We start from the raw sequence: 72,089 nt of genomic DNA, 5'->3' as shown, positions 1-72,089 counted from the left end.
ATAGTTTCTGGCATAATACTAATTAACAAATTAAATGACTGACTCTCTGCATCACATTAGGAGTTAAAACCACTTTGTAAGTTTGTCTTGGGTAGTTATTTACTTTGACAACAGCATGCAGTGAGGAACCGCTGAATGTTTCCAGCAACATTATGCATGGAGTAGTTTTCTTTTTAAAACTCCATATTTTATTATAATTCATTTGACTTTCATTACAGTCACTCATTACAAAATGTATGTGCATTTACTCCATCTCCGAGGGCTGCATATTTCCACATCCCGTTCCTGTCGTTGTGGTTATGGCTGTGGTGCGCGCGAGTCTGCAGGAACCAGGCATCGCCTCTCCCCGTGGCTCATATTTCAGACAGGCGGTTCTGGAGAGAAGACTCCGAATGTACTATCTGTCACGGCAGCGATGCTGCTGGGTACGGTTTCTGTGCAACTCGCTTAAAGGAACATAACTTCCTGCTGTTCGGACGCTCATGATACCGCGACCTCGGTCCGAACAGATGAGGGAGGCTGCAGCACGGGGGTCGGTGAGGTTCAGCTAGTCTGCCCTGCGCGCTGGGCCCCCGGGAGCTCATCCATCACATGGGAGCAAAAAGACCCCGTCCTCCTGGCAGGGGGTGGGGGACCGTCAACCGCGTAGCCACAGAGACACGTGAGCCAGTACCTCGAGGGCACAGTATCACCTGGAGCTGTTCGCGCAGAAGGAAGTGGGAGCGTTTTGTCTGGTGAAGAAATGGGTAAATTTTCTAGGATGATCTGTTTGCCTCAGAGCCCGTATATTCTGTGGGACATTAATTTTTACCCTGAATTACTCAGGCATCCAAACTCTTTACATCCGTTTATATGCTGAGACATAAAGATTATTTATTTTCTTCTCCTTCTTCTCTTCTTTTCTCCTCCCTCCTCCTCTCCTCCTCCTCCTTTTTCTTCTTTGTACATTTTTAAAATCCAAAAAGAAAGCTTTCCATTACAAATCATAATTTGGAAAGGCCACATCCTGAGACCCCTGCCGACCAGGGGCAAACAAAGAACAGTGACATTTACACAAGACATACCTATGCGAAGCGGCCACACCAAAATTTACCCAAATCTTATTCTGTCCCCTGGATTTAACAAAGACTGGCGAACCAGTTACATCTAACAATGGTCTAGTGTAATTAATCAGTAGTAGACTACTCAAGAAATGAACTGGATACATCACTTGGCAGACACAGTTTGCTATGTGATGGGTGAAGTGTGGCTACGGAACGTGTTCGGAGGGGCTGGCGTTACACGCACAGCGTTCCAGAGGAGAGTAGATGGGTCTCTGTCTGGAGGTCAGTCGTGTCATTCGCGGTAACCGCCGGCCATCTGTAAACACGTGGGGATCTCTCACGAACAGTTCCGCGGCTCAAATAGAAAAGCAAACTCCAATTACCTCACTCTCCTAACTTGCTCCAATTTCCTAAATCAAGTAAAAAGATCCCACCTTCAGGAAAATTCAGTGAATGCCACCATCACGTATGCCTGCAGCTCAAATGTGTGCATGTTTTTATTTTGTTCTAAGTCAGTGGGTCATTTCAGGCCTGGGCTTGTTCTCAATCAAGGGTTATTCTCCCCGCTCTGCATGTCCCTAATTTGTGATGTGACAGAGCTTGCTGAGGGAGGGCTTCCTCGAACGTCCTCGGGTGACCGGCCCAAGTGCGTCCCCTGGGCTTCAGGACCTTGTCCTTTCAGGAGAAATGATCAGTGAGCTCTTCACATGCTACCACTTGCCCTCTTTCAATGACAAACATTGTTAGGAAACTTTCTATGTATGTGACAATGAGATGAAAACTATAATCTTTGCACAGGTTGAAATGGAGAGAACCTCTCCTGGTTTCAGGAAAACCTTTAGAAAGTAGGACACAGTGCATGGGTTAGACCATGGAGGGGGAGAGGCAACCTTGTGCAGCAGGAGAGGGAACATGGGGAGTGCATCTGAGCCCACGTGGAGGAAACTGAAGCTCTGTAAACGGGACACGGAGCGCAAGCTGTCTGCTAATCCAGCTGTCCGTCCACGGCACGGCAGGGTCCGCGGAGCACCTCACGGTGGGAAGACAGAGAGGCTCCAGTCTGACACGTGGATTCGATTCTCAGCCACGCCGGGTGAGCTTCAGTAATTCCCTAAATAAACCTGACCCCGAAATTCATAGACAAGAAGGAGGAGATAATTCATAGTCTGCGTGTGACAGTCTTGAAGGGGATGAATACCATGTTGGAAAGCTCTGTTTCTCCAGGTCTGTCAATTAAAAGGGATTTTCTAATTAAATATAGCTTGAGATTTGCTTTTTAGAGGATGCGTTTGGTAAAGGAAACACCTTTGTAAAAGTGTGCAAGCAAATAAAGCCGCGGGGGTTCCTCCTTTCCCAGCGATGATGTCCTGTTGAGACCCTCTCAGTGCTCGCCAGAGTAACGGGGCAGATCTCACATGGCGAGTCAGTGAGTACGCTCATTCTCTGAGTTAATTTGATGGGAGTGTTGGTTTTTCACAAGCCGTGACCAGGTAAGGTGATGCTTTGGGCTTTCCTCGGCGAGTCACCTAGAGTGGGCGCTGGGGGAGGTGAGCTCTGCCCGGGCGAGCCCTGTGGTGTCCAGCGAGGCCAGCCCCCCCCCCAGAAGGTCCCCCTGGCTTATGAAACCAGGGCCTGAGCCAGCTGGGACCTACGGTCCGTTCTGCACACATTCCTCTTTAAGAAATTGGAGAAGGGGGCGCCTGGCTGGCTCAGTCAGTACAGCATGAGACTCTCAAACTCAGGGTCATGAGTTCGAGCCCCACATCAAGGGGAGAGTCTACTTTTTTTTAAAAAAGAAGGAAATTGGAAAAGGCCTTTTTTCGCACGGATGGGAAGGATATTAAATGACAGGCCCAAGCATCTCTTTACTCCAGGGGCACATCTGATTTCTTCTCCTGAACATTAACAGGGCTGTGGGAAGAAGCACTTCATGTCCTAACAGGAAGGAGCACAGTTTTGTTGGACTGTGACGCCAGACAGACCACTGTCTGCGGTGACACAACTCTCCCACCCAGTCCATCCACTCTCGCCTGCCTCCTTCCCAATACAACCCACAGGGGAGACCTCAATCTCCACTCGATTCAATCCGAAAAAATGATAGGACGTGACATTCCCTACGTATGAAGCTAGAGTACCTAAAACAGAAACTGTGCTCACGGACGCAGATTGTTTTGGGGACTGAGTCGAGTATCTGGCAACTATTGATGCTGCGGCCAAACAGCGTATGCCTGAATTTACATCATTTCAAATAATTGCTGAAGTTTTTAAACACAGATGAAAGGTCTAATAACTTGGAAAATTTTAAAAACCCACAAAGTCAAGGAGAGTGGTTTTGAACCCACGAAATGTCTCTAAATGTGGATGATGGAGCCTCTGGTGCGCATTTGTTTAGGAAGAAGGCTCTGAAAGCAGCAAAGATCTTCAGTCTTAGGATTCCGGGACTAACAGTATTTTCAAGGGATCCTCTCGTGACTTTTAAAGAAAATGATAAAATTAAGATTCATTAATCCAGAAAGAATTTAGAATTGTCTTCAAATAATATTACTACTTGCAAGGTTTTCTTGTGGTTTTTTTAAATAAAACAATTCTTCAGGATATGGTGATGTGCTTATAAGCCTATTAAATTTTTAGAAATGATAAAGAGGCAGATCGCATATTACCTTAGGGAAATAATTGACAGCAAATCAAAACTTCAAGGGAAAAATCCAAGTAAAATATGTCTATCAACATAACCAGCTATCTGTCTATTCATAAGACACCATTTCCTGAGCGGAATCAGTATGAAACTATCAGATGTCAGGTTTGAGCGTCTTATTAAGGACGGCACTTAGGAATTCCACAGCTGCAAAAATGACAGGTGATGTCTTCAGATTTAAGATTTCTTTCCAAGCAATCAGGGAAGATCTCAAATCTAAGTGAAATAAGAATGTGATGAACAATTCCAATTACTCGTTATTTGTAGAGAAGAAGGGGAAGATACAGAATAATCTACAATATTCGCCATTTTAACGACAGAATGAGTAATTCTAGACAGGGAGAGGAACAATCAAACAAGTATGTTATTCATTTCATCATAAAACTTTAAATAAGTTAAACTGAAATAATAAATACAATGATAAAAATTAATTAAGTAAAATTGTAAATATAGACCTAAATAAAACCGAGTCCATTTGTTTCGGTTGGTTTGAGGATGTTTATTTGTTTGGGCCTGAAATAACTACTATTTTCCCAAATACATCAGCCCAGTAAACCGGACTGATTCTGCTTTACCCCAAGCAGACTTAGCCAAGACAGTCTCAACCTGTACCAAATATCCTTTTGCCCTTAATTATCTTCTGCAATTCACTGTAATTCCATAATCTTCACATTAATCTTAATCTAATTAATTAATACATAAATCTTAATAGAATGAGAAGAGCTAATTTCCTTTTTTCCAGAGAAAATCGGTTCAGTCGCTCAGAACGAGGTGGTTGCACCCCACAAGCTGACTGGGGACAGGATGCCAGGACTGTGTTGGCCAGGGCACCAGGGTTGCTCAGTGCACAGCCTGCACAGCCCGTCCCTATGGTCTGTTAAGGCTGATGCTATGGGAATCATGGAAAAGTAACGCCTTTTAAAATGCTCGTGGACGTAACAGCAAGCGGTGTACCTCCCAGCCGCCTCATCCAGGACGTGGGCCCACCTGCTGCCCTTCAGAGCCGGCTGCCTGCTTCAGATCACCTGTCCCCTCCTCTGCCCCCTCTCCGCCCATCCGCTCCCAGCCCAATAGTGACAGGCGGGAGGAGGGGCTGCTCCCAACTCAGAATCCGAGGCCCCAGGGGGAGCCCGGGGCTTTGCGCGTGGTACTCAGACCTCGCTGGGTTCCTGACACCTGCCCTAGCCCTTGGCTTCTTACCTGTGGGTCAGACGGGTCAGGATGGCGTCAAGGCTCCTCTCAGTGCAGATGAGCTCAAAGGCCGTTTGCTGCACAGCTCTCCACCTCCAAATCCAATGAGTGAATTACATCACAGCCCAGAGCAGCTGAGAGCTGACTGTGCGCCAGCCACGTTCATTGACCCGAGTTTGTCGCGCTGGATCCCCAAGAGTTTGGTGTCATCTCCGCAGTAGGCGGCGCCCGGGAGAGCCTGCCGGTCAGGGTTTTATCCAGCCCATTTGGGGCCAGGGTAGGTGCCCTTAGCTGTCCGCGGTCACCCTGGAGGGAGGAGTGGACAGTGATAAAAAAGGCTTCGCTTTCCTTTAGACTGCCACAGAAAACCATCAGGGTGGCCCTCCATGATGTCCTGGTGTCAATCAAAGGACAAGGACAGAAGGGGACGAAGTGAGGGGAGGCTCCTGGGGCCAGCAAGTGCCTGAACAGTCCCTGAGACCAAGAGGCTTAAGCGCCCTTCTCCAGCGCCTGGGCTGGCCTTTCCTTCAGGATCTGAGGGGCCGATGGCTGCTTTCCACTACCCTTACCCCCTGCCCCTCTCACTAGCCTCTCTTGTGGGGTCGTTTATACCAGGGAAGGAAGTGGCTCCTTGTCCATGGTCTTCATCTTCAAACTCCACTTTTGGTGAAAGGACAGCGCAATATCGCCTTTCCCCAGCAAAGGTGTCAAAGAAAAGAGAAATCAGGATTTGTTCCAAATCACAAAAACCGCATCATGACCATTCCTGGCAGATCAACGTTTTCAAAATTTCAGAGACAAACAAATGCTGGTGTGTTGTCTGCTCCCCACGGTAAAAATGATGGACCCAAGTTTCTTTTTGAATGCAGCTGGTGATGGGCAACATGGTTTTATTGACGCTCTGGCATTACCCCCCGGAAGGCCTGGATTTAACGTGATGGGGGCACCCCACGCAGCAGCACCAGCACCGCCCTGGGCACCCACCCGCCATCACCACAGTGTGTCAGGGAGCAAGCAGTGGCTGAAACTCCTTCCCGTAGGAGGCCACAGGCCCATGCAGTCCAAATGTCTGAACATACAGATCTCCCGAAATGTCTCCACCGTCTTGCAAAACAGCCATCAGCGTGCTCAGAAGATTGGTCCCAAAGACACGATTTTCCTCCACGGCTGCTCTGGGGACCTTTGTGTGTCGTTCTGCGAAGTGTATCTCCCACTTAGATCAGACGAGTTCTTCCGCACCCACACTGAGCGTGTCTCCTCCCAGCCGTTCTCGTGCAGACTGAAGGCAAAGCAAAAGTCGTTGGCTCCTGAGCAGAAGAGATTTGCAAAGCTAAAGGATGCCTGTTTCCCGCCACCGTCATTAGCAGGTTTAAACAGAGAAGTGGTTGTTTTCAGTAAGAGTCACATTTTTATCCACTTCTCAGAATCAAAACTTTAAGTTCATCCTATTGAACGTGAAATTTGTGAAGCTGTTGTGAATGCTATAAATATACATGTCAACATTTAATATAAAATTATTTGTTTTGTTGTGATAATAAAAATACGAATTTTGGTGGAAAACAGCATTATGATAAAAGTAATATTCTTACTAACTGTCAATAACGGGTTGTTGTGTGTCATTCACAGTCACGCCTGGGGGATGTGTGGCTTCCTAGCAGTGGAAACAGGGGCTGTGCTTGCAAGGATTTAATACGATTTCATATCACACAAAATAACTGAACTATGAAATGTTTGTGAAGAAGTTAATGCTGAATATAAAAGACACTTCAGCATACAGTAGGCCCTTTTGGTCTTCACTACCTGTCCGCAATCAGACATAATACTTGTTTGAGCATTGAAGTGCTCTTTTATCAGCCCAAGTGTCCTGCAATAAAATTGGGCAGTCTACAGTTTTATTATAAACATTAGTAACATTTATTTAGATACTGAATCAGACCCTTTCATAAAACCTTTTCCCCAAAAGCTATTGCTTTTGAAGCTTTCGGGAATTGTAGTATTAACCTATTTCTACCTCACCCCTTCCAAAAAAAAATATTTGCAAAGAGAAGACATAGAAAAATATCCCCATAAAGCAAGGCAGAAACCAAACAGATTAAATGCCAAGAACTCAAAGAATGTGCAAGATTTAATTCTGAAATTGAATAATTGTGTTTAGAATATCTTAATTTATAATAAATGTTTTCCAATAAACCTATTATTAATTAGATTCATTTATATTCTGAGTGCAGAAAGAATGAAATTGACCTATAATTTATATTATCTGAATTTGGAAAAATGTATAAAGGAATTATAAATATAGTACCTTGATTTCAGACCTTTTATTATATTTTGTTATATTTATTAGGGTTTTTCTTTTTTTTTTGCCCCTGAATAAATGGGAAAAGATAGTAATTGAGAAAATACAGAGGCTGAAACATGTACCTATCTCAATATAAAACAATAGAATTGAAAACATATTCTATTTAGCAGAGCCTACCAAGTATCCCAGTATTTATGAAGGAGATTCTTTTCTTCAAAAAGAAATTTTATATATATATATATATGGTTTGTGGAAGAGTCCACTGAAAATGTTAATTTTCAAACTTATTAATCACAAAATTCAACTTCTGACGAATAATTAAAATATTCTGAAGAATAATTAAAAGCAATTATAAGAAAAATTTGAAGCAGTGAGATCTTTTGAAATCTTTGGAATAATATGAAGACTTTGGTACAGAGACATGTATGCCTTGGAAATTGATTACGTCAGGGGCATGTACCAAGAATATGTATTTATACTGCTTCTATAATTACACTGCTTTTACTTAATGAGTAAATAACTAATATAAACAGAGATTTTAAACATTTTGCTTAGCTTATAGAGACATACACTATTTATGTTTCAGAAATAATTTTAGTTTTATAATGGTTTTGAATGAAGCTATTTTATAAATTTGTTAATAAAATTAAACCAAATTGTCAATCAATATGTAAACACTTTAGTTACATAAGTTTAGTTGTTTTTATCATTTCTAAACTCTGAAGATGTTCTTGTTTGGATGATAAATTTCATGGTCACGTACCTTCATACAAGACTGTGTTCTAACAACATGTTTAAAAGAAAGCACCTGGCCTTCTGTTTTCAGTTAGGATTTAGAGAGAAACAGGAGGCTGCTTCCACTCAAACCATGAGAATAATTTGGATAATCTACAAAACCAGAGTTTTCAACACCCATCAAAGAGCTAAAGATGCATAGGAAACCGCATAGGCTTTAACCTAGGAAGTAATTAGTCCTTTCTAAGCCAGAAAATAGCCACATCTTCTTTCAGTCCTGGGGGAGCAACAGGAAGAAAGCAAATCCACCATATTTAGGGAGTAAGGAGAAACTAGTGAAATTTCAAAGGACTTTTATTGGCCATGTGTAGGCTGGCAAGAAAGCTTAAAATCCCAGTACCCCCAAACTAACCGCTTTCCAAAACTAGGAGTGTGTTTCCGAAACACGGGAGAGATCACCAAGGGTGCAGAAAAACTTCTCGGCCACCCAAAAGTCTGCCATCTGACTAGTATAACAGACAACAGCTGCTGGGACTCACAAGGACAGCAATTGGACTGTCAAGATGGGAGGAGGTCTCAGAGCTTTGCAGCTTTTAGAGCTTAGGAGGGATACATTCTTCCCAATCCTTCCTTCGGAACTTCTGAAGGCGGTGTTGACCAAGACCTAACCAAAGTTACAACAATGACAATCACCGATTTCAACTGCATGTTTGGTGGACAAGGTACCCCATGGTACCAGCCTCACCGACAAAGGGCATGCCATCTGCTGGGTGAATATTACTTATTTTAACCTCTACTGTTATTTCATACTCAATGCCAGGCACAAACTAAAAACTTAAAAGACAAATGTAGGAGCAAGAAAATGTTACCCATGGTCAGTAAACAGTCAATAGGAGAAGACAGAGAAATCCCAATAGATACGAACTTAAACTATTACGATAGAGTGGGGGCAGTGAACAACATCTGTGAAAAGGTGAGGAAGTTCATCGGAGAGATTAAAACTATTTTTAAAAAATTAGTAAATTTAGAAGACAGAGCATTACAAATTATCCAGACCAAAACACAAAGAAGAAATGTCATCATCAAGGTCATGATGGGAAGCCCATGATAATAAGAGCAGGACCGAGAGCCCGAGCTTTGCAAGCCAATACCACTGAACATAGGTCTAATCACAGACAGAACGAGAAGCATGAACAGGACAGAAGAAATACCTAAAAAGAGAATGGTGATAATTTTTTCACATTGATGAAGGAAATCAGCCCACTGATCCAGAAAATCAATGAAATTCAATCAATACAAATGCAAAAACAAAAACAAAACCTCCATCTAGACACAAAATATTCAAAGTACTGAACAACAAAGAAAATATGCTGAAATGCCTAGTACGAGATGGTACAGAAGGAAACTGGTTTCCCATCAGGAAAAAAAAAAAAGAAGGAAACCAGAATTCTACATCCAGTGAAAATGATTTTTTTTTCAGGTAAAAGAAAATTAAAAGAGTTCATGGCCAGTACACCGGCCTTAGTAGGGATACTAATGTCAGCTCTTCAGGCCAAAGGAAAACCACAGCAGATCCACAGGAAGAGACAAGAGCATGAGAATGGCAAGTAGAAAAATACTTTTCTTTAAGTCTCTCAATTTTATAAGTCACATGACCCTAAAATGAAAGTGTACATTTTCCATCAAGTGGTACAATTATAAGTCTAGCTAGATAACGAGAAGTAAAAGACACATATTGTAATCTCTAGAGAAATAGATAGAAAAGGAACATAAAGACATAGAGTTAAAAGCCCAAAATAAGAATTAAAACAGACGACTAAAAAATATTAAATTATTCCAAGGAAGACAGGAAAAATGAAACAAAGAAACACAAAGACAGATGGTACTAATAGAAAAGCAAATATCATAATAAACCTAAATCAGACGGAACTACACTAAATGCATATGGAAGGCATAAAAAGCAGTAGGAGACAGTTTGGGTGAGATGTTATAAAATATTTATGTGAAGGTAGCTTTTTTTGCCCTTTTTACTTTAGTTTTTATGGATAGGTATGGCTTACCCCGTTACAATTTTGCTGACTTTCACATTTAGGTTTGTCCATCTCAAATTATTTTTTGTGCATGTGTCAGGAAGAGGTCGCAGTTCATTGTCCCCCTTGTGAATATCCAGCTCCTCGACCACCTGTTACTGACAGCGGTGTCCCCGCCGCTGACCCGCGCAGAGCCCCTGCTGTACAGAACAGCGCATGCGCGGGTCTGCGCACCCCCGATCCTAATTTCATTGGCCTATTGTTTCTTGAAGATCAATACCCTACTGCCTCAACTGCCATACATTTCATTAATTTATACTATCTGGTGGGTAACAGCTCATATTTTGGTTTTCTTTTTCGATTTTGAATTTTTTTTTCTATTTCAGTATTACTCCAAGAATTTAAAGTAAGTCTATGTTACCTCATTTGATCACACACTTACCATCAGTTTGTCAATTTTCACAAAATAAAGGAGAAGAAGAAGAAGAAGAAGAAGGAGGAGGAGGAGGAGGAGGAGGAGGAGGAGGAGGAGGAGGAGAAGAAGAAGGAAGGTCTTGGAATGTTGATTAGAATTGCATTGAATGTAGAGTTGAATTTGCAAAATACCAACATATTCAAAATATTGCATATTAAGAACCATGAACACGGAACGTCCTCTATGTACTTAGTCTTTCTTAATTTCTCTTAGAAATGTTTCAAATTTTTTAGTATACATGCTTTTTACAACTTTTGTTAGATTTATTCTGAGTATTTCATTTTTTTAAATTAACATTTTACGTAATATTGTTTTGAAATTTACTTTTCGGTTTGAATGTCAGTAGTGTATGAAAACAAAATTGAATTTTATATGTGCCTTTGTATTCAGAAAGCTTTTATTTTACTTGCCATTTCTACATGTATTTGCAGGTTTCTTTGTATTTTCTAAGTATACAATTATGATGCTTGAGGAAAGAGATGGGTTTTTTTTCTTCTTTTGCAACGTTAATATCTTTTGCTTTCTTCTCTTTCCTTGTTACACTTGCTAGGACATCGAAAGCAATGTTTGCACGTAAAAGGCTGTTGTACAGAGGTCTTTCTGGTCCCAGGATGGAAGCACTCAACACTTCACCACTATGATTGTAGCCAGAGGTTTTTTGTACATAACATTAATCAGTTTAGGGAAACATTTTTCTATTCCTGGTTTTTTTGAGAGTTTATCATGGACAGGTGCAGAATTTTATAAAACGTTTTTGGGCATCCAGTGAGACAACCATGTGCATTCTCTTCTTTATCATTTTAACGGAATGATTTACTTCATTTAAAAGTTATATAAACTTTGCCTTCTTGTATGTATCTTCTTTTGGTGGTGGCATATTATTTTTTTCATATATTTTGCATTGGATTTGCTAGTATTTTGTTCAAGATTTTGGCTTCTATGGTCATAGGAGATACTGGTCTATAATTTTTCTTCATTTAGTGTTTTTTTCAGGTTTCCCCCAATCGGTCAGGAAAGCAAGGACATCTGCTCTTACCACTTCAGTGTGACATTTTATGCAGAGAAATAAGCAAGAAAAGAAAAGACACATAAATTAGAAAGGAAAAAATGAAGTCTTGTTATTTGCAGATGATATGAAACCTCAAAAAAATTAAACCGAAATAAACTCTGTCTGAATTAATATGTGGATTTACATAGATCTCAGCTACAAGGTCAGTATATAATGTGATATTGCAATAATTTCTACACAGTACAATGAACAGAAGGAAATTTAATTTTTAAAACGATAGTTTACAATAGAATTATAAAAATCAAATACCTAGGAATCAATCCACACTGACAACTACGAAACTTTGCTGAAATAAGTTAGAGGTACACCATATTCATGGATTGGAAGACACAATATTATGAAGATGCTTATTCTCCCCACATCAATCCAATGATTTACTCAAGCCCATCAAAATCACAGCAGGCTTTCCAAGAAATTGATAAACTGATTCCAAAATCTGCATGGAAATACAAATGATGTAAAATAACCAAAATAAATGAAGGACTAGAAGACTCACTCTAGCTGATTTCAGGTGTAGGTAGAAAACCAGATTAATCAAGATAGTGTAATTTTTAGAGTTTTCTTAATATTGTTCATGTACTAAGTGCGACATTAAAATACTGTGTAGGTCTGCTACTCTTGAAAGCATAGTTTCAATTGAACTTTACTGAATACAATTGAATTTTACCGAATAAACACATACCATTCATTTTCCTAAAAAAACCGCAAAAGATAGCGTAATTATTTCTATAACCATAGATAACAGACCAACAGAACAGATAACCACGAACTGGAGACAACATATACAGTCAATTAATTTCAAGCAATGTGCCAAGATAATTCAAAGAAGAAAGGAAAATCTTGGGACAAGTAAACAGACACAAATAGAAAGTGAACTTAAACCATCACACCATTTCACACACAGAATCAATTTGTGATGGACCTAAACACAAAAAGTAGACCCATAAATCTTCACGAACTTGAGGAGGACAAATATTTCTTATATGGAAAAAACAAGCACTAATTATAAAACAAAAAAAGTTGATTTAATCAAAAGATGTTGTTAATAAAAATGAATAAACAAACCACATATTGGGAAAATATTTGCAAAACATATATTCTATTGCATATGCTTTTATTGAGAATATATAAAGTTATTCAATCCGAAATAGGAGAAAAACAACCCAATTTCTCAAAGTGGGCAATAAAAGTCGTATCAGAAAAGAGATACAAGAATGTCCAGTGAGCTTGTGGAATGTGCTCAGTATTATTAGTCGTCAGGAAAATGCAAATGAGATACCGTTTACCTCCTCTAGAATGGGGAAAATAAACTGATGCACAGATTTTGCTGTGGATGTGCGTTACAGGCTGAGCTGTGTTTCATAAGTTCCTGTGTTGAAGTCCTAACCCCGGGACTTGAAAATTTGACTGTATCTGGATGGAATGCCATTAAAGAGATGACTGAGTGAAAATGAGGTCATTGGGGTGGCCCTAACTCATGTGACTGGTGTCCCTATAAGAAGGGAATTTGCACACTTGGACACACCAGGGGTATTTACACACGGAGGACAACCCACGAGGACTCAGTAAGAAGACGGGCATCTGCAAGCTAAGGACAGAGCCCTCAGGTGTACAAACCTTGACATCCACCCTGTGACCAGCTCTCAGGGGTTGCACCTGCCCAAGGCAGGTGCACTTACACATGTCCACGGTGAGTCAACACGATGTTTGGTCCATGGAACGAGATGAGAAGGTGTGCTTTTAACAGGAGCGTAGGAGGCCGGACACCTGATCTTGGGGAGCATGCAAAGCAGAGAATTAAGCACTTGCGTATCAGGTGAAACTCACTTTGCACAAAGGGAACATATAGACATAAACCTACACAGAGACTGGTGTTTCCTGACGATTGCACGAAGTTTTGGAACCCTGCTGAATGCCCTCTGTAATCACACTCCTACTTGTCAGAAACACAGATGGCTAGAAGTGCTTGGGCTGGTGAACGTGTGATAAACCAGTTTGCTTTTCGAAGGACAGTGTTAGTAGCCACTTCGGTCGACATGTGGGAGTGAGCAGAATCCTGCTTGCTGCATTGTCGCATTCCAGTGCTTTGTGCATCACTGTGCTAGGTAAATGTTGATTAATTTATGCATGAGATTTCCTTGGAGCCTGGCACACTCTACTGTTTACAGATGAAAGAAAGCACAAAGGACAATTCCTGGAAATGGCACCAAACCAGGAAACTGGGCTTCCTAGCTTGGCGCTCTGCTCTGAGACCACAGGCCAAGCATTTCACCTCTCTGGAGCTCTGAGGTCTTCAAAACAGTGAGCTTACCTAGGGGCATTTCGTGGTTCCTTCCCGCCAGGCCTTGAGAGTCTCAGAGATGTCTGGTCCCTAGTCTGAAGGAAAAATGATCTCAAGCTAAAGGGAACAAGGGAGGCCATACCTTGGTAATAATCACTGCAGGGATTTGCGTTCAACTGTCTCCCCAGTATGCTGCCAGGAATCCCAAAGCATGGTAAATGATTGCACCTGACATCTTTCTACAGCACATCGCTGCTGCGGAGAAGAACCCAGGGACCCTGTACCCATTACTTGTGCTTGTAAATCTCAAATGTCTGATCTTTGCAGCAAAGTGCAGGGAGAGGTCTGGCCAGTGCTCCCTTCCCTCGCCTCAGCCTCCTCTTCCTTCCCACCCCAGAGGGGCGATGCTGCTTACAGACCCTCCTGTCTTGAGGACCCTAAAGGGAAATCCACATCTCCCCCCACACACAGAGCAGCTGCCTTGTCTTCGCCTTTATCGGGTCGTGCGATTTCAGACGAGCCCGTCCCCCGCTGCTCCTGCCGCCATATTGATCCCGGAGCCGGTTCCCTGGACACCAGGTGGCCCGTGAGCCGCCGGCGGCCCCAGGCTGTGCGGAGGCCAGAGCAGCGGGGGCCCGGGCCGCGCTAGTTAGAGCCCGTGCAGTCTGGGCAGCTCCGGCCCCAGACTGCGGGGGCGATCAATGCCGCAGCGGGAGCCTTCATTTCATCTGCGATGCTTTTGAACATTAGTAACAGTAAGGGCGGATTGAGGAGGAAAAACGAATTCTGGAGCTGCTCGAGAGGAGAGACTTCACTTCAGAAGCTAAGGGCTGAGCTGTCGCTCCTCGCCTCCGTCTGTGCTTCTGACCCCTGCCGGTCCCTGCGCTTGGCCCCCTGCACCTGCTGAGCCAGGGAGGGTTGCTGGGAGCCGCCCCATCATTGTTCACATCATACATGCAGCACGCCAAGAGATGTCCGTGGCTTTGCGGCATCCACAGGGAAGGAGAAGCGATTTCTCAGAACCTTCTCGGAGAAGCTGGGTTTGCTACACCCGCACAGTGTGCTCTGAAATCCAGAGGCATCGCCTCCGTGGCAAGAGAGCAGGCAGCAGCCTTGGGAGGGTGTGTCTGTGTGTGCTTAATCAGTTCCGCACATCTGTCTTGACACAGTTGGACTCCTTCACAAAAGTCACCCTAACTACCTTAACATATGTAGAACCAAATTAAAATGACTTTATCAATCTTGCATTTTCAGCTTTCCCATCTTTGGGGTTATTTTGCATCCATGTGTTTCATTATTTCAGTAGGCTCGTCTCATCTCCCTAGCTGAGAGAAAGAAGCCAGGAGAAGCCAAGTGAAATTGGGGCTGGGATGGGGGAGAGGAGAAAAGGGGAATTATAACTTGCACGTATCTCAGGCTTCTGTCCAGGCTCTAATCTGCAGTGTTTGTAGAGTCAACCACTGTTCTTTCTCTTTTATATTGAACAAGGTAGTTTTTTCTGAATTGTTTCCTCCCAATGAATTTCTTTGGGGGTTAAAGTGAGATTTGGGGAGATAGTGTAAAAAAGAACACCTTTTTTATATGTGACTATCGTTTCCAAGCGGTGACACTGTCCCCAGATGATTTTGGAAATGCTCTCTGTGCATATGCTTTTGCAGCAGCCCCTTTACACGGTCAAGGGCAGCCGCACGCCGTTCATCTGGAGGCAGGCAGTCACACCCGAGCAAACCAGGCAGGACGCCGCGGATGCCACTCTCGAAAAGACAAAATACAAGGAACACAGAAATTAAAATAAATGCCCAGCTCAATAAGGACACAAACTTGTCCTGCGAGTTTTTGTACGATTAATTTACTGTATCTGAAGCATCTCATCATTTGTGATACAGAAATTCACCATTATCTTCGCTTAAATTTTTCTTTCAAATTTCACATGCAAGGATAACATGCTTTATTCCTATCATCCCTTTCATGATATCAAAACACTGTGTGGGGCTCATGAAACATAAATAAAGCAGACACAAAGGTCCGTCACTACGTGACCGTGTGAGAGTCACGACCGGCCTCCTGCACACGCTGGTCTTCTCCGTTGGCGTTTTCTGGTCTTTCGGTGCGAATGTTAACACACTCAGAAAACATGGTGGCTAGTGCTCGTGATTAACCCCTTCCAGGGACTAAATAATACCTTTAAAAATATCAAATTCACAGAATCAACAGAAAGTAAAAAGTAAGAAGGAATACTATTTTCCTTTCGGAGACATTTATTTTATGTCTTCTTATGTCTAAATAGGTAAATATTTATCTATTTAACGTCGTTGGCAGCAAACGGCTTTCAAACTGTGTTCTGCGAAGACACCCCAACAGTGTCAGGGGAAAAGGGACTCGGCATCATGTTACTGTTGTTGCGAGACAATCACTCTCTCAGCTCTGCGACAGTAAACCACACCCCGGGCGCTGCGGGTACCCGCCGCCAAGGTCCGTCCCCACCGCCGTCGGGTGCTCCGTGCACAAATGCGCGGCTTCTTGTCTGTTCTACTGTGGGTCAGAATTTACGATTTCCCGGCTGTTCCTACCCGGCGATGCTCCCGGGCGTCCCGTGGACCCGGCACCGTGCAGGGGTGTATCCGGGGTAGCTGCAGGATCCCAGAATTGGCTACATAATATCCGAATTCTTCCCAAAGTGATGGTGCCAGTTGACATTCTCACCAGCAGAGCCAAAGGGCTTCCAAGGATCTATCCTCACCAACAAGTAGTATTGTCAGACTTCTTAACTTTTCCCAATCTGGTGGGTGCAAATGGTATCTCATTATTGTTTTAATTTGCATTTCTCAGATTACTAATGAGGTTAAGCATCTGTTCATGTGTTTATTTGCCATATTTTTTCCTCTGCTGTGAACCTATTAGGTTGTTTGCCTTTTTATTACTGATTTGGTGAAGTTTTTTTTTTTAAATATATTTCGATGATTAATCCTTTGTTAGTTAAATGTTTTGCCAATCTGTACTCCCAGTTTATGGCTTGTCTTTTCACTGTTTTCCTTGTATATTTTGAGTCATAGGAGTTCTTAATTTAATGTAGTTGACTTTCTTGTTTTGTTTTCTTTTTTTTCCCTTCCAGGTTTGTTTTCTGTGACTAATTTGATACCTTTCCCCCATCTCAGGGTTGTAAAATTATTATACTGATTTTTCTTTCTTTTTTTTTTTAAAGATTTTTTATTTATTTATTGACAGAGATAGAGACAGCCAGTGAGAGAGGGAACACAAGCAGGGGGAGTGGGAGAGGAAGAAGCAGGCTCATAGAGGAGGAGCCTGACGTGGGGCTCGAACCCGGAACGCCGGGATCACGCCCTGAGCCGAAGGCAGACGCTTTAACCGCTGTGCCACCCAGGCGCCCCTATACTGATTTTTCTTATGAGAGCTTTCAAGTTTTGTGATTCATACTGATGTTCTCAGTCCACGACTAGAATTGGCCCGAGTTTGCGATGGGGGATGGGGGATGGGGGTGGGGGGCTGGGAGACAATGTCATCCCCGCTATGGATAACCAATTTTCTAACACCAACAATTAAATAGTCCATTTCTATTCGCACCTTTGTCGTGCTGCTTTCTTCGGTGTCCGCGTGCACTTTCCGGAGTTAAAAGCCGTTGTTGTGCGTGCGTACGGTGAGCCTTTGTCAAAGCCTTAGTCGTAGTCCGCCTTTGGGGAGGGAGCCCGTAGCGCTACCTCGGGGGAAGACGCCCGGACCTCTGCAGAAGCAGTCAGCTCGGCACAGAGTCGCGGGAGGGGAACAGATAAGTTCGGTGCCAAACCGGTTACCACCTTACAGGGCGACATTCACCTTGGAAGGCCTCTCCCCGCTGCACAGAAACCCTGCCTTTCCTTTGAGACAAGGTCCTGTGCGCTGTCTCCTTTTGCTGCAGGTGAGCGTCTCCCGTGATGGGCTCTGAGTCCTCGTCCGGGAGAAGCAGCGAGGCCAAGGAAATTCTATCCCCTGGAGGCCCCGCGGCCGACAGCCGGGCGGCTCTGGGAGTCAGGGCTCCTCGGACCTGAGCCTGCAGTCCCACCAGGACCCGTGGCAACGGCCGGGTTCCCGGTTCCGGCATGAGGCCCAGGAATCTGCATCTCAGCAGGATCCTGGGGAGCCCGACACTATCCATCTGGGAGCCGCGACTTCGAGCAGACACGCAGGCATCCCTTTGCCCCGAGTCCGACACCTGGATACCATTCCCACGTTTCACTGGGCCCTCTGGTCAGCTGCCTGTGGCTGCGTGCGACCCGGTGCCCGGCCCTCCTCACCCCTCCTCACCGCCAGCCCAGCCCACCTGAGGTCTTGGAGCCTCAGACAGCGACTCAGGCCTTCTTCGTATTTTCTTGCCTACAGTTTAGAATCCTTGTCAGTGTGGTGGGAGCACAGGCACAAAAATTTACATAAATTTGGGAGGCGGTGACATCGTTTTCCCTCAGTGTTCTGACTTCTGAGCAGGGCAATCTCTTCGTGTATTTAGCTCTTTGTCGGCACCTTTCCAAGAAGCTCTGCTATTCTCTCCAGTTCTGCCCACACTTTGCTAGATTTACTCTAAGGTATTTTGTTTGGATATTTTAAAGAGCACCTTTGTACGTGAAGCCTATTCCATTCCTGTTTATTGTGAGAACTAGGATATTCAAATTTGCCTCTCATTTTGGCTTTCAGCTGCTTCTTTTTAAAACATAATTTTCTATTGTTGCTTTCTTAATTTCTCTTTCTGTCTTGCTCTCTGTCTCTCTCTCTCCTTCCCTCCCCCTCCCTCCTTCTCTCTCTCCCTCTCTCTCTCAGTAATTGGGAAGTCAGGCGCTTGGCACTCTATTTCTTTTCCTTTAGGAACAATTCTAAAAAATTTACCATGTCTTTCAAATATCCTGAAGACTGCTTATTTTACTTTACTCTCCTTTTCAACAATACAAGAATCTTATCAATTTATTTGCTATTGTTAATGTAAATTTAATTTCTATAAAGTTTTGTAACTGTACGAATTAAACATTTTCATTGTCATTTCGTATCACCAAAGTGTCTCAGACGTGCCCGGGGTCTTCCTGAGGAGCTCCATGGAGGCTCCCTTTGTCAGGATTTCATAGTAGTAAACTCTCTTAAGTTTACAGTCAGCTGAGAATGTTTTCACTTGATACAAAGATACTTTTGTACTTAGAAAATTCCAGGTTGATAGATTTTTTTATTAGCAATTTTAAAATATCTTTGATATAATTTCTTTCTCTCTCTCTCTCGCTCTTTTTTTTTTTTTTAATCTCCATGGAGCGATATTGGACCTCCTGAATGCAAGGATTTTCATCTTTTCTCAATTCTGAAAAAATCACCAAACCTTATCACTCAGTGTTTATTTGTTGTTCATTTCACCTCCTACCAGATGATGATTAAAAATAGTTGAATATCTCCATATTCTCTGCATCAATTAATGCCAATTATCATCCCACCGTTCCATCCCCGTGCTGGAGTCCAGGAGGTTTTTCAGCTCTATATTCTAATTCTCACATTCTCTCTCCAGTTGGAGCGTAATGCACTGATGAATCCATCCACTGCGTTTTTCATTCCAAATAGCAAATATTTTCTGTGCGGTGTAATTTGTTTTTATTTTTTTTAATCTATCTTTTTTGGGTATTCTTTCATTTCTTTGTCATACCTTAGCAACCATCAGTAGCCTTAGCAATTTTTTTAAACTAATAAACTTCATTTCATAGAGCAGTTTAAGCTTTACAGAAAATGTGAGCAGAAGCTACAGAGAAGTAACATGTGTTCCCTTCCTCACCCCCAAACACACACGTTTTCCTCTGCAATTCCCATCTTGTGGGATATGCCATCCATTAATAAAGTCCATTAGGATTCACTCTTGCTGTTATACATTCAACATACACATTTGTAATGGACGGATCTACAATGACATGTACCCACCATTATAATGTCATCCAAAACGGTTTCACTGCCCTAAGCATCCCCTGTATTCCACTATTCATCCCTCACCCCCACCCCACCTCCTGAAAACCATGATGACTTCTGGTCTTTTCACTGCCCCAATATTTTTGCTTTTTCCAATGTGTCATAAAGTTGGAATCACACAATATGCAGTCTTTTCAGACTGGGTCTTTAATGTGGTAACGTGCTCTCAAGGTTCTCCTCGTCTTTTCAGGGTTTGACAGCTCAGCGCGTTTCTTGTCATCACTGACCATCCCATTGTCTGGATGGACCACAGTTTATCTAGCCACTCACCTTGTTGCCTCCATGTTTTGGCGATTGTTAATAAAGCTGCTATAAGCATCTGTTTGCTGGGTTTGTGTGGACGTGTTTTCAGCTCTTTGGGGTAAACAGTGAGGAGTGCAATCGCTGGATCTTACAGTGAGTATACGTGGTTTTGGGTGAAGCCACCCACCTGCCTGCTAATGAGGCAGCCGCCTCCCACATCCCAGCCACAGTGGAAAGAGCCCCATTGCTACACCTGTTTGCCAGGATTTCCCTAATGAATATGGACGCCAAAATCCTCAGCAAGATCCTGGCTAATAGAATCCAACAGTACATTAAAAGGATTATCCATCATGACCAAGTGGGATTCATACCTGGGATGCAAGCGTGGTTCAACATTTGCAAATCGATCAGCGTGATACATCATATCAACAAGAAAAGACTCAGGGGGCGCCTGGGTGGCACAGTGGTTAAGCGTCTGCCTTCGGCTCAGGGCGTGATCCTGGCGTTGTGGGATCGAGCCCCACATAAGGCTCTTCCACTATGAGCCTGCTTCTTCCTCTCCCACTCCCCCTGCTTGTGTTCCCTCTCTCGCTGGCTATCTCTATCTCTGTCGAATAAATAAATAAAAATCTTTAAAAAAAAAAACAAGAAAAGACTCAGGAACCATATGATCCTCTCAACTGATGCAGAAAAAGCATTTTACAAAATACATCATCCTTTCCTGATTAAAAACCTTCAGAGTGTAGGGATAGAGGGTACATTCCTCAATCTCATAAAAACCATCTATGAAAAGCCTACAGCAAACACCATTCTTAATGGGGAAACACTGGAAGCCTTTCCCTTAAGATCAGGAACTCAACAAGGATGCCCACTCTCGCCACTATTATTCAACATAGTACTAGAAGTCCTTGCAACAGCAATCAGACAACAAAATGGGATAAAAGGTATCCAAATCAGCAAAGAAGAAGTCAAAATGTCTCTCTTCGCAGATGACATGATACTCTATATGGAAAACCCAAAAGAATCCACGCCCAAACTATTAGAAGTTATAGAGCAATTCAGTAATGTGGCAGGATACAAAATCAATGCTCAGAAATCAGTTGCATTTCTATACACGAATAATGAGACTGAAGAAAGAGAAATTAGGGAATCCATCCCATTTACAATAGCACCAAAAACCATACATTACCTTGGAATTAACTTAACCAGAGACGTAAAGGACCTTTATTCTAGAAACTATAAATCACTCTTGAAAGACATTGAAGAAGACACAAGAAGATGGGAAAATATTCCATGCTCATGGATCAGAAGAATTAACATAGTTAAAATGTCCATGCTACCCAGAGCAATCTACACTTTCAATGCTATCCCGATCAAAATACCGAGGACATTTTTCAAAGAACTGGAACAAATAGTCCGTAAATTTGTATGCAACCAGAAAAGGCCCTGAATAGCCAAGGAACTGTTTGTTGAAAAGGAAAAACAAAGCTGGGGGCATCACAATGCCGGATTTCGAGCTGTACTACAAAGCTGTGATCACAAAGATAGCATGGTACCGGCACAAAAACAGACACATAGACCAATGGAACAGAATAGAGAACCCAGAAATGGACCCTTGGCTCTTTGGGCAACTAATCTTTGATAAAGCAGGAAAAAACATCTGGTGGAAAAAAGACAGTCTCTTCAATAAATGGTACTGGGAAAATTGGACAGCTACATGCAAAAGAATGAAACTTGACCACTATCTCACACCATACACAAAAATAAACTCCAAATGGATGAAAGACCTCGTTGTGAGACAGGAATCCATCAAAATTCTAGAGGAGAACATAGGCAGCAACCTCTACGACATCAGCCAAAGCAACCTTTTTCATGACACATCTCCAAAGGCAAGAGAAACAAAAGATAAAATGAACTCGTGGAACTTCATCAAGATAAAAAGCTTCTGCACAGCCAAGGAAACAGTCAAAAAAACTAAGAGGCAGCCCACGGAATGGGAGAAGATATTTGCAAATGACACTACTGATAAAAGACTGGTATCCAAGATCTACAAAGAACTTCTCAAACTCAATATGTGAGAAACAAATAAACAAATCATAAAATGGGCAGAAGATATGAACAGACACTTTTCCAATGATGACATACAAATGGCTAACAGACACATGAAAAAATGTTCAAAATCATTAGCCATCAGGGAAATTCAAATCAAAACCACACTAAGATACCACCTTATGCCAGTTAGAATGGCAAAAATAGACAAGGCAAGAAACAACAATTGCTGGAGAGGATGTGGAGAAAGGGGATCCCTCCTACATTGTTGGTGGGAATGCAAGTTGGTACAGCCACTCTGGAAAACAGTGTGGAGGTCCCTTAAAAAGTTAAAAATTGAGCTACCCTATGACCCAGCCATTGCACTACTGGGTATTTACCCCAAAGAGACAGACGTAGTGAAGAGAAGGGCCATATGCACCGCAATGTTCATAGCAGCATTGTCCACAATAGCTAAATCATGGAAGGAACCGAGATGCCCTTCAACAGATGACTGGATTAAGAAGTTGTGGTCCATATATACAATGGAATATTACTCAGCTATCAGAAAGAACGAGTTCTCAACATTTGCTGCAACATGGACGGCACTGGAGGAGATAATGTTAAGTGAAATAAGTCAAGCAGAGAAAGACAACTATCATATGATTTCTCTCATCTATGGAACATAAGAACTAGGAAGATCAGTAGGGGAAGAAAGGGATAAAGAAAGTGGGGATAGTCAGAAGGGGAATGAAACATGAGAGACTATGGACTATGAGAAACAAACTGAGGGCTTCAGAGGGGAGGGGGGTGGCGGAATGGGATAGACCGGTGATGGGTAGTAAGGAGGGCACGTATTGCATGGTGCACTGGGTGTTATACGCAACTAATGAATCATCGAACTTTACATCAGTAACCAGGGATGTACTGTATGGTGACTAACATAATATAATAAAAAATCATTAAAATAAAAAAAATAAAATAAAATAGTTCATCCTCTCACTTAGGGCATTCCAGTTCCAAACATTTAGGTTCTTGATCCATTTATGTAAGTTTTTGTATATGGTGTTGGATCGGATATGACTTCGCTCTTTCACTTATGGGTAACCAGTTTTCCCAAGGCTATTGATTAAAGAGATTGTCCTTTCCCTCTTGAATGGTCTCAGGACCATTGTTGAAATGTTTTTTGACCATATATGCTAGGATTTGTTCCTGGGCCATTTTATTCCTTTGGTGTATATGTCCAACTTTATGCCAGAAGACACTGTTTTAATATCTGTAGCTCTGTAGTAAATTTTGAAATCAAGGCATGTGAGCCCTCAAGCTGTTCTTTTTTACGGTTATTTGGCTTATCCACAGTCCCATGGGAGTCCATATCAATTTTAGGGTGGATTTTCCCATTATGAAAAAAAAAAGTAAAGCCCTTTATTAAGGGATTTTAGTAAGAATTGCATTCAACCTGCAGATCTCTGTGAGCAGGACTGGGATTCAGACCATGTGAAGGCCACCAATCCAGGAGCTCAGGATGCCTTCCCATGCCGTCGTGTCTTCCTCAGTTCCTCTGTTTTCCTTGCGTAGGTCTTTCACCCCTTGGTTAGGTTTATTCCTATTTTACTCTTTTCTATATTATTGTAAATGGAATTATTTCCTCAATTTCCATTTGGAGATTGCTCACTGTTAGCGTTTAGAATGGAACTGAATTTTGCATGTGAATCTTCTCACAACTTCACTGGATATGTTCTGACCCCTAACAGGTGTGTGTGTGTGTGTGTGTGTGTGTGTGTGTGTGTGTGTAACCTCTACGGTTTCTACATGAAAGATCATTTTATCTACAAACCTAGATAGTTTTACTTAAAACCATACATTTTTAATGTACAAAATTTAAAAGCCATGTAAACTAATAATAAAATTAGAAAAAAAATAAAAAGAATTAATAATCTGGTTGGAGCAAAGAATTCCTGCCCTACCCTTGGAATAAGGGTGAGAATGAAGACGGGAATCACAAGCTATCTTGAAAAGAACCAGCAGGTGCTAGGACTGCACTTACTCCTGAAATGGGGGTGCCGCCCAAGCCCCTCCAGTGCGGCTATCAACAACAACAACAACAACAGCAGCACAAATCTAAAGGAAATGTAGGTTCATGTTGGGACGCTAGAAAAAGAATCTAAACAAATGAAAGGAGACTAGAAGTGAGCTTAATAAAGATTATAAAACTGGAATCAGTAAAGATTAAAGAATGAACTAATCAAATAGGCAGGAAACGAAGTAGATAACAAGATACATTTTATGCAAGGTGTTCTTTTCACCAGAACAATAATATAATTAAACTGTATGTGAGCCCAAGTAGGGAGCAAATGTGCAACCCTAAGGGTACAGAAATGTAATATACACACAGAAGAGTTAAAATAATCAGAAGTAAATATTAGCTATAACTTCAGAAAAATAACTGAAGAAACAGAGAAGGCAAATAATTCTCTGCTGAAACACACATAAACATGACCCAAGGAAAATTAGAAACTTTGAGCACACTGTTATTCAACAAAGACTGAGAAGATGTTAAAGGTTGGCCTCAAAAGAAGTGAAAAGTTAAATTGTTCAGATTTCAAGATTTAAGTAAAAGATAAATCCGATGTTATTTACACTATTCAAGAGCAACAACAAAAGCCATAAAGTGTTCCCCAGATCATTTTGTGAAAACAACAAATTATTACTGAATCTGATAAATACAGAAATATTAAAATCACAGACCAATATTAAACGTTGATATAGCTACAAAAATCTAAATAAAACATGACAAATTAAAATCTGTAAGTAAAACTAACCAAAGAATCACTAATTATGATCAATAATATCTACTCCGGGAGTGCAGGAACAGCGAAAAATCAGGAAAATGACAAAATAGTTTACCAGATCAATGAATTAAAGATGGAGGCCTCAGCGTGGGCTATCATAAACGCCGCAAACACTGGATAGAACTTGAAAGTCATTCCTAATTATGGGGGGAAAAATCTTTGGAAAAAACAGTAATAGAAGGAACCTAAAAATATAAAGTATCTTTAGCAAAAACCAACAGGAACAAAAAACAGTTTTAAGTGTTAATTTGTGGAAGTCATTCACATTAAAATCATGAGCAATAGAGACGTGCTTCCCATTGGTGGCTCTGCTTGGTGCAAGAAACAATTAAATAATCAAATATAGCAAATAAGTAACCAAAACATGATCATAAAAAGAGAAAATCTGATTTTTAAAAAGTGACAAAAACATTCAGTGCATAATTTGATTCCTGATAACTATGCAGAAATCAGTATAGAGGCAGTCGCTGAAAATTTTATACATGCATTTACTAAATTACATTTAAAATTGGTTTAAAAAATTAGGAAAAATTTAATTAATAAAGGTCATCATCATGTCTTCCTTGGCTGATCTTGGCTGTGACAGTTTCCCAGATTGTCCTTTTTTTTTTTTTTTAACAAATCTGACGGTTTTGTGAATTATGGATCTGGTATTTTGTAGAATGACTCTTGGGTGGGATTTTTCTCTGCTTGGTTTTGTTTGGTTTTGTTTTTGCTCAGGACTAGACTGGAGTTGTGGGTTTCGAGGAGGAAGACCACAGAGGTAAAGCGCCGTTTCCAGCACTTTTCCCCCGCCCTTTTCAGTGAGGTCATTTCGTGCATCTGTAATACAGTTGAATTATTTTTGTCACATTTTGCATTCCATCTGGGATCCTACATGATGTTTGAAAATGTTGCATACACAAATGTTCATTCTGTGCTATGAAGTTGCGTGGGTTTTACAAATGCAAAGGGTTGGGTATTCCCATTACAAATTCCTAGAGAAGAGTTTCATTGTCCTAAAATACTCCCTGGGCTTCATCTAGGGAGCTGTCCCCTCCACCTCCACTACTGATTCCTCTTCTCATTTCCGTAGTTGTCATTCGCAGAATATCATCTAAATAGGATCATTTAAGCCTTCAGATTGGCTTCTCTCACCGAGTAGCACGCATCTACGACTCACCGTGCCTGTGTGTTGCTTGGCAGTTCGTTTCTGGTTGTTGCTGCATAATTCCCCATCATACGGATGCACCCTTGTTGTTGACCCGTCCACCTGTGGTACGATATCTTGATTGATTCCAGTTTGGGGCGATTATGAATAAAGCTGCTGTAAACATTTATGTGAAGGGTTTCTTTTGTGGACATACAATTTAAAAGCAACTAGGTAAATACTGTAAGTGCAATTGCTTGATCATATGGTAAAATTCTGTTTAGTTTTGTAAGAAACTGCTAAGCTGTCTTCCCCAGGGGTTGCACCGGGCTGCCCTCCTGCCAGCCGTGAGGAAGACGCCCCGTGGGGCCGCGTGTCCACTGGCAACCGTCCGGTGATGTCCGTTTGTTATTTTATCGGAGCGGTTACTGTATGTGTACCGGGATGTTGGTGTTGTAATTTGCAATTACATAATATCAAATGATGCTAATCTTTTTATGAGTTTATTAGCCATCTGTTATCTACTTTCTAAGGTCTTTATTCAGATATTTTGACAACTTTTTAGGAGTTTGTATTTTTATCATTGATTTTTAAGAATTCTTTGTATATTTTGGAGACAAGTCATTTATCAAATACTTTCTATCTTATCTGTGGCTGGTGTTTTGATTCTCTTGATATTTCACAAAGCAGAAATTCTTATTTTAAAAATTCCAACTTATCTATGTTAACTGAATTGAATTAAAATGAACATTTTTTTTAAAATTCCAGCTTACCTGTCATGTGAATTTTTGTGAAAAGTGTAACGTCTTTGTATAGACAATGATAATGATGATTATAGATGGATGTCCAATTGCCCAGCACCGTTTGTTGAAAAAGATATCCTGGCTCAACTAAACTCGTTTTGCTTCTTGGTCAAACATCAAGTGACTGGATTTATGTGGGTCCATTTCTGGGTTCTTGGTTCTGTTCTGTTGATCTGTGTCTATTCTTTCCTCGATGCCTTGTTAGTTTTATTACTCCAGGGTTATAGCACATTTTGGAAAGTTCTCCAACTTTGTTCTTCAGTACTGTTAGCTCTTTCAGATCTTTTGCCTTTAATACTTTTTAAATTAAGACTTCATTTTTTCGAGTAGATTTAGGTTCACAGCAAAACTGAGGGGAAGGATATGAGATTTCCCACAGCTGCCCCACCCCCCAGAAGCACACACTCCCTTATCGTCAGCTTCCCCACCAGAGGGGCCCCTGGGTGGCTCAGTCAGGGGCGGAGAGTCTGACTCTTGGTTTCGGCTTAGATGATGACCTCAGGGTCTTGAGATTGAGCCCTGCGTCAAGATCCATGCTCAGCATGGAGTCTGCTTATCCCTCTCTGTCCCTTTCTGCCCCTCCCCCCTCATATAATAAATAAAATCTTAAAAAAAACAATCCACACCTGAGTGGTGCATTTGTTACAATGGCTGGACCTACACAGACACATCATTATTACCCAAGTCCATAGATTACATTAGGGCTCACTCCTGCTGGTGTGCATTCTATGGTCTGGACAAATGTGGAATGTCATGTGTCCACTGTGATGGGATCACACAGAGTAGTGTCACTGCCCTAAAAATGCTCTGTGCTCTGCCTGTTCATCCCTCCCTCCCTCTAAACCCTGGAAGCCACTGATCCTTTTACTGTCTCCATAGTTTTGCCTTTTCCAGAATGTCACATATTTGAAATCATACCCCACGTGGCCTTTTTAGGTTGGCTCCTTTCATTTTGTAATACGCATTCAAGGTTCCTGCATGTCTTCCCGTGGCTGGAGAGCTCATTTCTTTTTACTGTTGAATAATATTCCATCTGTGGTCTGGAAGGACCACAGTTTATCAGTCCAGCCACCTCCTGAAGGACGTCGTGGTTGCTTCCAAGTTTTAGCAATTATTAATAAAGCTGCTTTAAACATCTGTGTACAGATTTTTGTGTGAATATAGTTTCTAACTCCTTTGGGTAAAATCAAAGAGTGAAATTACTGGCTCTCATGGTAAGAATATATTTGGTTTTGTGAGAAAGCTCCAGACTGTCTTCCTCAGCGGCTGCACTGCGTTGCATCCCCACTGGCAGCGAGTGCAAGTCCCGCGGCTCCCCACCCGCACGGCGCCGGGCACGGTCAGTGCTCTGGATTCGGGCCGTTCTCATCCGTGTGCAGTCGTGTCTCCTTGTGGTTTGATTTGTATTTCCCTGGTGACATGTGATGTGGAAGTATTTTCATATGCAGTCTGCATACCTTCCTTGCTATGCCCTCTGTGAAGGTCTTTGGCATGCTTATTAATCTAATCATTTTCTTATTGTTGAGTTCTAAGAGTTTTTTGTATACTTAGGTAACAGTCCTTGATCAGATGTGTCTTTTGTAAATATGTTCTCCCAAGTCTGTGGCGTGTCTTCTCATTCTCTCGACATTGTCTTTTTCAGAGCAGTTTTTAATTTTAATGAATTTACCAGTTCTTTCTTTCATGGGTTGTTTATAAAAGGCCATTGCCACCCCAAGGTCACCTGAAGGTCCTTTGTGATCTCTAGGGTTTTACAATTTTGCATTTTATGTCTAGGTTTTGGAGCCATGTCGAGTTAATTTGTGTGACGATCGTAAGGTCTGTGTCTAGGTTTCTCTTTCAGCGTGTGGCTGTCCAGTTGTCCCAACACCAAAGCACTCCACCCACTGACCCTAATACAGGTGTGTGTCCTCGTCCCATCAAGCGCCCGGCCTGCACCCTGCGCTGCCCTCTCCACGCGGCTGCTGGAGCCGTGCCGTGGACCTCCTCCAGGACCCACACGGGATGAACTCCTGTGTTTCCATCTCCTCGTGGTCTCAGTTGAACGGGCAGCTCACCATCAGGAACTCCAGGGCCCTGCTTAACAAAGTCCCAGCTCCTACGTGAGCATGTATAATCATGAGCATCGTTGGTGTTCTTGAACAAACCGTATGTATCAGATCGACTGAGAATAAGAAAAATAAAAGTTTCTATTTTACCTTCACTTCCTTCTTCTCTGAGGCTCCCCCTTGCTTTCTATAGATCTCAGTATCTGACCTATACTATTCTCCTTCTCATTAAATCATTTCATTCAGCATTTTTGCAAGAAATTTCTACCAGAAACAAATGTTTTCTCAGAGTCTTTATCTCTTCATCACTGTTAGAGGATAATTTCTCAGGGTCATTTTTCTCTCTAAATACTTCAAAAATGTCACTCGTCAGTCTTCTTGCTTGATTGTTTTTGAAGAGAAGTCAGATTTAATCCTCATTTGTTTATCCATGGGTGAGATGGGCTTTTCCTCTGGCTTCTTTTGGTAATTTCTCTAGATCTTTGATTCTCTAAGGTTTGAAAATGATATTCCCAGGTATGGTATTGTGGACACGTAACCTGCCTAGTGTCCCCTGAGCCTCCTGGGTCTCTGGTTTGGTGTTTGACATTAACTTGGGGGAAATTCTCAGCCATTATTGTTTCAAATGTTCCTTCTGTTCCCTTCTCTCTTCTACTTCTGGTGTTCCCATCACGGCCGTTGCACCAATAGGCTGCCCCGCAGCCCGTGAATGTTCTGTCTTGCTTGTTTTCAGTTTTTGTTCTGTCAGCTTTTTGGCTCACATGATTCTATTGATACATCCTCTAGCTTAGGGAGCCTTTCCTCAGCTGTGTCCAGTCTGCTAATGAGTTCATGAAAGGCATTCTTCATTTCTGTTATAGTGTTTTTTATCTTTACATTAATTTTGGCTCTTCCTGAGGATTTCCATCTCCCCACTCGCACTGCCCATCTGTTCTCGCATGCTGGTTACTTCATGCACAGAGCCCTAGGCATATTCATCATAGTTGTGTTTAAATTCCCAGTCTGGTAATTCCAACTTCCCTGCCATGTTGGTTCTGATGTTGCCCTGTCTCTTCAGATGGTGTTTCTTGCCTTTTGGTGAGCCTTCTGTTCTTTCTTGATAGCTGAGTGTGAGGCACTGGGTAGAGAGAACTGCTGTAAGTGGGTCTTCCGTGGTGTGGTGTGGTGGTGAGTGTGGGGAGGAGAGTGTCTGTAGTCTTAGGATCAGGACGGGGACTTCACATGTGCTCCTCAGGTGTGTTCTCGCCCTTACGTGGAGCAGGATGGCTGGAAGGAGCTGGACTTGGGCATTTCCCATCTCGCCAGTCAGTTAGACTCTGACACGTAGTTTCCCTGTGTTAACTAGTACCCCTGTGTCCAGACCTTGCTAGGAAGAACAGACAACTCTGGCATGTTACAAAATGGAAGTCGAAGGGGGTTCTTCTCTGATATTTATTGAGGGAATCTGGTTGAACTCCTGGAGGGAAATCTCCTACTGATGTGCCAATTCTTCTATCACTGGGTCCCCCTGGAGTTTTCAAGTCTCTGACTTGAGCCTCTGGAACTCATTGCTTGTCTGTAGGCACTGGTTCCCACAACGGCTCCCACGCGGGAGTCCCTGCCCAGGAAACCATGAAGCCCTTCACATGAACTTTAGAATAAGTTCATTGAAATCTACAAAGTAGAATTTGGGGGGTTTAATATGGATTTTATTAAATTTATAGCACAAGTTGGAAATAATTGACATCTTAACAATATTGAGTGGTCCAACCCTCCCCCAAATCTCTCCCTCCTTAGAGCTTTGATTTCTTCCATCGGTTTTGAATTTTTCCACATATAAATGCTGTACATATTTTGTTAGATTTATAGCTAAGTGTTTCACTTTTTAATGCTATTTTAAAAGACATTTTTATTTGAAATTCCAATTGTTCGTTGCTGTGGTAAGAGAAAGCAGTTAACAGTTGTATATCAGCATTTGTCCTGCCTTTCAGATATTATTCCCTTGTCTCTGTCTCCCCGCTCAGCGAGCCAGTGTGCATAGATGTTGTAGACGCCATCAGTTTTACTGCTTTTCTTAAGAAATACATACTAATGTTTCCACTAATTTTCTGTACCAACCTCTTTCAATGCCATTGATTTCTTCTCTAAGTTTTATTTCTTTTCTTCTTCTTGCTTTCAGCTTTAAATCATTTTTTTCTCTAGTTTCCTGATGCTTAGATTATGATTCTAGGTCTTTCTTATTTCTAATATACACATTTTTAGTGCTATACATTTTCCTTTAAGTGCTGCTTTTGCTGCATCTCATAAATTTTCAGTTGTATTTTCATTTAATTTAGTTAATTTTTTAAAGGTATCCTTTAAGATCTTTTTCATTGACATGTTTTATAGACATGTTTTATTTTTCTCCAAATATTTGCCTATTCTCAAGCTATCTTTCTGGTATTAATTTCTAGTTTAATTCTGCAGTCAATAAACATACTTTGTGTGATTTCTGTTCTTTTTAAAGATGTTATGGTGTGTTTCATGACCCAGAATTTGAGCTAACTTGGTGAATATCCGATGTTCTCTTAAAAAGGACATGTATTCTGCTCTTGTTGGGTGGAGTGGTCTACAGATTGCAATTAGATGGAATTGATTGATAGTGCTGTTTGGAAAAGCTATATGTTTATTGATTTTCTGACTGTTTGATGTGTCAGTTACTAAGTGAGGGTGTAGGAACCTCTCCTGTAACAGTGGATTTTATATTTCTCCTTTCCATTCCGTGGCTTTTGCATCACTTACTTTGATGCTTTGTTGTTAGGTGCATACATATTTAAGATCATTATCTTTTAGAGAATTTACCACTTTATCATTATAGAATGCCCCCTCTGTCCCTGATGACTTTCCTTCCTCCAAATGGCTTTGTCTGAAATTAATAAAAGTTCCCCAGCTTTCCTCTGACAGGTTTCAAATGTGTCTGGCTCTGTGTCTCTGTCTCCCTGCTGACTTCAGGCTTCCCTAATTCTCCCCCTCAGGGAGTCTGGTCTTCCACCCTTTCAGCTGGTACATGGGGGCTGCTGTGATGCCAGGTGCCAAGGAGAAGGATGGTCTATTTTGTTGTCATCCTCACAGGTGTGTCCTCATCCCCCGCATCCCAGTGGGTGTTGGAGAAGTGGCCTTACTCCAGGTAGGACACATGTTGGGGACAGTCTTTGTACCCAAATGGAGAACACTGGGACTGTTTCCTCATGATCCCTTCCCTGCCCTGACAGAGGCACTTTGGAGCCTTCCTCAGGGGGTTCCTACAGGCAGAGTCATGTGAGTGCAGGGTCCCACCAGGACTGCAGTACAGGAGACTCTCACTCTCGTGTGGTCTCTCTCAGTCTCAGCAACACACAGAGCTGCCCTGTACTGCCCTGGGCTTTATACCTGCAGGGTTTCTGTGCTGGGTCGGCGGACAGGCCCCACTGAACTCTGCATCACCTCTCTCTCCCGATGTTAGGGAGGCAGATTCCCTGTGACCCGAGTTCTCTGATGTGTTCATAGAAGTTGTTGGTTATCTGGGTTTTTTTTCCCCCCAGCTTTTTCTTATTATAGGACAGAAATGACAATTTCCATGATCTTTAAATGTCAGAGCTGAAAGTGGACGTTCTGTGTATTTGTACACAAAGGGTAAAAATATGAAGTATTCATTGTGAAAATTGAAAAAAGCTACAAAAGAGATAGATAAAATGTAGTGGATCGAGGTCTTAGAAATGGCTGGAAAGATGGAATCAAGGTAATGGGTTAGAGGGGTTAATTCAGAAAAAGAGGAAGGATATTTTCTCATCAAGAAAGAATGACAAAGACGATGACTCCAAGAAGAGAAGATTTGGGGTGAGGACACGGGGATCGGAGTCCACACTGAAGCCTGAGGAGTGATAGTTCTAAAATGCTTTCTGAATGGGATCCAGCAGTGATTCCTGTGAGACTCTGTGAGAGCCGGGTGACTCAACGTTCAGATGCCTTCAGGACATACAGCTTGTTCTGTTCAGGCAGCAGGTCGGTGCCGAGCCAGGCTGGCCCGCCAGACCACTGACGGTGCCGTCACAGGCATAACCCGTGCTGCTTGGGTGCGGCCACTCGGCTGAAGGTTTCACCTCTTCTGAAAATGAATTTGGAAAAGTTCCCAGATTATGCATCTGGCTCTCTAATTTACAACTCCGAAGATCAGAACAGTGGGTAAACTAGTGTCCCTCCTCTGGCTCCCGCAAAACACCAGTGGGTGATGCCCACCTGTCTCACTGGGCTCCGCCAGCCCAGCCCGGGGCCCACCGTCGGTCCCTATTCCGCCCGCAGACACCGCCAACAGACCGCTTTGGATTTGTTCCGTTGATGTAATCCCAGCCAAACACCGCGACTTCTAAATCCTGACTCACTGTGCGGAGTAACGTAGCATTCTGCTCATGCCCCGTTTCTGAGAGCAAACCCCATCCTTGTTGGAAACGACGATCACACGGCTGCATGTCCGAAAATATTATTGCTCCAAAGGCAACTCTTAAGAAAATGTGCTTAGAATTGTTCAAACCAAATCCTGAGTTGAGGGGGGACCCCCAAATTCTCCACTGAGACGAAGAGTGCTCGTCACTACATTTGCCATGCAATCTGAAGAAATCCTCTGGGTTAATTGCTGGAAGTCCTCATTATAGAAAATGTCTGATCCAAGGGTCCATTCCTGTTGTCTGTAGAAGCGATTGGAGTCAGCTTGCGAGCTTTAAAAACAAGAGTCCTGGGGCACCTCGGTGGCACAGCGGTTAAGCATCTGCCTTCGGCTCAGGGCGTGATCCTGGCGTTATGGGATCGAGCCCCACATCAGGCTCCTCCGCTATGAGCCTGCTTCTTCCTCTCCCACTCCCCCTGCTTGTGTTCCCTCTCTCGCTGGCTGTCTCTATCTCTGTCAAATAAATAAATAAAATCTTTAAAAAATAAATAAATAAATAAATAAATAAATAAAAAATAAAAACAAGAGTCCTGAGCCTCACCACGGAGCAACTGGAGAGACATCCTGGGGAGTGGGGTGGGTGTCTGTCCCCGAAGTGCCCCCGCAGGTCCCAGAGCACAGTAGGGCTGCAGGCGCACTCAAGCCTGTGATAGTGCAGACTACAGACCAGGCAGATCTGAGCCCCAGCACCCAACTTTGGGGTCTCATGGCACAGCGTCTTTGTGCCCTTTGTGTCCCTTTTCCAGGAAGAAGACTCCTGCGCCGATTCTGAGGGTGACTTCCCAGCGGAGACGCCCCCTATTTCAGAGCACAAACTATTTTTAGTCATTTAGTGACTACACTTCCATGCAAACAATTCATATGCTAATTAAACGTGTACCTATTCATTACGGCAGCGTTTCTAATAGATCACACACACTCACCTCGTCTTGGGTTACCATTTGAACCTAATGCTAAAACGATGCTACTTTTTAAAATATTTAGACACTTTCACTAATGACAGTTGAGAAAACATTGCTGATACAACTCACCTTGTTTGCATATATGAGTTCTTTATGTAATCACAAATCCTCCGTCTAACTTACACTTCAACTCCTGCGTTTTCAACTTATGGAATGTACTGCATCTTTGCTCCTCTGCTACATATAACTTCGCCAAGAAACTTCTCGCCAGTCCTTTACAACAACGGCCGTGGCATTTTACAAGTTACCCAAGTGACTAAGCTGGAAACTCACAGAGGATGAAGTGTCCCTGGCACCTGGACAGCTCATGTCCCCGCGGGCATCCGACGCTCCACAGCCTGCATTCCAAGCCTCCAGCTGTTCATCGTATAACTTTAGTGAGTTCCTCAGTCTGTTTTAATCCTCCGTAGGGTGCTCCTGGTGGAATCAGTCCATCCTAGCTCTAAGTGAGTATACATAAATATTTAGGAGGAAACACACCATTTGTTCCTTAAGTTGCCCATATTTTTGCCCAACATGAGGAAGGTCCATCATGGCCCCAAACTTAATATCTCCAAATGCCTTTGAGGCTTGTAGGCATTCGTCCGGTGCTCTGAGTTGGGACTTTTCACATTTGCAAGGACGTTTCTCCCAGTCACAAAGTCTTATGCTTCATTCCTAATATTTATAGCTGTGATCGAGTTTTAAGTAACAAATCAGCAAACACTATGAAGATGAGTATGCTAAGAACTCGGACTGTAAAGAAAGAGAGAGTAAGCTTTCTCTTCTTCAGTTCTTTTTAATGTATAGGGTCTGTGTTGCAGTGATGCAACCAGAATATAAGTCCCAGTGAACACTGTGGTCGGCAAACACTGGGAATTAAGAGATGGAGTGTCCACTCTGGATGAGGAAGAAGGACAGGTGTTCTGGCCTCCCACTGAGGTGTGACAACCCACCCCAAAGTTGTGAGGCTTCGGAAAGTCGCTACTGAGCCTCCCAGTCTGGGGAACTGAGTGACCCAAGGGGGGTTTCAAGTTTGCAAGATCTCGAATGCAGTGGCAATGTCACTGAGGCTGGGTCTGGTTCCTCTGAATGCTCCACGGGGCCAGCCCACTCCCGGGGCTGGCCGTCCACCCTGGCTCTCAGCTGGGGCTCAGGTGGGGCTGTCACTGCAGCACCTGTGCTGTCTCTTCCCCAGGTGGGGGGGGGGAGGGGGCGTCTCATGGTCCCACTGCTGGTTCTAAGAGCACATGGACCAGGAAGCGGGAAGTGGAAGCTGTCCAGGCCCAGAAACAGCTGTGTTCTCTTGTGACCAAGCTGCCCCAAACCCAAGACTAAGGGAAGACATTCTGAGAACCCGTGGCCCTCCTCAGGCCGCTGCAGCGCATCTCAGCACAGAAGCTGACATCTAGGAGCAGGGTGAGGGCACGCAAGGAAGTCGTTCTGTGCCGATGGAACATGGTGGAAGGATGGGGGTGGACGGTGCCAGCTGGATTTGGGGCAGTGGGGCGGCTTGGGCAGCTCAGTTTGCTGAAGCCGTTTAAAGCCCCCACAATAAGGAGGTGAGTATCGTGCTTCTCAAGCAACCCGTGGTGAAGGGCCATCCTCCCCGGCCCAGTGCATTGTTGGCCAGCATCTTTATAAAACAGAATAAAGTAATAAAGTGAACTACTGGAGAAAGAACGTTGAAAGCACTGAAACAGAAGGCTGATTTTTCTTTGTTTTGCATGTATTACTTCAGTCATTCTCTTAAATAGCCACGGAGGTTTCGAAACACGTCCCCTGCATGGGTCTGTCCTTGCCACCAGCTGGGAGCCGGGCGTTTGCACACCCCGCCTCGAGCAGCACGGATGGCGCCGGCCGCGAGGGCTCGGCCGCGAGGGTGAGGAATCGGGTAAACTCGGCGCGACCCCGCGAGGCAGTGCCGTGATCACGCCTATTTATCGCTTGCTTCTCAGATTTGACCAGGAAAGAGCACTCTGATTTCGGAATTCCTGCGAGAGCCGCGCGCGCAGGGCTGTGGAAATGACGGGGGCAGGTCCACATATGCCCTCCGTGGCATAAACAGAGGCGCCCGCGGGCACGCTATCACACACACACGCACACACACGCGCACACACACACACACACACACACACACACACACACACACGAGACGTGACTTTCTGAAAGGTAAGCAGGGTCCAGAGAGCGGTTGTCCCCGGGCAGTTCACGTGGGGGCCGGACGGGGCAGCAGACACACTTGCCAGAGCTGGTCCCTGTTTTTCCACGAGTATCAGGACACTGGGGGAAAGCTTCCGTCCCACCCCTTCGATCAGCGTCGCCTACTTAGGCCTGCTTTAGATGGACAAATATTTCAACTTAACAGTTTACTTTCACTTTGGAAATTTAAATTGTGTGGACGGGTGTCATCTGGCTCACACTGAGAACACACTCTGTATTTACAGGCGCTACGTGCCTGGTCTGCGGGGCGTGTGGAGAGAGCGGGTGTCACTGCCCTCGGAGCCCCTACATTTGTTCAGTGAGGGTAGTCGTGCTTGATTCCTGCAGCTGGCGTGAAGACCAGGCTGGGGTCCCGTTCCACCCGGCCTCAGCGTTCCCTGCCCTCCTCCAAAGGCACTGGAGCGAGGGCGAGCGCTGACCTCACTTGGGGCAGGGCTGCTTGCATGGCCGCCGGGCGGGAGTCCTCACCACCGCGCGCGCTCACTCCCTCGCTCGCTGACCCCGAGGCTCCAGCCACACCAGAGACTGGGTGTGTTCAGACGCGGAAACGTGGGCACCGTGGTTGCACCGTTAAGGGAGTATTTCCTGCTGCCCGGTGCTCTGCAAGATGCCCCTCCGTGTGACCCAGGAGAGACCTGGGTCACACGGGGCGCTGCAGGGCGGGTTGTCGGGCGGACGAAGGAATGCACGGGTGCTGGTTCAATGGTGAAGCTCTTCTCTTTGGGATCCTGCGCTACGTCTGAGGACTGTGCTGTATTTCTTTGCTTAACTGACTGCTTTTCCGGCTTCCCTGGAACTTTTGAGGGCCGGGGCCACGCTCCGCCTGTGTTTCGTGCGCGTCTCGTGGGGTGTCCGACCACCGCAGACGACGGAGAGACGGTGCTGGAGCGGATGGGTGTGCACGTACATGCAGGCTCATCTACACGGAAGCATGAAAAGCAACGGCTCGCTCTCCTTTTTATGGCTGAATCATAATCCACTGTGTAGACCCACAGTTGGTTTATCTGTCCTCAGTCCGTGGACCTGGGGTTGTGTCTGCCCTTCGGCTGTTGTGAGGACTCACAAATGTCGGCTGCGATACCTGCGTTCAGTTCTATTGGGTGAATCCTCAGACGCGGAATTTCTGGATCGTGTGGTGACGCTGTGTGTAATTTGGGGGTGCTGCCCCACCGTGTTCTAGAGCAGAGCTGCACGGCTTCACCTCCCACCAGGAACGCAGACGTCCCAAGCTCTCCCCATCCTCTCCAACACTTTCTCATTTGTAGGAAGAGCCTTCTTCATATCTTGGACGTGAAGTGGTGTCTCATGGTTTTGATTTGTATTTCTCTAATGATTAGGAATATTGAGTGCATTTTCATGTGCTGATATTAGCCATTTATGTATCTTTTTACACAAAGAGCTATTCACGTGTTTTGTCCATTTTCCATCTGGATTGTTTATTGTTGAGTTGTGGAAGTACTTTATATACTCTGGATAGTAATATTTCTGGCAAACGCTTCCCCCCATTCTAGGGGTTACCTGTTCCCTCTCTTGGGAGCACCCATTGACGTACAAGAGTTTGGAATTTTCATGAAGTTCAATGTGATTATTTATTTTATTGCCTGTGCTTTTGGTGTCGTACCTAAGACATCATTGCCAAGTCCACTGTCATGAAGCTGTTTCCGTTTTCTCCTGAGAGTTTTGCAGCTTGAGGTCTTACACGTAGGCGTTCGATGTGGATTCTTCTGAACAGTGAGGCTACGTTTATCTCCTAGCCCCTCATCGCTGATACCGTACTCCCTAGAATCTGCCCGAGTGCTACATAAATAGCTAACAGTCTCAGGCTTTCTAACTGGTTTGGTGTTGCTGAAGCTGAAAATATGAGCCCAGAATAAACTAGACCTTCCTCTGTTTCTGCACAGAGCAAGGAAACAATGCTTGTCACTTCACACTTGTTTTTTTTTTCCTGGGCTAATGTTGAAATGCAAAACTACTTAGTCTTCTGAACCTCTTCAAGAAAGCTGATGAAGTCAGCAGACAGTATCACACAGTAGAACTCCCAGCCAAGGTGTGTGCGTGGGCTTCCTGCCGCGTCCCCATTTTGATGCTCACTGGAACACACTGGGAATTTCAAAGGTCTTTTTTGGTGTATCCGGAAGCAGAGCTATGGGGATGGGGGTTCTTTACTAGTGACTGGGGATTTGGCCACACGTTTTCCCTGCTGGTGCTGCTCGTCTTAAATATCCTTGTTCAAACCGAATGCACAGAAGGCTTGAGCTGACTATTCTGCAAGAAAAAAATTAGGGGAAAAAAAAACCCCTACATTGCAATAATGCTTAATTTGTGGAAAATTGCATTATGAATCAAGCATTTAGCAGTATGTGGGCTGTTTGGTTTTGAGTTGTGAACTTTACTTCATAATCCAACATAATGCTGAGATATCAGCAAGAACTTACCAATTTGGAAAACATTGAAATTTCACTGTTTACATCAGAAGACATTCTGCTTGTGCTATTAGATTTAGTTCTCTCAAATGTGGAGCAAAATCGAGCTCCTAAAAGATATGACCAGACTTAGAAATGCAATAGGACCCTTCCCTTTTGTGTTTTAAAGAGTTTCAGAGTCTCAATTCAAGAATGGGAAACATGTTCCGATCTCCGTGGTATCACTACAACGATACAGCTCCTTTATTACTGTAATTATTATTAGCTGTAATAGTAGGGCTGTTATGCTCTGATTGAATGTCTAATATTTTAAATATATTGTAGTCTCTGCTTTACATAATTCCAAAGAGCAAAATGCTCTATCAGCTAAGCTTCGTTTAGAGGAAAAGCGGAAAGTATAAAAATTAGCTTCACAATGAACATAAAAGACCCCAGTCTCCTGTCAGATTGCTGCTTGTCAGACAGCATAACATGTGCAGAATCAGGCCCTTACCCAGATAACAGGAGTTCTGTGTATCTTTGTTAAAAACTATGAAGATCATTAATGAAAAATGAATTGAGTGGAGAAAGGAGGCCCCACGTTGTAGAATAATTGTCTCATATTTTCTGCTTCCTTTTGTCCAGAAGTGGCCAACGTTATTCTCACGAGTCTTCACACCAGGGTCCGCCTTCCCCCCAGATCAGCCTCAGCTGGGAGCTTGTCCTAAGTGTGGACTCTCGGGCTGGAACCCAGACCTTCAGGGCCACGATTTTCATGTTAACACCTCCCGGAGGGTGCCGGTGCCAGGACCGTTGGAGAAGCAGCCCCTGTCCTACACGGGAATCGGCAGCATTCGTCTACAGAATTGTTACCCGCGTATCATCTTCATAAACGCCCAAAGCTGCTGCGTCTGTGTCTTTTTCTTGCTGGAAAATCTCGACAGTCGTGTGAAATGCTGTAGCAGCAGAGGTGGGGGGGCGGTGGGGGGCAGAGCAGAAGGTGAACGTGTTGGACTAGAGCAGAGAACATGACCTCGCTTTCATTTTTAGACTCCTGGGCAGCAAGCAGGATGCTTCTTTACCCCACAGCGCCAGGAGTATGAATTTAGAAGCGGAGCATCAAAGAGCGGACCTTGCGATGACCCCCCTGGTTTGCTGCTGGGTTTGGAGCGGTTGTTTCCTGTGACTTCCCTGATTAACATGCATCAGACAAGTTGAGGGACCTGAGCGAAAACCTGGCTTTCCAGAGCTGTCAACGTCCTGCCCTTGGATAAATGATGCAGCATTGCCGCTTGGCGTGGGGATGGAGCTGTGTTTAGGCACTAAAACCACTGCTTGCATGACATCACCCCATATCAGATTACACTGTAATGTCAGGAATGTAATCATTAGCATTTAAACATGCATAAAATTTAATTAACCTACTTACCAGTTTGCTTAGAACTTTTGAAGGGCTACCTAGAGTCCTCTCTGAGCATTTTATTGCAGAGTTTTGGAAAGCGCACAAAAGAGAGAAGTTCACTGGGATTTTTCTCCCTAAAGCTGATGGGCCGTGACAGATGAGCAGATGACCCGAGTTAATTATTATTGAATTCGTTATTACTGCTTTGTTGTCACCCAGCTCAGCCGGGGTAAAATGATGACAGTAGGTACCTCATTAAAACAGCTGTTTCAATTATGTAGCGGCAAATATTTAAAAAGCGAGCCTTCCAAGTTTAAAGCCGTTAACAAAGTTTGTTTGTGCTGGTTGTGCCAAGCTGATCTGACCGAAAAAAGAGGGGGTGGGGGAAGGGGAGACACAGAGCATCACGGAAGCTCAAGAGCAGAGTGGCCCCGGAAACTGGTCGCGCCCTCCCTGCTCAGCGGACTTCAGGAGGAAGGGGTGGCGGGAGGAGGCACCGGCGAGCTGGCTCCAGGTCGTATCTGCCTCCAGCCTGGATGGAAAGGGAAAGAGCTGTTCGCCTTGATTCCCTTCCAGCTACACTACGCCTATTAGCCAGTGTGCTCTATTATTGTGACCTGAGCTAGGAGAGACCCTTGTCCGCGCATTCATAGACAGAAGGAGAAAGTCCTCCCCATGACCCTTCAGGAAGAATTGCCCTTCACTCGAGAGTACACGGGATGACTGTGTGTAGAGGTCAGCTGTCTTTTTTTGAACATATATCCACCATTAGGACATCCACTTGTAGGTTAAGATGTGGTAATTTATTAGCTAATCTGACTTTTTTTCTATTGTCAATATGTGGCTTGACTTAGAATCAATTAAATTCACAAAACTGTCCAAGTGGGGGTTTCCTGCCCCCTAACTAGAATTCACCTCACTGCTTTATTGTAAGTTACATGTTCTTTCAATTCGGTGTTCAGGGGTTTCCAGACAGAATTCAGCTCTCATGTGCTCCCTCCACCTTGTTCCAAACAGCCCTGACTCTCGATGCGACGGTCCCTTGATGGGCACATACCGTGAAGGCTGCTGGGCTAAAGTGTGTCTTACAGGGTGACCTGGTGAGGTCACGGGTCACAGTCCCCGGGCTGGCTAGCACGTTCCAGGCTGGGAAAATGTGGGTGCACAAATCATCAGCAGGTGCACCTCACCCTACCCTAGTCCGTCTGAGAGGCACCTCGGCGTTCAGGAGCCAAAAGTGGGGGTGTGGACGGTTCAGTATAAACCCGTCGCCAGAGCATCACTTCCTCTGCAGAGGACAGCTCATTCTAGATGAAGAGATCTGGGTCACCAGCAGTGGGTGGCTGAGGAGGGAAGAGAACCATTAAGAAACAAAATCCTTAAGGGAGATTATAATGCAATTTGCATTTGGAATTTGCCTGAGAATAAACTGTCCAATCTATGTCCATCCATGAAAATTAGATCTAACATTCACTGCAGATCTGCTTCCGAGCTCGCCCATTTCATCCCCAGAACATTGCCCAATAATGCCACTGTCACGGGGGATGTCAGTGACTGGTTTAAAATATGAAAAATGGATCAACTGATATTTCTCTACAACATATCAGTCAACCAGTGTGACCAATTTAAAGATAAAATCTGACCCCTGTCCTAAGGGTGCCTCAGCTGGAGGGATGGAAGTTCCTTCTGTGTTTACGAAAGGAGGCGATTCAGTTTTGAACCATTCTGATCAAAAGTGAAAAAAAGAAGGTCATTTGTATAGTTCTTGAAATTAAAATTCTAACAGAATTTTAAATTCAGATAATGAACATTTGTTCTCTTCCACTAGATAAAAACACAGGTGTTTACTCTGTAATATTTGACATTTGTTTAGAGAAAGTCCTTTCCTACCTTCTCCATCTCTTCTCCAGTGTGGCTACAGACCGTATCGCTCTTACCATCATCATCGAGAACATATCCACGTGCAAGGACGCGTACGAAGTGGAGAATGCTGCCTGGAACCTGCCAAGCCCACACGCGTGTCAGAAAACTGAATTATCCTGAAGAACTACAGGCTGTCGGTTCACGTGAGAGCTAGTGGAGGAAACCTTGAGGCTTCGTAGTCAGGGGCCCGACCTGTGCAGGAAGAAAAGGGGTTTTTTGTTTGTTTGTTTGTTTTTTGAAATATCTGAACTCATCATGATCTTTGCGAACACGGGCCCCCAGGAGAACCTCGTGTGACCGCTGCACCTTCCTCGACCTGCCTGGCCGGCCGACTCAAGCCATCTGCTCCTTGCCATTGCAAATTTGCAACTTGAAGAAGAGAGTCGGTGCATAGAATATAACCACTCCATGATTTTGGGAATCTAATCTTCCCTGAATATATATATATATATATATATATATATATATATATATATATATATATATTTTTTTTTTAAAGGTTTCATTTTAAAGTAAGCTTGACACCCAACATGGGGCTTGAACTTCAAACCCGAAGATCAAGAGTTACGTGCTCTACTGACTGAGCCAGCCAGGCGCCCCCTGAATATATTTTAATTTTAAATAATATTCCGCTTACATTTACCACTTTAAGGATTAAAATGACCCCAAAACAGGAGAAACCAGCAGGGTTTTCTTGTGACTGGTTGTTTTTAATGAGATTTATATTATATGTTAGAAGTTTAGATGCATGTTCTTGGAATAAAAGTCATAAATCAAATTTCTTACACATCCGTACTTCAGACCGTTACTTCTAGTAATTCTGAGTTATCAGAACGTTTACGATAGCCCGGCTACTGCTATTAAGCACGTGGTTTGTCTTGCTTACTTGCTCCACTACCGTGCGCTGGAGACCCGCCCGGGCCTTGTTTATTTCCATTCTATGTAGCCTCACAGAAGGGCATCACGGTCAACAGAGGGACGAGGCGGGGGTGTGAGTGGCTCTGGTTTCATCTCTAGAGTTCCCCCACAACACTTAGCATTCAGGGGGGTAACCTGAGGGTTCTAGAGGGAACGTCTTCACTGCAGAGACCTCTCGGTCTGAGCACACGTTTGAGATGAGGAGGGGTAAGGGCTCAGCCGCCACATGGGCCCACCAGACCCGCTATGGTGGCGAGTCCGGCATTGCATTCCCAAGACCAGGGGGCCACGGGGGTGCCTACCTGGTCGGGGCACACTCCCTGAGCTGCAGAAGCTGTCGTGATCGTGTTTGCACACATTCCCCTGCAGAGCCGCACGAGTCGCATTGCTGACTTCACACCATCCTTTGCGACAGAGCCCAGGACTCTGTTGACGTTCTCGTGTCTTTATTTCACCCCAGAATCTAAAAGAGGGAGCAAGTCAGGAGAAGAGGCAACGCTTCAGAGCAGAGAAGAGCCATGGTTTCCGTTTCCTTTGAGGACCCACGGCAGGTGTAGGGAGTGTCCCGATCCCCCCATGACAGGGATGGCCACGTAAGGAGTCAGTTTAGACAGAGAGGCTCCAAGTTATCAAGGGTTTGGTGAGTCCATCAGTGACAAAGGGCAGGAGGAAAGAGGGAAGGAAAAATGGAGGAGTTGAGATGGAACATAAAAATGACCACGAACGCCTCCAGACGGCTGGCTAAGTGACTGGTTTCATGGGAAGATACTTTACATTTGAGATTGAATCATTGTTGACATGAGACTTAATTCCTGGAAAGATGTGAGATTTCCGGGAGGGCTTGGCTGCCCGTTTCCAGGACACTTGGGCTGTGACAGTGTGTGGCCCCACCCGCCCTTGCATCATGGAACAATGACAGTGATCGCTATGGGCTGGTGGGGAACCAGCACCTGTCTCCCTCTGGGTTCACCCACACGACAAGCGCTGCCAACAAATAAAGCACCAAGGACGTTCGAGGGGTGGGAGACCACGTGACCAAGTCTCCCCAAACATCCTGCAAGTGAGGTAAGATCAGCGGCACGCACAGCCCTGGTGGCGGCTGTCCCCACAGCCATTCGCTTCCTTCCCAAACTCTGCTTCCTGAAGAACAGTGTCTTCCCTCCCGCAGTCCTTCGGTTCTCCCTGTTCATCAACGAGCTGGAACAGCGAGTAGAGATCCTGGAACGGCTCCATGAGACAACGGATCTTTGAGGACATCAAAGAGTAAACAATCAGCAGGAGGACACCGCGTGGAGCGTCAGACAGGAATCCCGAGAGTCACGGGTCTTGGCAAGCCTGGTGGTGTAAACTGGAAAGCAATAGGCTGTACCTTACATCAACCTCTGATGAAGGCCTGACCTCTGGGAGTTGCCCGCCGGCGCGGGGGCGTGATGACAGACAACACGCGACGGGAGCCTTGCGCAGGTGGGAGCCCGGGGTCTGGGAAGTTCATGAGGCTGGTCCAGGATCACAGAGCTGGTCCACCACAGGTGCTTCACTTCTGCCTCCCCATCAGCATCTCCTCCATTCTGACTGGAAACATTTCTGTATTTCACCATGATTCATAATAAAAACACCTTACAAATTGAGAGCAAATTTATTTTTTAAAGATCCAATTCCAAAGCGTAAGACCCTGTCACCTTCCATTGCAGACAAGCCAGCACACCTGAGATACACGATGGGGCCTTCCTCACCCTGAGACAGCCAGCGTCCTCGCCACCTGCTTACGAGGTGGGGCTCCTATTTTCCATTTTCACAGCGGGGCAAGTGAAGCAGGATGCTCCGTTCCTTGAAATAGGCCCTTTGTCATGCAAAGAGGCTAATAGTCCCAGAGTAATGGGAATGGCAAAATCAGTAAACTTGGGTCAGAAAATCATTTAAGAGTTCATTCCCTCTACATGGCTTAAGATTTCCCATTATCAGTGAACTGGAAAGTAAAAATCAAACTTGGAAAACTCATATAATGCAATGATTTAATCTGTCCCCCCAGTGTTTTCAGTGGGGAAGTGGGGAGATCACCAGGGACGATGACCCTCTCCCCTTTGCCATCTTGATTTTGCCAAAACTGACAAAAGCATACTTGGGAAGCTCTTCAAAGTCAGTGGGAAAGTTTACCTAATTGTGGACATTTCATGGATAGACATTGGTTCGCACATTCTGTTTTTATACATACAACACACTGAAAATGTGTTACTTTATTTCCTTCATCAGAAATGCAGACTCTGAAGGCCAGCGGGGTGGTGTCACTGGTCACATGAGTCGTGAGAAGCAGAGTCAGAAGGAACCTTCTGAATACGCTATTTTCTGAAAAATGTCCACCCATTGGGCACAGTCTGGGGCCATGCTTGTGACCTGTACGTGTGCCCACACTCGGTTACTTATAATCCACCAACGTGACACAGCGTACGACAAAGGGTACTGGTACAACAGAACATTCTATGGGTTGGCGTCTGCGTGTGTTGGAAGATAAGCATTGTTTTCTCCTTTAGTCACCTGTTTTATATATATATATATATATGTGATTTGAGGCTCTATTTCATGTTCATGAGGCCTCATCTTTTTTTTTTTTAAGATTTTTTTTATTTTTATTTTTTTGAAGAGTTAGAGACAGCCAGCAAGAGAGGGAACACAAGCAGGGGGAGTGGGAGAGAAAGATGCAGGCTCATAGTGGAGGAGCCTGATGTGGGGCTCGATCCCACAACGCCGGGATCACGCCCTGAGCCAGAGGCAGATGCTTAACGACTGCGCTACCCAGGCGCCCCCGTTATATACACATATATATATCAGGGCGGAAGTTCAGTCACTTTGATTTTCAGCTTTGTATAATGAAGTAAAAAGAGCAGAAGAAAACCTCACATTTAAGAGATTGCATTCAAATGGTATGAAGTTAAGAACAATTCATTCTCAACATATCTGCTGCACAAATGGAAATGATTGTTAAAATATGTATTATGTCATAATTCTTAGATTATACTAGTAGGAAAACCTTGAGATAGTAAAATTAGTGTTTAATTTCACAGAAAATAGCTTTAACCACACAGATATGACATTATATTCGTTATGCTTAGAGTATTCTGTGACAAATAAAATCGGCTGCGGACAGGTGCATTTGACGACGAGGAGCTGGTCTTCATTTACCAAGTACCCCGGCCTCTACAGGACTCCAGCTCACGGACGCGTTGAAGGAAATGGAAGGGCTGGGGCAGGACACGCCTCTCTTGACTCCAGACACTGTTTCATTTATGTTCCAGGTGAATGGAAGATCAAGGAGTACAATCTGAATTTGCCTGTGCATTTTTATCTATGTGGACTCTGCGTGGGGAGGGCTTACGAGCCACAGGGTGTCTGAAACACGTGTTTTGTGTGTCCTGGTGCTTCCCAGTGCAGACGTGGCTTCAGACGGCAGGAGAAAGCTCAGCTCGGCAATACCTCATTCTGAGGGCTAATTCTCCTGGAAGCTTGTGACGAAGCCACTCCCCAAAGTATCCCAGAGGTTTACCTAAGGGAACACAAGCCCCTGAGAACGAGACCCTCTGGGCTGTGCAAATTTGACTCCGTAATCTCAATTAAAAAGCAGCAAGCCCGCACATGCTGTAACGTATCATCTCAAAGAGGTAACTGATAATGTTACGGTTGTGATTACATATGCCTTCAAATAGCTATAGGTCGTGAATGTTTCTATAATCATATAATGTATTTGAATAAGAATAACAGATGTGAAGATTTTAGAAATACAATAGGTCAGGGGTTTATCCATTTATCATGTGTTTGTGGAACCTTTAAAATCTACTGTCTGTACTCTAATTATTTGTAGTGATTTTTTTGAGGGAAATTCTGTTTTGGCCCTATTCCCTCCATCCACTTAACAGTGTTTGAAGCTGAGCGCACAAGGTCCTCAAAGCTGCACTGAGACTGGTGAATTCTGGGTCACAGCTCCGTTCTCCAAGGCTGATGCTCGCGTCAGCCCCCCGTTCTCGCGGCACAGCCTGCACGCTTCCCTCTGGGGAGATCGGCCCTGCGGGAAACAGTCTCAGCGAGCGCCAGGGCTTGGAACGGCGCATGTCCCTACAGTCTTGGCAAGCACCGGTTTCCCTATACATTGTGTCTGTTCCTTTAGCTCTTGAACACCTTTCTCTGCTAACAGAGATTTGGTGTAACTATTTACTCGGATCCATTGCAGAAGAATTTGGTTGCAGCCTTTTTGGTCAGGAAGGGCTCACCGCTGCCCCAGCCACACTGCAAATCTAGACAGGATTTAAAAAATCTTGATATTTGTAAACTCTACTTAGCTATGGTAGTTAGGAAAAAAAGCACAATATTCTCATGTGGCCGTATTAAACCAAATTCATAATCCTTCGTTACGGCTTTTTATTCAAAGAAGGGATAATTAGTCAGGGCACTTTGGCTCCAGTATTCAATTGGTTTCTGTTGTTTTTCTCATAATCAAACATTACTTGGTAAGGAGGCACTCATTAAACAGTGTTGCTTTTTGTTTGTTTTTATGCCAGAAGTAGAGGAAAAAATAAGCAACGTTAGGGGGAAAATGTATTGAATCAAACTACTGGTGGCAAAGCAATTCACAGCCCAGAACACAGAGACCATCCCTCTGAGACCCAGCTCGCGGGAAGGAGCTGATAGACCCAAGGTGGCCCACCCTCCTGTGGCTGGAGCCTCCATCCTCTTCCCCACCCCTCCTCGCCTCCTCCCTAGCCAGGCATTCAATTAGTATGGTAACACTGTGCCAATGCTCAAAGGGACACTGCAGCTCACTTTTCAAAAATCGTAGAAAGCACTCCCACGGGAGGAAAAGAAAAAGGACCAGCACACCTGACCTTGGAAGCCTGGAAGTCAGAGTGAGGTTTTTTAAACTGCATGCGACCCTGAGTCACGAATGCTTTTTTCCTGGAGACAGGGAGAATCCGTTCTCCTAAACATAGCCTGTCTATAGTTCTCTTTCTCGTTCTCACCTGGAGCTTTAAAGACCAAGAAGGAATAAAGAAAGACTTGCTGGTAGTTAGGCAGCACATCAAGAGCTACCAAAATACCCCTAAAGCTCCGAGTCCTCCTTTGCAAAGAGTAGCCGTGGTTTTTGTGACATTTTAAATTTTAAAACATCTGTGAACGATATTTAATTTAGTCAGCAGATTACAAAGGTGACCTAACTCGGCAGCACACATCTGGAGGCCCCGGAAGATCCAGAAGCCAACCTCGTTCCTTTGCCGTAGCCAACGCTTCCCACGGGCAGTGGTAGCTGGACAGAGACCCGGGCCGTCCCACCCCCACGGCCTCTTGTCTTCTCCAGGTGCCCCTGCGGGGCTGGGCTTGGGGTCCCTCCCTGAGCGCACCTGCTCTGTTCTGACCCTTCAGAGCCTGAGCCAACAGCCCAGTACTGTGGGTGCTCCTGGCTTAATGACCGCTGAATCGCCCCCAAATCACGTATGTAGAAAACGCCGGGCTCCATTTCCCTAAACAGGTACTATTCTATGACGTCGTCTTTACCCTGCCCTGACCGTGATGATAATCGTTGGGGCTTTTCCTCACACTGATTCTGCGTCCTCAACACAAACACGACATTTGCACTTAACTGATGCTCGGAAGCAGCTGCATCCCGCGATTCCGAAGTCGTGTTTTAGTTGAGCCCCTACTAAGCGCCGGCCTCTGTGCCGTGCTAGCCTTGCAGTGCGTGCGACACTCCTGGCTTTCGGGAAGAGGGCAGAAAGGGAGTGCGGGAAGCAAGCAAACTAAGTGCTGCCTCTGCTGTGGACACGAATGACGCCGGTCGAGGTTTTGGTGGAAGGTTAAGTCAGCAGGGGGCTCGTTAATTTCACAGCATTTGTCGGGAACCCAAACGACCCGGGATCCAGAGATGAGCCGACGGGCTCTCAGGAGCTCCGGTTTCCATGAACGAGAGACTGGACCCTGATCCTTCTAACCATGGGCACCAGTGCTGGACGAGGAGCGGTCCAACGGTCACCAACCGCGTGTGTGCCTCCCGCCCCGCCGTGCTCGGGGTGAGAGCCAGGCTGCTCCCTAAACACCCTGCGGGCCCCGCCTCCGCTGACCGATGGTGCACATTCCAAGGCCGCCGGCAGTGATTGGAGGCCATCTGTTAAACTAACTGGCCCGTACAGGGATCAAACCATAGTCGCTTTACCGCCGCCCGGCTCCAGCCGCGCTAACAAGCCTTGGAAGCCAGCTGACTGCTTTCTTTACGTGGCACGCTCGGTGGGCTTTCCCTTCCTCTCTGTGCAAGCACGCGGTCCACCGCGGTGTCCCCACCAGTGTTCCAGGCGTGCTTCAGGCAGCTTGAGGTGAACTCTTGTTCTGTGTCTGCAGACGTGATGTCCGTGCGCCTGCGTGTGAAATACCGTTAGATATACAAGCACGTATAGATAAATACCCTGGTCCCAGAGAGAGGGACACGCCAAAGGCCTCGCTGATTCATGGCTGTTCTGCAAGCCGAGTGGCACTTGATAAAGTTATAGGCAAGCACAAATGTTGAAGAAAGAAGACGATACATGCAGATTTGTCGTGCATTTTGTAATTACCTTTGTACTCATCCGGAGGTCCCAGAACCATAAGGGAGGAAGGGGGTGCTGGCGCTCTGGCCCCCGAAGAGTTGAAAACGATGGCGCATTGCATTACAGGATCCTATTAATAATTAAACTGTCTGTCACTTACCAACAACATACATTCCAAATTAAATTTAAGCAAAAGGGAAAAAGAGATCATTTGGGACTGAATTAGTGGGCTTCGGAGAGAAATAAATAATAATCAAACATCTGTGTTCTAAATAGTACGTGCTTTATCAGACAAACAACTGTTACCGTCTCATTGTATAGAATTGCTTGGGGAAAACACGGTAACTGGAAAGCAAAGTCTAGGAAGTGGGGGAGGTGAGGAAAAGTTCATTAACAAGTCAGAAAGTGATGGAAAGTTGCCGCGTCGTGTTATCTGCTTCTTCCTTGGCGTCTTTGTCGGCAAAAGAGACGGCAAACTCACCGGAGTGCACGGCTCGGTGGACGGTCCTGGGGCCCCAGAGGCGTCGCTGGCCCAGCCTTGAAGAGGCAAAGAATAAAAATATCGCACCAACTCGTAATTGCTGAGTTGCCTGGAAGCCTGTCGGTCGTGAAGGTTACACAGAGAATTTATTTTTTTTGCAGGCAAGGAAGAGAGAAAAGACACAGCATTAATAAACAAATGGGTAAAGAGGGAGAAATGAATATTACCCCAGCTCTGCGGAGATTCGGGGGAGGACGTAACATTAACACGGCTCGCTGCAGAGGAGTGACCCAAGTAAACGGCAACGCGTAACCACCACGTTTGCTAATTAACCTGCGGTAATATTTCATAAAAAGGGAGCGTTTTTTTGCCTGTCTTGCCCCAGTGACATTTATCTCTTGGTTACTCATAAATCTAGCTGGCTGCCATTGAGACAGTCGGAGTAAATAAAGCGATTAGTGATTCTGATCATATATTCGGGGTTGCCTCACGTCTCTGCCCCCAGCAGCCTGGGTGTGCTTTCCGCCGGTGCTCTGGGGCCCCCGTGCAAAGGACACCGGTGCCTAACTGGAAACTCGCGGCAAGGCCGGGGCGCGTGGTCTCTGGGAGGGGTGACGCTCCTTGCAGAGCCTCGTTCGTCACTCCCGCCGGGCCGGGCGCGGAGGCCGGGCTGCGGCCGGCGACTGTCTGTGTGTCTTCTCCTTAGGTAACTGTGTTAAAATATCATTCCAGCTGCAACACTTGTTTTACAAGAGCTCTGGTTTTGTCTGACACAATATGGAACAACATTTGTCATCCGTTATCAGGGGTGATGTATTTGCTAGCCTGCAGAGAAACATCTGCTGTGCCTTAATCTCCAGTGTGCAGGCCGATATTCATAGGATACAGCTGCATAAAATCACGGTATTAGATGGGCTGTCCGGCCTGACATGAAGGCTCGCTGGCAGGCAGAGAAAAACAGATTTGATTATCTCCCTTTTACATATTTATTTATGTCAAATATTTCTGAGAATCCATACATTACCTCTCCTTTTATGCACTGTTGTTCTGCGGTGACGAGCCATCGACATCCGAATGAGAAATTTATGTTACATATTAAATATGGACATCTGAATGATTATCAAATCTATAGAAGCCAAGCCTGGCCAATCACCCCTAAATAATGGATGAGAAGTGGATGTGACTCAATTTGTTCCGTGGAAAGCCTCGGCGACACTGGCCGCACACTTCATCACCACAGCACTGTCATTCTTTGCTCTATTCACCTCACTTGGCATCACTCAATAAAATCTGCACATGATAAAGAGAATAACCTTGGTCAAGAGTGAGAATCAAGAAAAGAGATCATTTCCTGCGTGTGCAGGTAGGGACCTTCTGGCATCCATCTGCCTCGGTGTGCACATCCCTGCGTCACGGCGCCGTGAGCTCTGGGAGCCGGGGTGCAGGCGGCTGGGAACACTGTGCGGGGAGCACTGCCAGCAGGCTCTCCGTGGGCCGGGACGGCAGACGGTCCCCCACGCTGAGCGGTCGGATCTCTCCGGGTCACCAGCTGGATATAAAAACGTACGTTGTTGCCGCACTGCGTATGGGAACGCACGCACCCATAGCTCCGCAGAGCGACGCGGGCCATGGTCCACCACCCGAGTTCGCCTACACTTCTGGCTCGAGAACCGTGGTCACCAAATGATGTAAAACACGTTCCACCGAAGTTATAAGCTTGAACCATTTACTTAAGTTATTCCTAAGGTCAGCGCAGTTTGGTCTCCGACCCTGGAACCCGGGTTTCTTCGCACAGCAGCCCACCCCCCAGCTGCTGCCAGAATGGGTCAGGCGGCTGCTCACACCTCGGCTCAGACCTCCCGGCGAGGCGCCTCGCGGGGTTCACGGGCTGCAGTGGACTCCACCTTTCCTTGCAGGTGCGTGTGTCCGTGTGGACAGATGTTAAGTGTGCCTCGTGGAAGAGGCGGGGCCCCGGGGCTGTGACGGGTGAGCCAGTTCTCGGGGAGCAGGGCCCCTCGGCCGGCTTCGATGGCTACGGGAACACACGTTCTCATGCACACAGGGGCCAACGCTGAGCAAAGTCGGGGGCACTCCCTGTGTAACCCAGGAAGGAGGTCTTACCTCACATGGAGACCAAGGGGAGTCACTGAGGGTTCTGGAGCGGTGCATATTAAGGCAATATTTTAGAATATTAACTTAAATATATACCAGATGGATTCAAGAGAATTGAGGCTGAAAAAAATCGGAGTGGTAAAAAGGATTTGAGGCACTGCAGAAGTCAGCCAGCCCAGCGCAGCGAGTCCCACGTCCCAGGGATGCCGTGAAAACACCACGGGCCTCGCGGCCTGCAGCACACCCACACCTGAGTCTCGGGGCCCAGTGGTCCCACACGGGCCTCACGAGCGAGTCCAGGTGGCTGCGGGGCTGCTTCCTAAAAGGTGGGCCAGCGCGGATCCGCTCCTCAGCTCCCGGCTCTGGGGGCGCCCCCCGCCCCCCCCCCCCCCGTCCTCACCGCGTGGCCCTTCCGTCCTCACAGCCAGCAATGGCGGGTCGCTTCGTACGCGGCATCTCTCTGGCAGCGTCCCTCCTTCCTTCCTCTTCACGCCGAGGGACCCGTGCACTATGTTGGCCACCCACCCCGATAATCCAGGAAAATCTCCCCATTTTAAGGTCACCTGACTAGCACCCGGCCCTAATCCCCCTGGCCATGCGCAGGTGCAGGGATTACGTTGTAGATATTTTGGGAGCCAATTTTCTGCCTTTCACAGGCAGTGAGAATAGAAAAGTAAAACACTCAAAATGGACAAGGGGAAAATTGCATTTTCTTTGAAAGGGATAATTTCGTAAATCAATGAGGAAACCAGACTTCAGTACGCGCAACAGGGTGGGCTCTGTGGCAATGGAGTGTCAGAGCTTAGAAGTGTGGGGACTGACTTTCACCATCTTGATAATGCACAAGAGCTTTTATTGAGTGCTTACTGTGTGCAGGCCAGTCTGCATACGTGAGATATATGATCGCGTTTAACTCCATTTAATTCCTGTGGCTTCATTTTACAGATTAAAACAACAGCATCATGGTTTATGCACTTGGAAATGACTAAACAAAGTATGCTCCATTGTTTACTCCCACGCATTTCCCATTGATCCTGGATGAGTTCAGAGCAGCAAGCAAATTGGACGTTGTGACAGAGCACTGCTCACGCCGACCTCCTTGGGTGCCGTCTGAGAACATTCTCCATTACCTACGATAAGCATTCAGAATACACTGTTATGGATTGTGACATTTTTATGAGGCTTGGGATAAATTAAAATCCCACAACAATGGAGCTGTCCTAAAATCAGCCTGTGTTCCTACCTGAATGTGCTCGGCGATGGCTCTCCGCCACTGGTCTTTGCCTCCTTCACCCCACACGGTGCCCTGGAGCTCCTTGTACAACACGAGACAGGGCTGCTGGGTCAGGAGGATATGCGCTGTTTCAGGTCCCAATTCATTTTTTTCACTTCGTTTTAAAAATAGACTTAAGTGAACATCACAGTGATTATACTCACTGAATTATTGACTTTTCTGTATTTCCTAGAAAATATTATTCTTTTGAAACCTTAAGGTGGGGAAGAAAAGTTGACAGTTACATTACTCTAAACACCTTCCTTAGATCTGAAAACCACAGGTGTCTCCAAAAATCAGAACAAAGAGATTAAGGATTGGCCCGAGGAGTGCCCACGAGTTCCCCTCCTCCTCCCCCCTTCCTTCCTGTCTTGTTCGAGCACAGTTCACAGACAACGTTACACGGTTTCAGGTGTACAACAGAGTGATTCGACAACTGTATACACTGTCCGTGTTCACAGAGGTAGCTGTCCGCCACCTGGCCCACACATCCGCCACAATGGCATGACTGTGTCCCCTAAGCTGTGTTTCTCATCTCCGTGGCGTATTCACCCCATCACCCGAAGCCTCGGCCTCCCGCACCCCCTCACCCATTTTACCCACCCCCCACCCTACCCCCTCCGGCAACCATCAGTTTGTTCTCCGTATTTATAGGTCTGACTCTTTTTTTATGTCTGTCTCTTTGTTTATGCATTGGTTTTGTTTGTTAGATTCCACATGTAAGTGGAATCAAACGGCACCACTTTCTCTGGAGCGCAGAGCCAGGGAGCTAGGGTTTGGGAAGCACATGCATTCTGGTCGTCCCAGGTCGAAATCCTCCTGGGACTACCACGAGCTAGCAGAAGTAGGCTGGCCAGTGCCTAAATGACTCAGACTTGTGGTGACCGTGGGGCGCCTGCACGGTAGAGAGGTGGTGGCATGGCTAAGATGTGAACATGCCGGAATGTATGTTGGGAAACCAGGAACAGACACAAAGTCCTGCCACGGGCGTTGGTCGGTGATGCTGTGGGCGCCATGAGTTCTGGATGGGGACACCCCAGTCTATAAGGGACTGCGGTTACAGAGTCCGGCCAGGACACCCCGCTGTGTGTGCCGTCATTCCCAGGCACAGGCCTGTGGACCCTCAGTTCTATTTCATGGGGTCCCTTGAACTGGTAAGTTCATCAGTTTCCCAGCAAGCCTGGGGTGCGTCCAGAAACTGGGTGCTTGCGGGCAGGACTGACGTGCTGTAAGGCGGGTCTTGCTCCCTAGGGAATAGAGTTCGTCTCACTCCCAACACCCACACGGTCCTGTTGTTCTCTACATGGGCCACAGTTTATGCTTCGGGGGAATTCATAAATTTGGAAATAGCTCAGTACATAACACACAAAATTATTGATTTATTACTTTATCAAAAGCGTACTCTGCTTTTAGATAGACTCTTTTTTTATTATAATATTTGTTATTATATTATGTTAGTCACCATACAGTACATCCCTAGTTTTTGATGTAAAGTTCCATGATTCATTACTTGCGTAGACTCTTGTTGATAAACACCTGAATTGATGTGGCTATGTTTCTGTCACCTCTCTGGACTGATGTTTTTAGGTTAAAAATGTTTTCCCCTTTGAAAGTGGCATCACACGAAATAACCAGGGAACACGTGAGGACTTACTAAGTGTTTTTCATCTCCTTCAGGGAAAAAAATCCATACATATGAAAGTTGGTTCTATGAAAAATTTCTCTTCGAGTGAAAAACTGGGGTCCCTCGGTTTCTTTTCATCTTTGTTTGCTTTGGATGGTTCGTCTTTGGACCCCTAGCCCCCAAGACAACCATACAAATGTGTGGGTATGTTTATGTCAACATAACATTAAAGATTTTCAGAAGTAGTGAGAAAACATCAGTACTTTTTAAGAATAATAAGTAAATTGAGAGAAGCGAAGAAGAGAGGCAGAGAAGATAAGTGGCCACGTGAAGGTGGCCCGGGTGGGGACAGTGTGTAGATCTCGAGACCCTGGGAGAGCAGACACAGCAGAGGGGGGCGTCCCAGACACCTGTTCGGAGTGAAAGGTGTGACTGGGGATGCCTGGGGCTTCCGAGATTTATAGAAAAACAGATTTGAGGTGAAGCCTTTAACCTGGCAAACTGGTTATGCGAGGGGACAAGTTAGGGACTCACTCCTCGTGGGAGGGTTCCGCACAGGGACTCAATGCAGGACAGACACAGCCTGACTGCTTACGTCCAACTCTCCTGAAAGATAGGCACGAGAGGTCCTTATTTTGTTTCACCGTTCAGGAGGCATCGAGCTATGGAAATTGCAGGAGGTTTCCTCCGCTCATGGGTTTCCTTCCCGGGTTCCAGGTGGGTCCCCTTCCAAAGTGTCTCCGCTCGCTCGCCCCCAGTTGTGGGAAATCGTGGTAACGGTGAGCAGCCGGGTGCTTCTCTGCCTCTTTGACGCTCCGTGATTTGTGCGGGGAGGCTAATGTTGGCAATAAAGTGCCCATGCCTCTCTGTTAATCAGGGGAAGATGTCAGCTGTTCCACATCACGAGGACCGAGAGACAAAAGCAGAAGGAAGGCTCAGGGCAGCACAGAGCTCAGGAAGAAAAATGCCATTTTGTCTCAGGTTAAAATCAATTCTGATGATTCAAACCCGTCTAATGAAGAATTTAATGCCCCCATGTAGCTCGTGAGAACTGCGATGTTTCAGTGCGGGGGTATTGATGCGGTCGGCTCTGGAATCCAGCACACACACTGACTGGCTTCGAAAGCCCTTCACTTCAGAGACCCTTCAACCAATTTACAGGACAAGCCCTTATGGTTTTCATCTAAGTTAAAAATTCCTTTAATAAGTTCCAATTTTGTGTTTTGTTCGTCCCGGGGGGGCGAAAGGATACAGTCAGTATTTTCTTTTGACGTTATTTATAGACTTAAAAGATTTGGTACAGTGATTTTTTTCTTTCTCTCTTCCCTTATCTGACAGGATTGAGTAGACGTATGTACGACCTCGAGAAGCTGATCTCCCGAGATGGAGAAAATGCTCACATTTTCAGCGTAGGGGAAATCAAATGCAGCAGACCTTTTCAGTTCGAGTTATTATTTTGAAGGAAATAATGTGTGTTAAAAGAACTTGTAGGATATTTCCTGCGAATGTAAGTTTGTCTGGTAAGAGCTTCCCGGGGAGAGGCAGCGCCCGCTGCGCAAAACGCTTTCGCGGCACGGCGCTGCGTTTGGAGCCCTTGCTCTTAGGCTGTTAAGGATCCCATTTTTTTTAATGAACATTTAATTAATATTAATGTTATGCTAACAAAATACATTGATTAAATAACTCCTGTAATTCATTAAATATCTTGCTAGAAAGTGGCTACACATACACACTGTGAAAATCCCCTTGGAAGTTTCGAAATTATATCATGATTGTAAATTCAGGAAACACATAATGCTGAAAATACCAGCTTGTCGGTACTGCACCAAGAAAGGCGTCCCAGGCTCGCTCGTTCCCAAGATCAGCCTGGGTGCTAGGCAACATTTTAACTCTGCCACATTCTCTTTCAACAGAGCCCACATAGCATATAATCTGTCTCGGGCGATTGTATGAACTGATACAGTCCAGGTAATAAAATTAGCTAACCTCTTGCTTTAAATTTCTATGATAATGGAGTAAATCCATTTGAAAAGCATCAGATAGTTGAGCAGAGTCCTCTGGCAAGCCTTTTGTTTCCTGTAAGTGTATCTTCAAGTGTCTTTGGAGGGAGAGTTTACACAGAAACTGCGGCTGAATCCATGGGCAATTCTTCTCAAGCAGTAGGAAGCATCCGAAGGCCGTGCTCGGGCCCCGCGAGGTGTTCCTGAAGGTCCCCTCTCTCGAGACGGCGATGGGCTCCTACCTCGGGACCGCACACACGCCCCGTCTCACGTTGCTCACAGTTAACTCTGACAAGGTCTCTGCAACTTCAGACGCCCGTCCATCAGGGTCCTCACAGGAGCTTTGGTATTTGGGACATTATTTGCCTTTGTTGCATTCATTTTTGTTTATAAAATACTAATTACCTCTTTTATTGTTTGAAGAGATTAAAAGTTAATAGGAGAAACTAAATAAACAGAATGCCATTCTGCACAAACTATATAAGCTGGTAATTAATTTCTGGCCTCCTCTGAGCTAATTAACTCATATAAAGAAATGAAGTTAATGAACCATAATTCTAGTCATACAAGTGTAGATACAAGCAGTTTGACTTAATGAATTAATAAGATATTTCCTTTCTTAGAGGTTTTTCAATTGTGTTCCTAATCTGAAGGCCCCTTTAATGTTCCTTTCTGGTTAAAATGTTTAATAAATGGCGGGGCAACCTGGCGATGGTGCTGGCACGCGGCGCTATCCCACGAGAGTCTCCGGGCGTGGGCTGCTTCCGCCGTCCCTTGTGGCCAGCGCGTGCCCAGGCGTGCCCCCCCGCAGGACGAGAAACGCGGAGGAGGTTGTTCACGTGACAGCTTTTCCCAACGTCCTATGACAAATGGGTAAACTGAGGAAGGGTCCCTGTGTGTGCTGCCCTCGGTCACACCCATCCAAGAAACTCACAGGCCTTCTCTCCGGCCATTCATACTTCTTAGTTTCTACATCCACACCTTCTGAAAACACTAATCTAAAGCCTGGATTAGTAAAACTCAGATGAGTTGAAAACCGCCTTTTTTTTTTTTTTTTGCCGTTTTCCCGTTGAAAACCTAATGTTGCATTTAAAGAAATGTCATGAGGTGTATTTCTTTGGTATGTATGCAGGGTAGTTCTGTTAAAAGGTTATTTTGTTTCCCAAATAGAAGCCCCACCCAGGTTCTAGAAAGGTATATTCTTTGTTTACAATAATTTTGGAAGAAAGTGATCCAGCTAAGGGTCTTACTTTCCATTGTTTTCTAGTACTTAAGGTGTTTTCAGGGTAAATATTTATTCCAAGTGACACTGTATACATAATTTGAGGACTATACTTACGACACAAATCTGTGCGATCTGATGTTGTCGGAAATCAAAAGTTCGGGTGGGACTACACAAGAGCGAGGGCAGGCTTTCAATCTGCAGCAAAGTCTGCACTGCCATCGTGACCTCCCAGGGCCCCTCCTACAGGTGTTGCCAGCAGTCTGTGCTCACCGTGCAAATGAGAAAAGATAAAGAAATTGGGGAGGGAGAGAAAGAGCAGGAGAGCATGTGCTGAACTTGACAGTCATTATTTGATTTAATGGTCCCATCAGAATGAGCCAAATGCTGTTCTAATCCAGCTTTTGTTAACTTGAACTAGGATTTCCAGAAGTTAGGTAGGTTGTCCAAGGTTGCACAGCGAGGCAGTGGGAGAGCAACACTGAGTGTCGTCTCTGCATGGACATCACGCATTCAACCACCGTGCCTCCTTCTGCAGTTCTGCAGCGGCGCCCTCCCCGCACCCAGGGATCGCAGGATTTGGCGATGTTTGTCTTCTTGGGCCCAGAGCCTGTGCCCGCTGCCTCTAGGACATCCTGAGCAGAGCGCCAGGGGTCCTGGCGACCCCTGTCCCTTCACTTCCTCCCGCACCACAAATCTAGATGGTGGCAACGATCACGAAAGCCATAAAGATGAGAAACCATAATGGTGTGAGCCTCAGTCACAGCCAGAGGCAGGGGCCAGGAGGTGGGGTCGGAGGGCCCCGGGGATGGTGTTCCTGTCCTGCCACCACTGCTGCCGGACAGGTCAGGACAGGCGAGGCCACACCCTTGAGCCTCCAGGTTCTCGTCTGAAGGTTTGCTGGGACCCACTTGCCAGCGCCTGAGAGCACCAGAGGCCCCGTGACCGGCCACACGTCCTCTCCAAAGTGTCTCCCTCACTGTTCTGCATACTTGGGTCCCCACCTGTTCCTGTCATCATGGATTGCGTGGGTCTGGCCTAGGATTTCAACCCCTCAGTCGAACTTTTAAAGCAGGACGTTTTCACGGCCACAAAAGGACGAGCTGGCTGGTGCAGAACCGGCCATTAGTGGGGCCACGGAGCTGACCTCTCCTGGGCACCGAGGGTCGTGCCAGGGACCTGCCCTCCCCACAAGCAGAGAAGCTGTCTCCCCAACTGCTCCCTGTGTTCTCTGGTCCAGGTGCGGGCGAATGGAAGGACATCTGGGCAAAGCTCGGTCAGCTTGACAAAGTGTAGATGGAGGCAGAGACCTCGGGCTCACGCCCAGCCTCTTCCTAGTGGGGTGGCTCTGAGCCCTGGTCACCTGTCTGCAGAGCAAGGACAGAGAGCAGGGTGCTGGCTAAAGTTCAGGGTCAGGGACACTTTGTCCTGTGCAAGTGGCACAGCGCCCAGGACACATGAGGCACAAGGTAGAATGCGCACACAGAGCCTCAGTCGACGTTGGGTCGCTGCAGCCCCAGCGTGGTTCGGTGGGATGCAGTCCTCACGAAAGCAGCAGCAGGCCCACCACGCGAGAGGCGAGAGCGCCGTCCCCACGCTGGCTCCTCCACGTTCCTCCTGCCACAGAATCGACTGTGTGTTCTGTGGCTTGTATGAACGTCCTCTGGTCCCACACCGATCCATCCCTTGTGCTCGGCACTGGCTGCTCCTTTGTATCGGCGGTGATAAATTAATCGCCAGTGACCCAGTTTGTGCGAGTGACTGTCCCTGGTTGGACACAAACTCTATTTATTTGTAGCTATTCTGCAGTTATTAAATCCTGTCGAGGTTCCTACCAAGTGGGGGTTTCAGGAACCGGGGCCCTCGTCCAGGCTCTGGTTTGCAGCAATGTTGCCGCTTCTGCGGCCACAGAGCACAGGGAGCAGTTGGGGTGACGGTTTCTCTGCTCGTGGGGAGGGCGCGTCTCCTCCGCGACTCGCTCTCAGCTTCTAAAGCTGGAGAAACTGGGTATTTGTTTTTTGGCTCGATCAAAAAGACAACCAGTTCAGACCCAAATACCACGTCAAGAATGTGTCCCCATGAACTCAGACCTGAGGTTCCTACTGTGTGTGAGTGATGCCCCAGGCCGGTGACAGTGCCTGGAGAAAGTGGGCATGCAGAACCTCTCCTGGGGACTTCCCTTGGCCATGTGGCTCCGGTCTTCACCCGTCAACTGGGGGCTGTGTGTGCACCGAGGTCACGCTGTCCCCATGTGCCTTCTGAACCCGATTCCACCCACACTCTGTCTGTGACACACCTTGTTGGGGTCGCACACTTGCCACCTCGTTCTCCCCCTGCAGCTGGCCCCGGGGACCAGTGTTGAAACTGCTACCGCCCAGTCACCAGCAGAAAGATATTCACTGAGGACAGACTCGTCCTCCCCCCAAGCTCTCTGATCCCAAACCAAGACTGTCTCGAAGCTTTTCCAAGAAGGAAACAATTTCTGAGGAATGCACATGTCCCCTTTCTTTGCACTGTCTCCTCCTACCGCCAAGGGCTTTAAAGCACGAACAGAGTAGCTAACAGAGTCTCCAGGCTGTGTCCACAGCAGGCGCCCTGAGCGGGCTCCAGGACCTTTTAACCCTGCCTTTGTGGGGTGCACTGAACCCACCCTGACAGTCTGTGAGCCAAATACAGTCCCTGGACCCCCTGTTGGTGGTTCTTTGCCTTGTCTCTTCAAGGTAACCAAAGGCTTTGTTTTACTGCAGTTTTAAAATTTTCTCAGAAACACCTGACATGGTCCCGAGCACAGTGTGATTCCTATATGGGGGGGAGAGTTCCCCCGTTTTTTGAGTCACTGGGCTCAGCTCCTCCACCCACTTGTGGACATACAGGGTGACCCTTAGAATATGTATTTGCAGAGATGCCTGGAAGTCCTCAGGTCCTGCCCCAGGCACGTGGGGAGGGACTAAAGGCCACCCGTGGACCCCCTTCTTCCAGAACGAGTGGCAGGAAGTCACCACATGGGGAACATCAGCTCATCAGGCAAGCGGTGGGGACCCACAGGAGACACAACTCAGGGAGGATGAAGTCCCAAGGCCAGGAGAAGATGCATGTCCAGAATGACAGGTCACGGCCGTGCTGAGCTGCAGAAAACAACAGGAATCTGGAAAGGCTGGGAGTTAAGGAGCCATTCAAACCTGCGTTGTTTTGATGATAAAATTGCACTGAAGAATCCTCTCTTCCAAGTTTGTGATAGAAGATGTGGAACTCCAGGAGCTAGAACAGAATCTACAGCTGTGTCATTTTCCAAGTGGTACATGAAAGATTGATGGGGGAGGGTATATTGGCAATTTTCAGTTAAACGAAGATGAGTTTGAATACAACGGATGAGATTGTTGGATCGTGCTCTGGACTCAGGGACAGATGCCAGAACTCACGCTGGCTCAGCCACATCCTAGCTGTGGGGCCACAGGTTCACTGCCTCAGTTTCCTCATTCGCATAGTGGAGCCAGTGACAGCCTCTGCCCGGGACCAGGAGAAGGAGCAGTAATAATGCCTGGTCTCAAATATCAGCAGCAATCCACAGCCCAGAGCGAGCTAGCCCATAGCCAGGTGGGCCCGGTTACACTGGTTACGGGCCTCCCTGTTTTCTCTTTCTCTTGCCGTCAGGAGGCAAGAACTAAATGATAACCATAGAAAAGGCATTCTGTCGTTGCTCAGACTAAACATGCATGTGAAACTTAGGACCCGTGGCATTTGGGACGGATGCTGTAGCCCTGAGTCCCTCCCACCTTGCTCTTGTGCAAGAGGATAGAGAACACGAGCCTGTTTTCAGGACAGCACAAGTCTCCACACCTAGAAACATGTGCGCCACATTTCAGCATTGCATGAGGAGAATTTTTATCTTAAGCCAATCAGAAATGATTTTTGAGATTCCCTAGGGAACTTTAAGAAAAGCTTGGACTTCCATTCACCTTGACATGTAGCATATTGTCAGAAGAAGCCTTGAGAGAGAGAGAGATCAACAACCCAAAATACCACGAGTGATATAGTAGGGATAATATTGCTCACGTCCTATCATTTTAAAGCATGCTATTAACTGAAGCACAAGTGGCCTCCAATGGGGCCCTTTGCTCCCGCATTGTGCACCGTTGACCAATTTCATTTCCATCGTCAATTGAGAGCCAGGCTGACAAGGCTCGGAAATGTGTTTCATCTTGATTTAGTAAATTTCATTTATCTGTCTCCATTATTTACTCAGATGCTAAGAATACATCTTTTCTTGGCCATTTGCTCCTAATTGATGAGGTGGCCATGCGTGCGGGTCCCGGGCTCACTGTCTCCGGCTTTTGATCGACTGTGTATGAAGTAGGCTTTTAAAACTTACAACAGCCTCTTCCTGGCCACAACAGCATTGTTATTAATGAAAAGAATGACTGTCAGGTACTGGAAAGCCATCTAATTAAACAACAAGATTTCCATAAAACGAGTTTCGAATCAATCGGTCAATACTGGAACCACTTAGGAAGATGTAAGTATGATAAGTTGAAGAAGGACGTGGGCACGCTGCTTGCTACCGTGGTCAGACGCACGTCCACACGCGTCTTCAGTTCCCCCAGCAAATGCTGTCCCAAGTTACTTCTTCTCTCAGAATCCAGCGGATTCAGACCACTTTCTCAGACAAAACCACACTGCTAGGCTTCCCTGCCCAAGGATAGTTTCTGATGGCGTCACAGGTGGCCAGGACCGGGAGGTGCCCAGAGCCGGGCAGAGGTTGATGTCCCTCCTGTGCTGTCACCCGTCCACAGGAGAGGTCCTGGCTTTGGACCTGCTGAGGCTCAGACTACCAGGTGAGGCAGGGAACTCAGTTACTGGGGTTTTCTGTCCATACGTAACTCTGTAAATACCTACACGTGTCATCTACAAGCTTCATTCCTGAGGAAAGATAAACTGTCCAGTATTTCCATGAAATCTCCTCTTGCTCATAAAATCAAGACCTCTTGGTAAAAAGGGAGGATGTTTGTTAAAAACACTGATGGTGAGAGAGACAAGTAACGGCCGAGTCCGCAGTCTATCTGCATAGTGAGACGCTGTGCGTGGGGAGGGCCGGGCGAGGAGACGCTCGGTCACACCCACTCCCAGTATCTGAGGGTGGTGATTCCCAGGCCTCCTTAGCTAGACTTAACCAACGTCTGTATTCACAACAACTTAACTCGGTTCCACAGGAAAACCGAAATGCCAAAAACGTTTGTATTGTTTTAGAAAAAAAAGTTTCTGTAGAAATTATTCAAATCAGTTCTTGAAATATCTATAGTAGTTTTAATTTATAAAATAGGATTTTGACTCTGGGAAACAAACTGAGGGCTTCGGTGGGGGGGGGACTGGGATAGGCTGGTGACGGGTAGTAAGGAGGGCACGTATTGCATGGTGCACTGGGTGTTATACGCAAGTAATGAATCGTGGAACTTTACATCAAAAACTAGGGATGTACTGTATGGTGACTAACATAATAAAAAATATTATTATAAAAAAATTTAAAAAAATAAAAAAATAAAACAGGATTTTGGTTCCTGTTCAGGCCCTCCTCTTCATCAATGCCTGCTTATACAGAGAACACTTCTTTCATTTTCTGGTCTTTATCGTGTCTGCCCTGCACATGAGGAAATCTTTAGGTCCTGTCTCAAAAGCCATGTTAGGAGATAGGCCAGTCGTGGGCATCCAGGCCTGGTATTCCTGGGCTTCTAGAATTCAGCAACCCCTTACTGTCTGACTAGTGATGCTCTCTGGCTAAGTACGCTTTTATTACTTCCACTATGTGTTTTTTTTAATGTAGCCATACACACACCCTTGTGCACATACATACACACACATGTGCACACACATATACACACCCTTGTGCACACACATACACACATCCTTGTGCACACACGTACACACATGTGCACACACGTACACACACCCTTGTGCACACACGTGCACACACATACACATCCTTGTGCACACACGTACACACATGTGCACACACATATACACACCCTTGTGCACACATATACACACCCTTGTGCACACACATATACACACCCTTGTGCACACACATACACACATCCTTGTGCACACACGTACACACACACGTGCACACACATACACACCCTTGTGCACACACGCACACACACATGTGCACACATACACACACCCTTGTGCACACACATACACATGTGCACACATACACACACCCTTGTGCACACACGTGCACACACATACACATCCTTGTGCACACACGTACACACATGTGCACACACATATACACACCCTTGTGCACACACATACACACACATGTGCACACACATATACACACCCTTGTGCACACACATACACACATCCTTGTGCACACACGCACACACACATGTGCACACATACACACACCCTTGTGCACACACATACACATGTGCACACATACACACACCCTTGTGCACACACGTACACACACATGTGCACACATGTACACACACCCTTGTGCACACACGTGCACACACATACACACCCTTGTGCACACACGCACACACACATGTGCACACATACACACACCCTTGTGCACACACATACGCACACATGTGCACACACGTGCACACACGTACACACATGTGCGCACACGTACACACACCCTTGTGCACACACATACACACATGTGCACACACATACACACACGTGCACACACGTACACACACCCTTGTGCACACACATTCTAAGTGCTTTATGCTAAAACAGGCTGATCTCCAATGTCTGCTTATTCTGCCAGTTGACCTGCAATAGGTTGGATTATCATTTTCTACGTTTAAGTTGTATGAAATGACGCTATCTCTATTTCACAGGTCTTTAAAATGTGAACCCAACAGCTATCACCTTTACGTTTTGCAAACCTGTCTTGGGTCTAATTATTCTGCGTGCCATCATTCATTCAGCAAACACTTCCCGAATCCTCTACAGCCTCAGGTACTGCATTTATCAAGCACCGAAATTAATTAGGCATCGATCAACAGAGCGAATATGAGTGAAGCACGTCGATCCCACCCGGAACACAGTGACAGAAGATGCAGACACCTAGCGCTGTGACCACTGATGGTGGAAGCCCAGCCTTTTCCAAAGTTGGTATTTCTGGCCTCAAAATCCTTTGCTCAGACATCCAGTATGTCAAACGGATGCCAACATCCGTACGTGACAGCCAGCGGTGCAGGGCCCTGGTTTCAGGGCAGATTGATGGCAACCCCAGCCCACTGGCTGTGCAGCCCTGGCGGGGGGTTGAAGATGGTGTGGGTGGCTCCTTCGCCCCTGCCCTTGGGACCCTCCTTCCACCGTGTCATAAACACCACGGTCCCCAAAGTTCCTTTCTTGGGCTGTTCCAGGCAGCCCTCTGGGTCGGGCTGAGGCTCTTCCCACAACTCTAGTGAACCGCGGACCAGATATTCAAGTTGCGCACCCTGCATGTATCCGCCAGCTCCTTTCCCGCCTTCCTGCTGCCTTCTGTCTCTCCAGAAGTTAGTGAATCGCGCCATAATCTCCAGTCCAGGGCGGGAATCCAGGGCTTCTCAGTGCTCCTTCTCCCTCACGTCACACTTCGCCCATGCTGCTGGCGCTCAGGCCCCTCTCGCAATGCCCGCAGTCCGTAAACATGGAAGCAGTGCCGGGGGTTGTATTTTTGAGCTATGAAACTCACAGTACTGAGATGTGAATGTTTGAAATGTCAGGTGAACCAGAAGAAGCGGCTGTTTCCACAGGTCAGAGACGGTCAGCAAGCTGAAGCAGAATGTTACCAATTTCATGAATTTTCATCTAATAGAAGTGACCATCTGCCCATCATGCTGGGATAATTTCTCATCGTCACTTCCATTTTCAAATGGAAACAGGCATGTGAAGTTGTCCTTACCGCGCAAGGCTGGAGCGAGTGGTCTTGCCTGTGGGCAGCCGTGACGCGGCGGGATGAAGCAGCCTGCGTGTCTTACTAAACGTGTGCTGTGTCGCTAGAAGGAGAAATACAGTCCTTGCACCCAGGTTCTTGGGGTTTTGAGCTGGAGGAGCTTCTGTGTCTCTGCTCCTTGCTGATTGGCGCTGTGCATACGCACGGGGCTGGCACTCGCCGGAGACATTCTGCTAGTCCTTGAAGCCCCAGGAAGAGAATGCCATGACCCGCAACTTTGTTTCCCTGATTCTTGTCACTCCCTTCCGAGGGGCTGCACTGACCCTGACATCACAACGTTGAGATAGAAGTCTGAGCCCTTCTGCCATCTCATTATCTTCCTCTTTGGATTACTGTGCGGTCGGGAGCCACCGTGGAGGCCGCCCGCGTCCACCCACGTCCATGCGGTGCCCAGAGTGGACCTGAGCCACCACAGCCCAACTTACATGCTGTGTTCTAGCTTGGGGCCCTTTGGAAGTTTGCATTTTCTCTATTGGTATTAATATCTATCTATCTATCTATTTATCTATCTATCATCTATCTATCTCCTTTTAGGAAAGTCAAACTATGGTTCAAATTAGAACAATGAATCAAATTAAAGGGAAAAAGAAATTCTTAAGCAGATAAGAAAAGGCTTAAATGCACCCTGATTAAACCATATGTCTCAGACCATCATCTCTTAAGTATATAGATCTTTACAGATGTGCGGACCCTGTGGAACCAGAGTACTGACGAATTCTTCCTCTGTTGTGGCAGTCGTGTTTGTCCACGTCTTTACAAATGAAAAAGTTATTTATGGATAATAAACTTTCTTTAACAAAGGAAATTAACATTTCATCTTGGGAACCTTCTGCTGGTTTTTTGTTTTTTCTAAACTGCTTATATTCATTTAACATTTGAGATACTTTTCCATTCATTTATTAGTTCACTCATTTATCTAACATCTTCCTAAACTTTTCCCACAGCGCAGTGTTGTGCTAACCTCACTGGAACAGCAAGGAAATTAGAGCAGTTTCTGTTGATGTCAGAGTTTTTGTTTTTAAAAATGGAGCAGGCCTAAGATGATCAAGAATGTTTAATTCTTCTACTTCCAAACCTAACTGAACATTAGGGGATATTTCTTCCCTTTTCCACGTGCTGTCCTCCAAAGTTAAAAATGCGCCTACCCCAGGCACCTGCTTCAGCATCTCCCGTGATTTAGGTGACGGCAGGAAAACCTGATTAGAAGAAAACTTGCTGAATGCTATTAAAAATGTTAGCATTTATTATGTAGTTGAATCTTTTGGGATATATTTATACCAAATTACATTTATCATAAATAGTTAAATAATTTGAGGTTTATGTGAGGCTTTATGGTGTTAAAAAAAAACAATGGGCATCTGGTAATAATGCCTTTGTTATCTGTAAGGGAAAGTTTCGGCATTGTAGAAAGTTTGAATTTTGAAGGAAAATGGTTTTTTAGAAGAAATGCGGCTACGTTCTGGAACAGTAATATGTCTCTTTTCTAATGTCCTGTATAGGCCAGGGAGGCTGATGATTAAGGCAAGTGCGGGCGGTGATATGTGTGCTTTAGTTAAAACTATTAACCCTCACACGTAGCGTTGCCGTATTGAAACAGAACCAGTACACACAGTGACTCTGCTTGTCCCACCTGTGTCGTCTGTCGTGTTTATTCATGTGTTCTTGTTAGACTACACGCATGCACACACATGTGCTCAAGACGGGCAACTGAAGACAGACCTCAGGTGTTTCCTGTCACCCCTGAAACGTCCTCTGTGCTGCCTTCTGGGACCTCCTGGATACCTCTGAGTTGAAGTAAATTGATGATGCTCTGTGGTGAGTTCAGCTAAACTACGTCCCTTAGTACGTATCACACTCCTGTATTACTGGGCCAGCACCAATTTGTGGCGTACTGATTTACGCTAATTCAAACAGTTCCTAATATGTCAGAATTTTTCCAGGGGTTATGGACGAGATGCTTTCGGGAGGCTTGCACAGCCACTGATAATTGGTACGTTAGCCCTTGGGTTATTTCCTATTTTTGTTTTTGCAAAAGGGGGAAAAAACAACTCTAAACTCTTGTATATGTTAAACAACAACACCTGGGCATTGACACAAAACACACACACAATTTAAACACACACACAAGCACACACCGGCACAGCAGCACGACGTGCAGGCACACACGTGCTCACACTCCTTTGTACGAACCAGGAGTCCCTGATTTCTTCGCAGGAATTGAAATGAGGTGTGCGCTCTACACGGATAGAGTGAAACCAGTGATTTTACATTGTACCAACTTCTGATTAAAATGTCTCTCACACACATTGATAAGTAACCAAGTTTTTCATTTGCATGTTTCACTTTATTAGTGCCACTCCTTCCATTTCAAAATGACAGTTTCTGCCCTGGGTTATACAGCATCGTTGCGAGATTATTCATTGGCTCAAATGCATCTATTGATTATTAAATTAATATTCACAGAGTCTTATAACAAGCCTCCTTGAAGTGATCGCTAATAAGCACTGTGATCCCCTTGCTGGGATTGGGCATCAGGAAAGAAACAGTGTCAGGACGCACTGGAGAAAACACTTTGTAAGCAACTAACAAGGCGATCTGTAGCACTAAAAATAACATTGTTTGTTTTTTATTTTTGTTTCTTTGTTTTTGTTTTGTCTAGAACTTAACTTTCTAGTAAGAAGAAATAACTTTAATTTTGTGACAAGCACTGTTTTTGAGATGGTATTCTAGTTTGTACTTTTAAAATACTATTTTCTTGCCATGGGGATGTGTCACTTTAATGGAGAAATCCCTGTAAGAGAAACAGCATTTCTCGCTTTACCTCCACAGTCCTGTTACGTACACCGATCATTACACGTGCTACATGCCTCTGAAAGCCTCGATAACTAATTTTATCAGGAGCTGTTATTCTCACTTTTAAAAATTATGGCTTTAAAAATGAAAATAGTTTTATAAATATCACACCAAAACTTCTAGCTTAATAAGGAATTAATCTGTGAAAAAAACTTTCAGAAAAGCAATGCTTATTTCATGAGTTTTCCAAATCCTTTGAAAATATGCTTTTTACTAATCCTTGAAACACAAGTTTGAAAACAGAAAGAACACAGACTGAATTTTCCTATTAAGTCAGGCCAATCTGGAACAATCTTTGGAAAAATCACCTGACACATGAATAGTATTTCTTGAAGATTTATCGCCTGTTGTTAGTCAAAATAAATTTAAAAGAGGTTTATGAACTTTTTATATGAATTATTAAATTTCAAAATTCATAATAACTATGAATTATAACTGTGATACAAATATTATTTCCTAGTAGTGTAGAATATTGATATCTAAGAATTAAAAAAAAAAGACCCTTGTCTGCTAGCTGACACCCAGACCTCCTCCTTTCCCCATATCTGTGTGATGAGCTGGGGGCAGGAAGCCCCTGCTTCTGTCATTTAAATCATTTCAGGATCCTTCTTTTGGTGCTTCACAAAAAAAGAAAGGAAGAAGGAAAGAAAAAGAAAGAAAGGGGGGGAGAGAGAGAAAGAAGAAGAAAGAAAGAAAAAGAAAGAAAGAAAGAAGAAAGAAAGAAAGAAAGAAAGAAAGAAAGAAAGAAAGAAAGAAAGAAAGAAAGAAAAAGAAAAGAAGGAAGAAAGACATGGCTTCCTACATTTATTAAAAGAGCATAAACCATGTTATGAATGTATTTCCTTAATTTGTAGGCTATTTCTGAAGCATTAGGAATCCTTAATGGGCACAAAGCACAGAGAGGTCCTGGGACTTGCCCAGGTCACACAGCGCAGCTGCAGAAGCTGGGTAGGCACTGATCTCTAGGTGAATTTGTAAAGTAGTGAGAGGATGTCAGCCACCAGTCAGATGAAGAACTAAGGAGAGAGGGAAGGAAGAGAGGGGGAGGGGGAGGGGCTGGGAGGAAGAAAGGAAGAGGAAGAGGGAGAGGGACTAGCCATGTGAGCCGCGCATCGCCCTCCCTGACACTGAGCGCAGCTCCATGTCAGAGCAGATAACAAGAATCGCGGTGTAAAACTGCCCGACTTGTATTTCTGCTTTCCCGAGCTATTGGCTCCCTCACTAATAATCGGGATTTATTACTGGACCCATCTGCTGCCTCGATAAGGTCAAAAGGTAAACCACAGGCATGGCCGATGTCACCATCAAGGTAGCTGGTAGCAAATGGACCTTGACAAGTGTACTTTTAAAAGAATATTGTAGCAAGAGCACTCTGAGCATGAAAGTCAAGCTGATAAAGAAAATAAAACCTAAAATACTAAAAAGATGTCAAGTTTTAACCCATTAATCCCAGTGATGGAGTCCAGCTGTCAGTCTTGCATCTGAGCAGCAGTCAGAAAGAAGAATGGGTCCCTGTGTTGCACGACATGCAATCAGGTCCCCGTCTGCGCATTCCGCACATCGCGGCTTACTGTACTTCAGACGCACTTGGGGCGCGGCCAGCCTGGGCGTGGAGGAGAGGGAGAATGTTCTCCACCTTCTCCAGCTTCCCAAAGCTCTATCAGACTTGCAGAGAAACGTGTTTTCCTTTTTGCTATCTAATTGTAGGACGCTGCTTCCTGGAGGAAGTTGCAGACGTTGACCAGATTCTCTGGTTTTCGTAACTGTTCTGAAGACTGGAGAGTCTTTGTCAGTGAATTTTTTTCACATATTCAAGAATGCCAAAAGGTTGCCGTTAACGTTGAACTTTCCACACGATTCTGAGTGTGTGTTCTTTATCAGCTTCTGGCCAGGAAATTCCCTTCCCCTCTTTATTTCTAGCACAGAATGAAAAGTGAAAAGGGCAAAGACCTTGATGGAAGATCCGGCTCCCTCTTCTCCAGCGGAGATGGAAAATTTACCTCGCGGTGAGAACAAATTAGAAATCAACAAAGAATTGCTGGCTTTGACTCAGCTACTGTGTTACAGAGGTCGTCTACGCCCACACAGCACCCCCAAATGTGTTGCCCCTGCTGACAGCTGACGCAGGTTCTTACAAGTTCTCCCCACTCTCGGGGTCACCCATCGCCAGCACCGTTTTCTTTCACGTTCCCGTTCTCTTCACCAAGAATCCATCAGACAGACACCTGCCGCATAGGACAGAATCGCACCCACCACACCACATAGACCCCCGCCCCACCCCCACCTCCGCAGCCCCGCCTTCAGCCGCAGCTCCCTTCCAGAGCCGTCCCCTCGCCAGTGACATTATTACTCCTGGGCACGCCTGCGTGCTCTTGGATCGAGCTAATTCTCTGTCCCTGTCGTAGTGTGTCCTTGGGATGAGGAAACGGGGGAGCGATCGGTGCGCACGGTAGCTTGAACCGTGGCTTCCATGGCGCTTTGTGAGGACGAACTGAGGCTGAACACAGACGGGGCTCCGCTCAGCCCCTGGCACATCGCAAGCCCCTGATACATGCCAAGTGCCTGTAACCGGACTGCTTTGCTCTTTCAGGGTTTCCTCGTGTCTGGTTAAGGTCCACACCCCACTTAGGTCTCGACACATGTCTTGTTCCACAGAGTCTGGAAGTGTTGGCTTCGCTTCCGTTTTCCCCACCTGCGGTTCCGCGCTCTCTCGTCTTGCTTCCTCTCAGATTTGGTCAAGAAGGTTTTGGAAGGTGATTGATTGAATTACTACTATTGAATTACTACTGCAGAGATGGGAAAGGTCATTTTGTCGCTGCCCCGGTCAGTGACCTCACGCTGACATGGTCCCGCACCCTCCCCA

Source organism: Ursus americanus, chromosome 19 (genome assembly GCF_024610735.1).
Source record: "Ursus americanus isolate L20-20 chromosome 19, mUrsAme1.1.p, whole genome shotgun sequence".
Taxonomy (NCBI): Eukaryota; Metazoa; Chordata; class Mammalia; order Carnivora; family Ursidae; genus Ursus; species Ursus americanus.
This window is presented reverse-complemented; position numbering follows the sequence as displayed.